The 64,638-nt window shown below is 36.5% G+C and overlaps 2 protein-coding genes and 1 long non-coding RNA gene across 14 annotated transcripts; 1 reads left to right on the top strand and 2 right to left on the bottom strand.

Annotated features, from left to right (window-relative positions):
• Positions 1–7,432: 7,432 nt before the first annotated feature.
• kif13bb (kinesin family member 13Bb) lies at positions 7,433–46,571 on the top strand. 9 transcript variants are annotated; one of them, XM_052534828.1, is made up of 44 exons: positions 7,433–7,518; positions 7,607–7,722; positions 8,137–8,250; positions 8,650–8,743; positions 11,471–11,483; positions 11,685–11,745; positions 12,848–12,940; positions 14,042–14,222; positions 21,137–21,224; positions 21,316–21,450; positions 21,626–21,738; positions 22,390–22,501; positions 22,833–23,045; positions 23,132–23,242; positions 24,269–24,403; positions 24,582–24,712; positions 25,732–25,818; positions 25,982–26,148; positions 30,149–30,353; positions 31,349–31,511; positions 32,373–32,519; positions 33,744–33,893; positions 33,972–34,091; positions 34,167–34,334; positions 34,418–34,575; positions 34,977–35,109; positions 35,187–35,333; positions 36,258–36,287; positions 36,549–36,648; positions 36,765–36,891; positions 37,036–37,091; positions 38,376–38,494; positions 38,574–38,750; positions 38,821–38,913; positions 39,464–39,613; positions 39,749–39,826; positions 39,909–39,962; positions 41,591–41,732; positions 42,222–42,355; positions 42,649–42,708; positions 43,048–43,188; positions 43,327–43,455; positions 43,531–44,770; positions 45,741–46,571. In XM_052534828.1, exons 3-44 carry the CDS (start codon positions 8,178–8,180, stop codon positions 45,971–45,973), a joined length of 6,261 nt encoding a protein of 2,086 aa, XP_052390788.1. In that variant the 5' UTR covers positions 7,433–7,518; positions 7,607–7,722; positions 8,137–8,177; the 3' UTR covers positions 45,974–46,571. The 9 variants fall into 9 exon arrangements, with proteins under 9 accessions (XP_052390788.1, XP_052390786.1, XP_052390784.1 ...); XM_052534826.1 differs by having other exon boundaries at positions 43,327–43,530; positions 43,606–44,770; XM_052534824.1 differs by having other exon boundaries at positions 8,163–8,250; positions 41,591–41,687; positions 43,327–44,770.
• Positions 14,690–20,708, bottom strand: LOC127938307 (uncharacterized). The gene is made up of 2 exons (XR_008148662.1): positions 19,990–20,708; positions 14,690–15,139 (listed from the first exon to the last, which is right to left on the bottom strand). It is a non-coding gene; the product is annotated as an uncharacterized LOC127938307 (long non-coding RNA).
• Positions 46,572–46,655: 84 nt separating the features above from the next.
• On the bottom strand, positions 46,656–62,296 carry LOC127938306 (homeobox-containing protein 1-like). Of its 4 annotated transcripts, none has more exons than XM_052534831.1 (10): positions 62,145–62,296; positions 57,991–58,503; positions 56,855–56,940; positions 53,856–53,966; positions 53,203–53,356; positions 52,950–53,032; positions 52,752–52,847; positions 50,757–50,851; positions 50,574–50,657; positions 46,656–50,236 (listed from the first exon to the last, which is right to left on the bottom strand). In XM_052534831.1, exons 2-10 carry the CDS (start codon positions 58,500–58,502, stop codon positions 50,093–50,095), a joined length of 1,365 nt encoding a protein of 454 aa, XP_052390791.1. In that variant the 5' UTR covers position 58,503; positions 62,145–62,296; the 3' UTR covers positions 46,656–50,092. The 4 variants fall into 4 exon arrangements, with proteins under 4 accessions (XP_052390791.1, XP_052390790.1, XP_052390792.1 ...); XM_052534830.1 differs by having other exon boundaries at positions 50,757–50,866; positions 62,145–62,281; XM_052534832.1 differs by having other exon boundaries at positions 50,757–50,848; positions 62,145–62,281.
• Positions 62,297–64,638: the final 2,342 nt, after the last annotated feature.

The raw sequence follows: 64,638 nt of genomic DNA, 5'->3' as shown, positions 1-64,638 counted from the left end.
TGTGTGTGTGTATATATATATATATATATATATATATATATATATATATATAAGATACAAAAAATTACATAGAAATATTAAATCTAAAACTAAAATAAAATCAAAGTGAAATAATAGCAAAAGCAAATTACAAAAAATGAACAAACTAAAATGAAAATGTAAACTTAAAATATTTGAACAAAATTCAAAATATGCATAAATAATATAGTTGTATATAAGCAATAATAAAATAGTATAATAAAAATTATATATATATATATATATATATATATATATATATATATATATATATATATATATATATATCAATGTATATTATATATAATGCATGTTTTTGCTGTTTTTAATTTACAATTAATTTCTTTTTTACACACAATATAATGAGCTCACTTAATAAAATTGGTATTTATTTTTCTGTACTAGTCTGAGTGTCCACCAAAGTGTTTTTAGCCAGCTGTGAGAGTTTGAAGTAATGAGGCAGACACATGGTGAATTCAATGTTGCAAGCTTTATTTTTCATATCAATATTCATAGTAGTCTGGGAATCCCATCTGGTACAGATAAGAATACTTAGCAGCACTGACGTCTCCTGCACTGTTGTTTATTCATAAGACGAGCAGAACGTGTGACAGAATGTGTTGGTCGGAGTGGTATTAGGCCCGCCCCTCCTCCACTGTGATTGGACGGCTGAATAAAAGTGACAGTGATGAGTGCTGCGTTTAAAGTTGAACATTCTTCAGTTTTCAGTGGAGTGGACCCACAAGAATTAGGAACTAACTTCATAACTCCACAGAATTATCACATAAATAAAGTTCAGTTTGAGGAAATTGCTCTGCAGCTGATGATGCATGGTCAATTGCAATGACATTCAAACATTTAGAAGTGTGTACCACATCATTTTTCTGTCCATCATGCTGCTACTAAGCTGGAAGTATCTTCCACACACCTGCATCATCAGCACTTCTTTGAGAAGCTCACAGAGTCACCTTCCTTTACATTCATTCGTCTTCTAATCGATGTTCGAGTCGCCTGCAGAGGTGCTGCTAGACTCTGCATTGTTAATGGTGCTGGATTTCTCTCGTTTGGTTCATGCACAGTGTGTTCTAACCACAGCTCTTTAGACGCAGATCTCTGTGTTAGTGGGTGGATGGGTTGAATTACCTCCATCAGGTGTGCGCTTCTCTTTCTGCCGCCCCGGGACGTCTCGACTGCAGACACGCTGAGAGTCATTCGTCAAACTCTTGTCCCGGCTTGACTTTAACCTCCAGCACTTTGAACTCTGTTCAACCCTCTTCACTCATGAGCTTAGAGAACGAGTTAGTGCACAGATTGAGTGTGTGTCATACCTTGTGAAGCACGGCCAGGAAAGGCTCCAGAGGAACCGTACCGATGGATCCTCCATCACCAGGGACGTGCACAGGAATTTCGAAGGGCAGTTGCTCTGACCTGAAAAAATGGGCAACCCCCCAAAAAAACTCACAGGTTATTTGAAGGACTGAGAATAACAGGGTCTTTATTAAAGAATATATATACACAAAGAAGTAAAGCACTGGACTAAGTCGCATTTATTTAGAACCAAGAACCAAGAGAAAACATTACCGTCTACAGCCGCGAGAGGGCGCTCTGTGCTGCTCAGTGTACAATCTTAGAAAAAAGGGTTCATTGGGGAACCATAATGCTGTGTCCGAAACCGCTCCCTATCCACTATATAGTGCACTATATGGGGTGTCAGCCATTTTGTAGTGCTGTCCGAATTCTGAGTGAACTACTTCATTCCCTACATTTGTCCACTACTTTTTACCCACAATTCATTCTGATTTCGAGTGTACACTCGCTGAAGCACTATTTCCCACAATCCAATGCTGAGTAGCGTCGAGCTGGAACGCGAGAGCGGGAGAGAGCGAGTTTGAATGAGAGATGAAGTTTACATCTTTATTATTTCTGTTTTAATTACGTTTTTCCTACATTATTTATATTAAAATAATATGTTATGTAGGCAATAACCCAGTTTTATATTTGACTAATTTACTGAGGTGGCATCGTTGTTAACTTACAAAAATGATGATAATTTGGTGGATCATTTACATTTTTTCGTTAATAACAGGTAGTGTATTCTGATTTAAAATTAACGGTCGCCTTTGGACGCTCTACAACCATCTTATCTGAGCTCAAAACCCTGCTTGAGCGAGTGTCAATATACTAAAAATAATAAATACATAATTATGAACGTGTTTATGTGTGTTTATTTTTGTTCTCAGTACGTTATTTTTATAGCATTTAATGATTATGTACATAAAAGCATTACAAAAAAATAAAATAAATAATTATATAACGTTACCATCGATGAAACCACAAAGCTGACGCAGAGGTATGTATAACTGCAATATAAAGTAATTTTGAGTATTATTGCTATTAGTATTATTTTCTAAAATTAGGTACATGTAATATAAAAGTACATATGGCAATGTTTTTGCAACAGCTCCAAGTCTCACGCGCAGTGTAGGCTATACGTCACTGTCCGAATCCGTTCACTTATTTTTTTGTTCACTTCTTCCTGATATAGTGAACTCAACTGCCATACACTATATAGGGATTAGTGAATGAGTGAATGAGTGAGCGATTTCAGACACAGCAATAGAGTTCTTTACTCAACTCCAAAGAACCGTTTATGCTAAAAAGGTTCTATAATGACAAGAAAGAATCCTTTTGGCACAAAGGTTCTTTAGGCTATTATTCATTCATATATTACATTATTCTGCAACATTTTGTATTTGTAATCAAATTATTGTTTGTAGTAACTTAATATCACATTTTAATCATGCTGATTTTTGGAGAAAAACTGAAATGGCACTCTTCCTGTAATATTCATTAACTACATAAAATTATATAAATATATACATTTTCTAACCCCCATATCTTAAATTTTGTTATCATTCACATGCATTCATGACTGCATTAGAATACACCGAATAATGCAGTGAAAGAATGCACTCAAAATGGACACGAGCCATTTTCCCAAACTGATTCAAATGATCCGCGAAGCCGCTCCGAACTCCCGAACTGATTCAAATGATTCGCGATCCCGCTCCGAACTCCCGAACTGACTCAAATGATTCGCGAACCCGCTTTGAACTCCCAAACTGATTCAAATGATTCGCGAACCTTCTACGAACTCCCGAACTGATTCAAATGAGTCGCGATTCCGCTCTGAACTCCCGAAATGAATCAAATGACTCGCGAGTCCGCTCCTAAATTCCAAACTGCCTCAAATGATTCGTGATCCTGTGTTGAACTCCCAAACTGACTCAAATGATTCACGATCCCCAAACTGACTCAAATGATTCGTGAACCCGCTTTGAACTCCCGAACTGACTCAAATGATTCGCGATCCCGCTCCGAACTCCCAAACTGACTCAAATGATTCGTGAACCCGCTTTGAACTCCCGAACTGACTCAAATGATTCGCGAACCAGCTCCGAACTCCCGCTATATATATTATATCATAATCATCATCATTAATTAGTTATATATATATATATATATATATATATATATATATATATATATATATATATACAGCACCGTAAATAAACAAGTAATTAAAATCAATTCAACTAATGACTAATAATTTTACAATCATTTTTATTTTGTAAGTAATTTGAAATTAGGTTTAATATTTTTATTTGTATATTAATAATTTATTCATTTATATTAGTAGTAGAATAATGCAAATAAATATTAGATAAAGATTTTAAACTAAATGAAAATTAGAAATGTTACACCGGCAACTAAATAAAATATGCATAAGTTAAGTAATAAAATTACTAACTGACCTAAACTATAACTAAATAAACTTTTGGGAAATATAATTTTTTCAACAAATATATATGTACATTACTACATTAGAACAATACTCAAAATGTAAAAAATAAAAATATACAAATAAATAGAAAACAAAAATAATACTAAATTAACACTGTTTGGAAATAAAAATATCTGTATAAAAATATAAATATTAGATAGTAAACTTTTACCTTGGCATCAAAATTAAATTTAAAAAGTTAAAATACTATCTGAAATAAAAAATAAAACTGAAATAAATAAAAAAAATCTGAAAATAAAAGCCAATTCAAAATTAATTTTTATTTTATTTCACAGTGATATAAGAAAATATACAGTATATATATGAATACTCAATATTAAAACATGGTTAAAACAACAAAAAAACCACAGTTAATCGATCAGTGTCGTATCTCAGTGAGATCTTCATCTTCTCATGTCTTAATGATCACACTGAGGACCTGGAGACACTGTGAGAGGATCACTGTGAACACACTTTATCAGCAGAGCATCCAGGAAGAGGCAGAGGTCAAAGCTTCTCAGACTGGAGATTAAACTACAACACAATTTAAATTTTCCATTTCGTTTCTCCATCCCAGTTTCCATGGCAACCGCTCTATATATCCTAGTGGATGTCCCCTGGGGATTTTGCATCATTATAAAACCATTATGGAAAAATATTAGTTTGTAGAAAAATGAAGAAACATTGTGTCAATCGATGCAAAAAATCTTAATGGCCCTAAAAATAGTTGAGTTAAAAATGTAGTTTTATTTATTTATTAGATTTTCGGGTGAAGGGCTTTTGTGAGATTTAAAAACGTCTCTAAGCTGCATTTATTTGATTAAAAATACAGTAAAAAAAACCTGAAACATTATCGCAATTTAAAACAACTGTTTTCTATTTGAATATATGTTCAAATATAATTTATTTCTGTGATGTGCAGCTCTATTTCCAGCATCATTCCTCCAGTCTTCAGTGTCACATGATCTTCAGAAATCATTCTGATATGATGATTTACTGCTCAAGAAACATTTCTGATTATTATCAGTGTTGAAATCAGTTGTGCTGCTGAATATTTCTGTGTAAACTGTGATACATTGTATGTTTCAGGATTCTTTGATGTACAGAAAGTGCAAAATAACAGCTTTTATTTGAAACATAAATGTCTGCCAGCATGTTATCGAACCAATCACCTTCCAGTTTGACTATTATGAAAAAAAAAAACAATCTTTTGAAAGAAATTTCTGGAGTGGTATATATACTTAAATTAATATTCAGTTATTAGTAATATTACAGATGCCATTAATAAGTCAAATCCCACAATATGACAACTGCAAACAAATTAAATTAATTACATATGATTTTATTAATTGTATTCTGTTAATTTAATATTTAATTATACTAAAAAGATGTATTTTTTTATAAGAAAAAAGCCACAATATATTTACGAATAACTAGAAGAAATAGTTTTATATTTTAATTTTGTTACAGATGTCTTAAAACAAAGCTCACAATATTTATCTGATGAAGATTTTTATTCATTTTATTTTAACTTATTTTTTAATTTTAATAATTAAAAAAAAGTAATTAGTTAAACATTTTTTCCTGTGCTTTCGGCGTTTTTTATTATTGGTATTTTTTTTCTAGAACGTTTCTTTAGATATTTGTATTTTTTATTTAAGTTTTCATTTTAATTTTTAGTAATTTTGTTTTGTGCTTTTGACTTTTTTATTCATTTTAACTTTTTTATAGCTTTCATTTATTTTATTTCAGTTTTATTTTCATTTTTTCCCCCAACATTTCTAAAAAGCACCCAACTGGTGTTATTATATTATGTATTATTTATATATTATCATGGTGTTTATTAATATTTTGAATTAGCATTTATTTTTATTTTTCATTAAAAGTTTTAGTAATTTTGTAATGTGCTTTTATATGTTTTATGTCTTTAATAAGACAAACCCCACAATATTGAGCCGATGAATTACAAAAATAATAATAATAAAATAGCAATCTAAAATACACAAACACCTTTATGAAATTTTCTCATTCGTGCACCTTCAAACGTCACATAAAAATAATATAGTCTAAGAATTGTGTAAGTTGGTGGTTTTTGGCACCTCTGTATTTCTCTGTTCTTCCAGCAGGTGGCAGCACGAGCTTGTGCTTCTCTCTCCATGATGCACAGACAAGACAGAAGGAGGGAGAGTTTGATTTGTGTGAAGATCAAATATTTACTTCAGGGAGACAAAACACCAACACACGTCCTGAGCAATCCTCAAACTACTGTAACACACACACGGATCCTATTTCAATCGTTCTGCTGTTCAAATGTTTGGGATCAGTAAGATTTATAATGTGTTTAAAAGAAGTATCTGCTGCTCATCAAGACTGCATTCATTTGACCAAAAATACAGAAAAAAACTGTTATATTGTGGAATAGTGATACCATTTACAATACTTTTTTTTCTGTTTAAATATACTGTGAAATGTAATTTATTCCTGTGATGCTCTGCTGTATTTTCAGCATAATTCCTCCAGTCTTCAGTGTCACATGATCTTCAGAAATCATTCTAATATGACGATTTGCTATCAATATCTGATCAATATCTAAACAGACTTTTGAATGGAAGTGTATGTTGTATTTCTAACTGATTCAGATGATCATAATAATAATAATATTGTTGATCTACTGATCTCCAGTGCTGTGTGACTGACCTGTGACCCAGAAGCAGCGACACACAGCAGACTTAATATTACTTTGTAACTGATTCAGCTCAAAACAACGGTGATCATATTTATGCGCGAACAGAACACGCTAATACAAGCAGCAGTGTCTCCAGAAACTGTACTGATTCCTAGCTTTGTTGTTTTCGTGAGTCTGATGTCTGTTCCTCTGCTGTGTGTGTCATTCTGCTCATGACAGACGCGCGCTGCTAGCGGTCGGGCGTGGCACTGCATTACAAATGTGTGGAAAAAAGTGGAGACGTGTTTCTAACATCTACAAAGATTGTTACGACAATCATAGGCCCTGGCCTACTTACAGACGAAGAAAAAAATGCCTTATTTATAGTTTTATTTGTTTGTTTGTTTATGTTTATATTTATTGTATTGTATCATATACATTAAATTATATTATGTAATTTTATATAATTATAAATGTATATGAAATTTTACATTAAGTAGTTTATGTAATGTCATTTTAATATATTGTATTTTTATCTATCTGACCTTTGTTTATACACACACACACGTATATATATATATATAGATAGATAGATAGATAGATAGATAGATAGATATTATTATTATTATTATTATTATTATTATTTTAAATAACATACAGAAAAATATACAATATTTTACTCTTGAGTAACTTAATGATACCATAAAAGTATTGATTGAAAATTGAGTTAAAAAGTAAAAATTGAATTAAAATGTCACCTATTCCCACTTGTCCTGTAACAGCGAAAATGTAATAAAACAGTGAATTATAATACAGACCCACCGGATCTGACCAATTAAAATCAGCTCCGCGCCGACAGGCCCCGCCCACTCCAGCACTCGTTTGATTGAGGAGCGGCTCCACCTGCTCGTTCTGTGCACGGTCCGTCGGTCCCGTATGTGCGTGATTCACCTGCTCAGACGCTCCTGAAGATCCGCCGAAGTTTAACACGGTAAGATGGCGAGAGATCAGGCAGTGAAACAGGTCGATTTATCGCTGATTTCCCTTTAATGAACTCTTGTTTCATGTTTGTTCGGTAGGGCCAGTCTGAAAGTGTTTTATTCCCGTCTGGATGAGTCATTGTGTCTGTTCTGGACATTTAATCTTTAGCTATTGCACATGATCACTGCTGGAATGACACACTCTCTCTGAACAGGTACAACTATGTTCTATTACATTATAGATTAAAAGTGCTCGAGTTGCGTTCATAAATCTGTCATTTGGAGCTTTAAATTGTGAAACATTGTTACAGATCAAACAGCTGAAAGAGTGATGATAACAATATTTAGTTAGGTCTTTATTGCCATTCATTGGAAATGTTGATATGTGACGAAAGAGCAAGCAGCATTAAAAGAGATGTAACAATTTAACACTTTACGTTAGAACATAAATTAAAAATAAATTAGAGAGTAATACAAACAAAAATCTTGCATGCAAGTCTATATAAGCCTATATTTAAAAGATTAATTTTAAATATTCAGGGCTTTTTATAATTAGGTTATAATTTGTAGTTTTAAATAAATAAGCTGCGTGTTTGTTTCATGGCTTTATTGCTCATACTTGGATGAAGTAGTAACTCAGGAACTGGTGAGACAGGTGCAGAAGATCTTCATGATGGATGAAAGTGCTGTGAATGTGTCGAATGTGAAAGTGGCGGTCCGGGTGCGACCCATGAACAGGAGAGGTGAGTGTGAACCGCAGCCATGTGACCGTCACATTGTGTGTTTAATGTTTAGAAACTTTGTGTTTGAGTCTGCAGCACTTATTTCTTTTATGATCCTCGTTTAGGAAAGCTAACCTTCCCCTTGTGTGGATCAGACTATTGAGAGTGTCAGGATGATGAAAATAAAAAAATCTGGGGAACAAAATCTAGATTAACTCTAGTTTAAAATGCATAAAGTTTTGCATGTGCATTATTTTTGAAAAATGTTTATACTGTGTTGAACAAACACATACTATATATATATATATATATATAATACATTTTTTATTAAAACATTTCAGAATTATTGCACATAAAATACTATTTGAGCAATGATGCAAACAACATTTTTGATCATCAATTTTTGATTGCGTTTTATAGAACGAGACTTAAAGACAAAATGTGTTGTGGACATGGAAGGAAGCCAGACCATCCTGTACCCGGCCAGTGGAAACCTGGGAAAGGGCGACAGCAGGTAAACCGGACTGTTTATGTGGGTGTGCTACTGTATTTGACTAACACTCAGTACAGACATATTTGAATATGTAGAATCATCTAATAAAATGCAAAAAATACATCTGTACAGTTGTCTTGACAAGCCTCAAACTGTTGGAGTAATAATCTGAAGAATGTTAGCGTTCCTGTGGCTCAGTGGTAGAGCATTGCATTAGCAGTGTTGTGTGTTGCAAGGTTGTGGGTTCAATTCCCAGAGAACACATGTTCGATAAAACAATGTTAGCCTGAATGCATTGGATAGAAGCGTCTGTTAAATGCATAAATGTAAATGTAGTGCCGTTTGCCTTTGCAGTACAATGCTGGGGTGTTCGGAGTAGTTTCAAGTTGATGTTCAATGCTCACTAGGTGAAATCATAATGAGTCTGATCACTTTATAAAGTAGGAAAGAAACAGATCATGCATCTGGCTGCCTGTTGTTCGACTCTCTCTCTCAAGCTGATACTTTCTTTCTTTCTCAACATTCCTCTTCTCCTTTGACCTTCAGTGTCCATAGAAACCAGTGAAGGTTCATTGAAAGGTCAAAGGTAACCCTGGATACTCCTGCTAAAAGCCCAAGAAACTAAATTACTCGTGTCTCATTGGGTCTTTTCAGGCAGCTTAGAAAAAACAAAGCTTCAGTCCTCTTGCCAAGCACCACATAACTTAACCAAAGATATCTGATTAAGTTCCCGAGAATACAACTACTGTAGGATGTTAAAAAGAGATCACTCTCAGTTTACAATAAAGACATCTTGAAGTTTGAAAGTTAGATGTGCCTTGTATATTCCATAGCAGTGGTTGCTGATATTTAGTTTTATGGTGATTGTCAGGTCGGTGTTATGTGGTTGTAAAAGTGTTTGTGGGTGCTTGCTGAGATTTTGCAAGTGTAAAGATGTTCCAGGTAGTTTCTAGGACTTTGCTATGCAGTTGACTGGTTTTTAGGGCATTGTGTGATTAAGGTGTTCTTGGCGATTGCTAAGGTGTTGCTAGTCAATTGATAATGATCTGAAGCAGTTGCTAATTTAATTATACATGTAAGATGCCATGTGACAACTTTCATATACTTCAGACTGGTCGCACATTAAAAATTGTGTCGTTTTTGATAATGCTGCATCTGCATTGGGAGTTATAACGCTTTTCCTAGTGTTTGCTTATTTCTAGCATCATAGGAAAATCATTTGAGGCATTGATTTACTGTACAATGGCCAGTGTTTTGATCCATGCGTGTGTTGCGTGCTGTAGTTCTTTACTCCTTTAACACAAAGAGGAGTTTGTTGGTTTTGCAGCAGAGCCTTCATCAGTCAGCAGTGTTTCATATCTCTGATGACTGAAATCAGCTCTCGGTTTTGCGTTGGTCGTCTGTCAGCATGCACTAAACTGCACATGCATGTTCGATATATTAAAGACCAGCCGCTTGTCAGCTTGTGCCGGAGCATTCGATTTTTTTTCTCTTTCCTTCATTCCTTCTCTTTGTCTCCTCTTCCGCTGCTTCTTCTGGTCTCTTTACAAAGGGTGTGCCTGTGCCTGTTTTCTCCACAAGCCCTTCCTGGAGATCTGGCTGTTTTCCAGGTGACCGTAAGCAGGGACCTGCTCAGTCGTATCCAGCTTTTCTCAGTTTCAGACCGCCGAGCCGTCTCTGCTGTAACTTGCAGCGGTTTGTGGTGTTGGCGTGCAAACAGGTTTTACAGGCTTATGCAAGAAAGTTTACTCAAATTCCATAATAATCCCTCGCAGCAAGTTTGTGTTTTCATTATGAAGCACAAGTAGAGACGGCACACTAATGCAGATTCTGTTTGTCATGTAAATGATATCGGGGTGGGTTTTAATGAAAGTTAAATATGAGGTTCAAAGCAGATAGTTACATTGTGCAATTCTCGCCCACGGTTATTGACTGAAATGAGGCAAACAATTCTGGAATGTTCCTGAAATGCTTCAAGACTGCGTGTCATCCTCCCATCATGCCTTGGAAAATCAGGAAGTTTGTCCTGAAAAGTTTGTCATAATAACTGTAGCTCACCTAGATTTCACCAAATGTTTCAGCTCTAGATTTCAGTTCCACACACTGATGTCATTAGATTGCTGCAGGAAATATCATTGTGTGATTTGAACAGGCCTTTAATTATTAAAACGTTGGTGCTTAAATCATGTCTTGTTGAGGAAAAGTTATCAGATGCACGGTGTTCAGATTTCATTTAGATGTTAAAATGCATGAAAATATATATAATAATTGTATAAATGTGTGTATACATGCAAAATTAAAGGGGCGTTACCATTCAGAAGTTTGGGGTCTGTAAGATTTGATGTTTTTTAAATAAGTCTCTCTCTTACTTTCAACAAAGCTGCTTTCATTTAATCAAAATTACAGTGAAATCAGTAATACTGATTTAAAAATAAAAGAACTGGTTTGACATTAATTCCTGATCGAATCTGTATTTTCAGCATCATTCCTCCAGTCTTCAGTGTCACATGATCTTCAGAAATCAGTTTAATTTGCTGATTTGCTTCTGAAGAAACATTTGTTGAATATTTTTGTGGAAACCTCGATGCAAAGAGCAGCATTTCTTTGTGAAATCATAAATGATTTTACTGTCACTTTTGATCAGTTTAATGTATCCTTGTTGAATAAAAGTATGTGTTTCATATGTATGATGTAATATTAATGTGTTTTGTTGTTGTTGTTTTTCTTTCCGTCCTTTTGTGAATGCAGGAGCAAACAAAAGGTGAGTTTTCGTATGTCATTTCTGCTTTAAATTCATGTGAACAAATGCATTGCAATCACTTTATCATGAATAACGTATGGACAGGAACGTGTTTAATTGAACTGGATTTGTATGAAGTTAAAAGTCATGTTGAATATTTAGACAAGCTTGTGGCATGCATCTGTTACACAGTCTTCAGACATTCGCGATGTCTCGTTTCAGGTTTTCGCGTATGATTATTGCTTCTGGTCTATGGATGAGGCGGAGGCGTCCAAATTTGCAGGTCTGTTGATATTCATTTTGCTATAATGACTAACCCTTTTGTTGAAACTATCACTAAGCCTCTGTAATGGGTTTATACTGCAGTGATCTGAATCATCAGGGAACATTTATGATGGCAATTGAAACTCTTTGTTCACTGCTTATTTTTCCTTGTGAACTTTTCTCAAGAAAAGACAAACCTGTTAAACTGCTTTACCAAGTCTACTGGTTGATCAGCGCTTAAGATTTGCAGAGAAGCTGAGCTCTATTAGCAGTTGCTGTCTGATGAAAATATATTCACTTTCAGGACATCTTAAGATGTAGATGAGTTGTCTTCATTCAGATTTTGAGAAAATGTAGCACTGCATCACCTGCTCATCAATGGATGCTTTGCAGTGAATGGGTGCCGTCAGAATGAGAGTCAAAACAGCGGTTAAAAACATCACAATAATCCACACGACTCCACTCCATCATCTTGTGAAGTGAAAAGTGTAAGAAACAAATCCATCATTAAGATGTTTTTAACTTTTAAACCATTCCTTCTGGCCAAAATATAAGTCAATAATCCATAATAACGCTTCCTCTAGTTAAAAGTGCATCTCCTGTTGTCCTCAAACTTCAAAATCCACCCAAGTATTTGTTTAGAGCTGTTTTGGCTTGTAAACGGTGCTTGATCTGTGCAGATTTCACTCCTGATTCAGATGAGATTACTTTCACAGGAGGAAGCGTTATTGTGGATTATTGACTTAGATGCTGGCCAGAAGGAACGGTTTAAAGTTAAAAACATCTTAATGATGGATTTGTTTCTTACAAACACGCAGCTTTTCACTTCACTGGAGTGCTGTGGATTATTGTGATGTTTTTATCAGCTGTTTGGACTCTCATTCTGACGGCACCCATTCACTGCAGAGCATCCGTTGATGAGCAGGTGATGCAATGCTACATTTCTCCAAATCTGATGAAGAAACAAAATCCTCTACATCTTGTAACACCTGATTGTGGTTTAATTTTAATTCTTGCTTGAAATTTTCCTGTTATTTTCAGTTGATTTAGTAATGCTTGCCAGTTATTCTTATTTGCAGTATATATATATATGTTTATATCGTGTGATGTCTGACTCACAGGTCAGGACGTGGTGTTTCAGTGTCTTGGAGAGAGTCTTTTGGACAGCGCTTTCCAAGGATACAATGCCTGTATATTTGCATATGGGCAAACAGGTAGAGTTAAATTTGCAGGAAAACTATCTATGCAAAAAAATCTATTTTAATCTCCATGAAAGGTTTAAGCAGAACTACTTACTGTTTCATAGTACTTAACTCACTTCTGCTACTGGATATCTGCTTTCATTATTGTAATGTAAATCACTGATGTTTTCATCAGTATATCAGACTACTTACCTGCATGAAATGTCAGTTGGCAGCTCTGTATCTCCCAATAATATGTCTTAGTAATATAAGTTTTCTGATCAAAGCTCTGTATTTTCCAAACGTATAATGCAACGCAATAGAATGATTATTGAGAGATCAACAAATGTGTTCTTTAAGTCTGATCATATTTGAACGTGATATTTTTTTATGTAAGAATAATCAAGTAAACCAAGTATTCATCTTGAAATATTACTTATTTTGTTTACTGTAAAAAAAAATCAGTAAGGATTCAGAACAAAAAGACCGGTGAAGCACGAGCTGAAGGTGGACATTTGTACAATTATTAGAAAATACATTTTACTTTCAAAAAAAGTTTTGATCATGTTGATTTTTTTTTTTTAGAGGCGTTTGCATATCAAATATGAGACAGTAGGCTTTATAGAGTTAAACAAATTATTCTTTATTTATAGCTACCAACATACCCAAAATTATTAAAGAGAACTTTTATGTTTGCATATTAATCAGACAACAATTATAAAATGTTGATGATTTTTACATGCATCTGATTGCCAAATAAACCACACGTTTTTTCTTTTCTTTGATATTTCAGCTCACAGTTTGCTTTGTAGATTCAAAGTTAAAGAGGGTAAACTTTATCATTCAGTTCAACTGTGTCTGTGTATGTTTTAAACACCTCGGCTATTTTATATCTTCTCACTCCACTCATGTATTAAATGTACGTTCTTGAAAGCGCCATTTCTAGCGTATTTCCTAAAACTTCTGCGGTTTGACTTTTTTTCAGATGTGGCCGAAATCACAACTGTGGTTACATATGCGTATATTTATTTACGTTTGTTCAAAATGATTGCTAGGGATAATTAAGTAGTCGCTGGATGTAAGTCGGGATCTGTCCCGAGCATCCCTACTAAATTCTCCACCCTTGGGCTGCAGGCTCTGGAAAGTCGTACACGATGATGGGAACGGCGGAGCAGCCGGGTCTGATCCCACGCCTGTGTAGTTCTCTGTTCCAGCGCACCGTACAGGTGCTGAGAGAGGGCGAGAGCTTCACCGTGGAGGTGTCCTACATGGAGATCTACAACGAGAAGGTGCGAGACCTTCTAGATCCCAAAGGGTGAGTCTGTAGAGAGACTAATTCCTGTTGTCCAGTGAAAGCGCGTATTCCGCTTCTTTTTCTTCTGTCAGTGTTCTACCAATCCTGAAAACCTGGAAAATACTTCGATTTAAAGGGATACTCCACCCCAGAATTAAAGTTTGGTCATTGATCACTTACCCAGATGTCCCGTAAAAGCTTTGTTCGTCTTCCGAACACAATTAAAGATATTTTGGATGAAAACCGGGAGGCTTGTGACTGTCCCATTGACTGCCAAGTAATACCAGAAAAGCATCATCAGAATACTCCATCTGTCATCAGAGGTTCAGCCGTAACGTTATCAAGCGACGACAATACTTTTATTACGCCCTGGGCCTAAGGGTAGTAGAAAACTCTAAATAGGGCGTAATAAGACTGGGTTGTGGTGATGGAATCCCAAGAACGAGTCACTCCGGTCGATAATCAAACAGGTACAAGATGTTAATCAGTATAAGTTATTAGATTTATTAAAAGTTAACAAGTGAAACAGAGCATCTCTCCAGGGTGTCCCAAAGGCCAAAATAACAAACAAAACAAATCTAGAAACGAAAAGAGTAATAACTAACCTCAAATAATAAAAGTAAAATACATCTTACTTCCCTAACTTCCTAACACAAAACAGAACCCAAACAGATAGCCAAAACAAATCGGCAGGACACCCCTTTGCTCCACGTTCTAAACACACAAGGTCGAAAAGGCAAGAACGTGATCACTAGCATTTACTTGCTACTCGAAAGTGACAAATTTGATCATCGGCCGGAGAAGGGATCCAGGAGCTCTCAACCCAACCGCGTCCGAACCAATAATGAGCTCCCCGTTGAATGCCGGCAGCGTCCTTTTTAAAGTCCCCGCCTTGTCTCCACCACCAATGGCGATCGTACATCCAATCAGTAGGCATCCTATCAGAAACCAGATAGAGTAAGAGGGAGGAAAAAGTACACACACACACAGCAGGAAAAATCAGGTCGTAACACCCCCGGACACAAAGAATCTACTTCTAGTAGATTTACTCAAAACTAAACGACCGTGAAAGGGCGTCAGCAAGTACATTATCTTTTCCTTTTTTATAACGAATTTCCAGGTTAAAATCCTGGACAAAAAGTGACCAGCGCATGATCCGTTGATTCGAGTTCTTCATACGAGACAGGAAGACTAATGGGTTGTGATCAGTAAATACGATCACCGGAAGGGAGCTAGAACCAATGTACACCTCGAAGTGTTGCAACGCCATTAATAAGGCTAATGCCTCCTTCTCAATAGTGCTATAATTTAGTTGGTGTCTCAATAATTTTTTTGAGAAGTACGCAACAGGATGCTCAACTCCATTCTCATCATCCTGCAACAGGACAGCGCCAGCACCGGTAGCACTCGCATCAACATCCATTTTGAAGGCACACTCATACCTTGGAGCAACCAAGACTGGAGCGCTACACAGAAGCGTTTTAACAGAATCAAATGCAGTTTGACACTTAGCGGTCCATTCAAAATTTTGCGAAGCACGAAGCATATTGGTCAAAGGCAACACAACATCTGAGAAGTTTTTACAAAAACCCCGATAATAACCAGTCATGCCCAAAAATCTTCTGAGGTCACGTTTCGTACGGGGCACTGCAAACTCCACAATAGCTTGCACTTTTAGGGCAACAGGTCGAACTTGACCCTGTCCCACCCGTTTCCCCAGATAGGTAACAGTCGCCTTACCAAACTCGCATTTCACTAAATTAAGTGTAAGAGATTACTTTAGCAAGCGATCAAACACAATACTCAAAGTTTTTAGGTGTTCATCCCAGGTATTCGAATAAATCACGATGTCATCCAAGTAAGCCTTACAGCTATGAACCCCCTTTAGCACTTTATTCATCAAGCGCTGAAATGTAGCTGGGGCGTTGCGCAATCCAAACGCCATCACCCTGTAATTCAGAAAATCATCCGGCGTCACAAAGGCAGATATTTCGGCCGCACGCTCCGTCAAGGGAACTTGCCAGTATCCCTTAAGCAGATCTAATTTAGTGACGAAGCGCGCAGAGCCTACCTTATCAATGCAATCCTCCATAAGCGGGAGGGGGAATGAATCTGGTTTTGTCACGGCATTTACTTTCCGGTAATCCGTACAAAATCGTTGTGTGCCGTCAGATTTAGGAACCAATAAGAACGGTGAACTCCAGGCGCTAGAACTCTGTACTGCGAGACCATTCTCAACAAGATACTTTACCTCAGCTTCCATGATTTTACGTTTAACGGGGTTCACTCTGTAAGCACTTTGCTTTATGGGTGAATGGTCACCTACATCAATATCGTGTTCCAAAACTTGAGTACGAGTAGGGATATCTGAAAACAGTCCCAAAGAAGAATTAATTATCCTAATAATATCATTTCGCTGAGATTCAGATAAATGTACCAGATGAGAATTTAAACTCTCCAGGACCATAGAATTATTCAGTTTATCACCCGAGACTAGGGTATTATGCAAGCTCAACCCATCTTCGTCAACATCGCGGTCAGAAACGGATGTAGCCGAAGCTACAGGAACGATAACGGAGCTTTTTGACTCCACATCTTCCCCACGACCAACATACAACTTCAGCATATTTACGTGACACACACGGGTTTTTCTCCGTCGCTCGGGAGTTCGAATAACATAATTCGTGTCACTTAGCTTCTGATCAACGACGTACGGACCAGAGAATTTAGCTTGTAGTGCAGCACCCTGAACTGGCAGTAAAACTAATACTTTATCCCCCTCAGAGAATGAACGAACCACAGCAGTCTTATCAAAACGTCTTTTCATTTTTGTCTGCGTACTCTCCAAAGCAGACTGAGCCAGTTTACAAGCATCATGCAGTCGCTCCCGAAAGCAACCGACATAATTAAGCAGATTACACTCAGATGGCTGTTCAGAGAGCCAGTTCTCTTTCAGCATCTTCAGTGGGCCCCTCACAGTGTGCCCAAAAACCAATTCCGCCGGGCTAAACCCCAGCGACTCCTGAACGGTCTCACGGACAGCAAACATAAGTAAAGGCAGCCCTTCATCCCAATCCTTTCCTGATTGGACACAGTATTTACTCAACATGGACTTTAAGGTTTGATGAAACCTTTCGAGCGCTCCCTGCGTCTCAGGTCGGTACGGGCTAGACGTAACATGCGCAATCTTCAGCTGAGACAATACCTGTTTGAACAGTCGAGACATAAAATTAGTTCCCTGGTCCGTTTGGATCACTTTAGGAAAACCAAAAGTAGAAAAAAACGTAACCAGAGCTTTCACAACAGCTTTCGCTTTTAAAGAGCGTAACGGTACCGCCTCTGGATAGCGAGTAGTCGTGCACATGAGCGTAAGCAGATAGACATGCCCCGATTTAGTTCGCGGTAACGGCCCAACACAATCCAAGATTATCCGAGCAAAAGGCTCTCCCAAAACAGGAATAGGTTGAAGAGGTGCAGGACGGATGATTTGATTAGGCTTTCCTACAACCTGGCACACGTGACACGAACGACAATACTGAACCACATCAGATTTAATACCAGGCCAGAAAAAATAACGTAATATTCGATAATAGGTTTTATTAATTCCCAAATGGCCAGCAACATTATCATGAGCTATGCTCAAAACCTGGTTGCGTAAACATTTCGGTACTACGAGCTGGTAAACCGTATCCCAACTTAAACCATCCGACCTTGCTGGACTCCACTTTCTCTTCAACACATCACTGTCCCAAAAATATCCCACTGATTTACCTTCAATGTCTGTAAGAGTAAGCGCCCTTTTCCTGCAGCACAATAAAGAAGGGTCTTTCTGCTGTTCAGCAGAGATCAGAACCTTGTCAGCGGACAGCGACAACTCAGCCGACTCCATTTCAGCACCATTGCTCCTAGACAGCGCCTCAAAGTTGGGCAGCTCAGCGGTTACCACAGAACACTCAGTTTTCGCTCTACCCTCTGCGGCCATGAAGGTATCCGAAAGACAAATCGAATCATCAAACTTACGCGCTTGAGCGCGTGTAACTACACACGCCGTAAAAACCGAAGGAAATTCTGATGCTAACTCACCGGAAATAACAGGATCCAACACAGGATTTTCAATAACTTCGGGGATTGGGAGTACCTTTTCCCCGGCTAAATCGTTACCTACAATTAATGCAACACCACTTACAGGTAACTCATGACGTACTGCCAACTTTACAAAGCCTGTTACTAACCCGGATCGAATGTACACGTTATGCAACGGTACCTTCAACACACCCAATTCAATTCCTTGAATAAGAACATCAGAACCACAGTAACTTTTCTCAGAAAATGGCAGCGCCCTAGCTAACACGAACGATTGATTAGACCCAGTATCACGCAACATGGTTGCAGGAACCAAATCTTCTTCAGATCCACTAAGAGAAATCATTCCCTCACACACAAAAGGATCAAACGCTGCATCAATATACGAATTAAGTTGGCCACCGATCTTATGGACAAAACCGACACTTTTAGTTGACTTCCCCTTGTTTTTCTTTTTCAATGATGGACACGTCGCAATCAAGTGGTTAGGCTCATGGCAGTAAAAGCATTCACGAGTTTCGACAGGTAAAACTGGCTTAGGGAATTTCGAAACTTTAACGCTCTTCTCCAAAGGCATAGCAGAATATGTCTCACGACGTGCAGCAAACAGATTTTTGTGAGTCAACGAAAATTCGTCTGCACAAACGGCAGCTTCAGCAAGGGTACAAACTTTCTTTTCGTTCAAATAAACAACAATTTTGTCCGGCAAAGAGGTTTTAAAATCCTCAATCAACATCAACTCACGAAGTTGTTCTAAGTTAGCGACTCTGCTAGAACTACACCATCTATCAAAAAGCACGCTCTTCTCCCGAGCGTACTCCACGTATGTTTGACTGGCAATTTTAACATGTGAGCGAAACTTTTGCCTATAGGCTTCTGGCACTAGTTCATAAGCCTTTAACACAGCATCCTTCAACTTATCATAATCCAAGCTGTCACTAACAGACAGAGTGGAGCAAATCTCCTGGGCTTTTCCGCTTAATTTGCACTGTATCATGAGAGGCCAAGCCTCTCTCGGCCAGCGCAACGCAGCAGCTATACGCTCAAATGCGCCAAAGTACGAGTCCACCTCATTATCCCGAAATGCGGGCACCAAAGTGAGATGACGACTAACATCAAAATCATCTAAGTTAGAAGCCCCAAACAAAGGCGCCGAAGGTGGAGAATTCCCAACATTGGGAGGAGTAGAAAGTGGCATCGGAGTTTTCACTAGCCCCAACGAACGGCTGCCAGCCTGCGTCTCTAATTCGCATTGCCTGAAACGTAGAAGCTGAGTAGTATGTTCCTGACGTTTAATCTCTAGATCTAATTGCTTTAACTGAATAGCCAGCCTCAAATCCTCCGAGTTTACGCCGCTAAGTGAACGCAGCATTGGATCGGACTCTGGAGCTTCAGTATTAACTGCATCCCCTGTCGCTGCATTCATTCCCACCTCAACGTTCGGTCTAGGCTGTAAAATACCCTGCTGTATTAACGCCGCCTCAATTACGTCTCGTACAACTTTCTTCCTAGCAGTTTTTATAACCGGAACACTATAAAAGTCAGCGACCAAATACAAATCAGTCTTTCGACAGGACTCCAAGAGCTCACGCGAAGGATCCTGCTTAAATGCTTCTATACTAAACTCCATATAAACCAGCCTTACACTTCCCCACCACCCACGAAAAAACTGCCAGTCAAAATATAGAATATAGATTGTACTTACCAGCAGAGCCGCAAACCCCTTAATTCGCATCGAACGAATAACAAACAAAAACAAGTCAATAGAATTGGACGAGCCCCCAATTATTACGCCCTGGGCCTAAGGGTAGTAGAAAACTCTAAATAGGGCGTAATAAGACTGGGTTGTGGTGATGGAATCCCAAGAACGAGTCACTCCGGTCGATAATCAAACAGGTACAAGATGTTAATCAGTATAAGTTATTAGATTTATTAAAAGTTAACAAGTGAAACAGAGCATCTCTCCAGGGTGTCCCAAAGGCCAAAATAACAAACAAAACAAATCTAGAAACGAAAAGAGTAATAACTAACCTCAAATAATAAAAGTAAAATACATCTTACTTCCCTAACTTCCTAACACAAAACAGAACCCAAACAGATAGCCAAAACAAATCGGCAGGACACCCCTTTGCTCCACGTTCTAAACACACAAGGTCGAAAAGGCAAGAACGTGATCACTAGCATTTACTTGCTACTCGAAAGTGACAAATTTGATCATCGGCCGGAGAAGGGATCCAGGAGCTCTCAACCCAACCGCGTCCGAACCAATAATGAGCTCCCCGTTGAATGCCGGCAGCGTCCTTTTTAAAGTCCCCGCCTTGTCTCCACCACCAATGGCGATCGTACATCCAATCAGTAGGCATCCTATCAGAAACCAGATAGAGTAAGAGGGAGGAAAAAGTACACACACACACAGCAGGAAAAATCAGGTCGTAACAACTTTTTATAAATGAATAAAACAAAAATAATGACTTTATTCGATACATTTTCTCCCGTCGCTCCAGAAAATCTAAGCAGAGGAGAGTTATTGTTGAATAAAGTCATCATTTTTGTTTTATTCGCGTACAGAAAGTAATGTTGTCATTTCATAACATTACGCTTGAAACACTGATGGCAGATGGAGTGTTCTGACGATGCTTTTCATACTTTTCTTGACTGTGTAAGTTACTTGGCAGTCAATGGGAGTCACAAGCCTCCCGGTTTTCATCCAAAATATCTTAAATTGTGTTCTGAAGACGAACAAAGCTTTTACGGATTTTGAACGACATGGGGGTATTTTCATTTTGGGGTGGAGTAACCCTTTAACTTAACTTTAACTTGTGCACTGCAAACATGGTTGATGTTCCTCTCAGGAGCCGGCAGGCGTTGAGGGTCCGGGAGCATAAGGTGTTGGGGCCGTATGTAGACGGTCTGTCCCGCCTCGCTGTGACCAGCTACAAGGTTCTTCCATCACCTTCATGAAGCTCTTTGTGTCACATGCTCGCAGTGCTGAAGCCGGATGATTGGGAATATCTTTGGTTTGGTTTTTCAGGACATCGAGTCTCTGATGTCGGAGGGGAATAAATCCCGCACTGTGGCGGCGACGAACATGAACGAGGAGAGCAGCCGCTCGCACGCCGTCTTCAACATCATTCTGACGCACACGCTCCGAGACCTGAAGACTGGGGTGAGATGCAGACTGACCTCTTAGAGTCTGAATAAACACTTTTAATCAAAGTGTGTCATTTTTACACTAAATGGAATCGAACATAGAGCTAGATATTTATGTTTTCTAAAGACAGGGTAAATGTTTGCACCACTCACACTTTCTTCAGAAAATGTAATTGTTTGTGTGGTTTCAGACGAGTGGAGAGAAGGTGAGTAAGCTCAGTCTGGTGGATCTGGCCGGAAGTGAGAGAGCTGATAAAACTGGAGCTGGAGGAGAACGTCTCAAAGAAGGAAGCAACATTAACAGGTCACACACACACACACACACACACACACACATGCCTATGTTGGGGATTTTTGAATCTGCTGTTCCTAAATTACTTAATTTGATTAATCGGCTGATATTTGGTCACTTTGGCACTGTCCTAGGCAGATAGTGTCAGGATTATTTTGTATTTTATTTTTTTTATGTAAAGTAAGCATTTATTTTAATTATTATTATTATTATTTTTTTTTTTTTACTATTTAATTACGTGGCTTGCTCTTTATTTATTTAAAATGTAAAAAAAAAAAAATAGTATCTCAGTTAATAACATTAAGCTGCTTTAAAGTTGACATGAAATGTAAATGCATGTCACTAGTCTTATTGTAAACAAGTCATCCATGCATTTTTGTTTTGTAAAAATTGTAATAAAAATACACTTTTTTTTTTTTTTTACAAATAATTGTAAATATACTTATTTTTGAATAAACTTAATTTAATTTTTTAATTATTGAAATAATAAATTGCTTTCTCAATAATTGTTAGTTTTGTTCTTATCCGTTTCTTTCTAATAAATGTATTTTTTATCAGTCATTTAATCATTTAATTGAATCGATGTTCTTATGTTATTGATTTCTGTCTATGGTTTCACACAGACATGTTCAGGTGTAGTGTTGTGGGTGTTTTTGTGCTCAGGTCCCTCACCACTCTTGGACTGGTGATCTCGGCTTTGGCGGAGCAGGGTGCAGGAAAAAACAAGAGTAAATTTGTTCCTTACAGAGACTCAGTGCTCACATGGTTACTGAAGGTGAAGATCAACTTCATTTGACTACTGCAGACCTTTAAGAATTTTATAATTCGTTTTCAAGACCCAAAATATTAATTTCTCACTCTAAGGTTATTCAGTGCCTGAGTACTGTTACTTTATCTGCATTAATGTTTTTTTTTTTTTTTTTTAAATGCATGAAAACCTTCCATATTGTCAGTGTTGCTGTCAGGATTCCAAAAACACCATAAAAGTCTTCTAAAATATTTTCATATAAAATTCCCAAAATCTGTGGAAATGATGCCATTTCCTCAAAACTGATGTGATTTCCTCTCTTTTTTTTTTTTTTTTTTTTTTTTTTTTGTCACATCAGGACAGTTTAGGAGGAAACAGCCGCACAGCTATGGTTGCAGCGGTGAGTCCAGCGGCCGACAACTACGACGAGACTCTGTCCACGCTTCGGTACGCAGACCGGGCCAAGAGCATCGTTAATCACGCCGTGGTTAATGAAGATCCTAACGCCAGAATCATCAGAGAGCTGAGAGAGGAGGTGGAGAAACTCCGCAGCCAGCTGACCGAGGCTGAGGTACTGCACAAGAACACTTGACCGCTGTGTGTGTGTGAGTGACCTCCAGCTACTGTGTTCATCAGTGTGTGTGTGTGTGTGTGAAGTCAATGAAAGCTCCGGAGCTCAAAGAGAGACTGGAGGAGTCTGAGAAGCTGATCCAGGAGATGACCGTGAGCTGGGAGGAGAAACTCAGGAAGACTGAGGAGATCGCGCAGGTATTAAATACACACACACACATGCTTTTATATGTGTGTGCCAGAAAAAAAAAAAAGAAAAAAAAATTGTTGCCTTTATTTTTCTTTTTTTTGTGAATTGAGTAAATATGTAAGAATTTAAATCTTGAATTAATTTTAATTCAAATTAAGTTAAAAATTAATTAATTTGCCCCATTCTCATTTATTTATTTATATATTTTTATTTAATACTTTTTTAAATTACTTTTTAATCCCTTCATATTTACATTTTCATATAAGAATAATTAATTTGATTAATTGCCTGATATTTGGCCATTTTTACACTGATTGTGTTTTAGGTAGATTATGAAAAAATATATATTTTAAATTAAGTATTAATTTATTTTAAATATTTATTTAAATGATTTAATGGCTTTTTGACCATTTTTATTAACCTTTAATAGATTTTTTCTCATTTTTGTCTTTTGTCTCAACATTTTATGAGTATATACTGTATGAGTACAACAAGGTAGATCCACAAAGGTGTGTGTGTGTGTATATATATATATATATATATATATATATATATATATATATATATATATATATATATATATATATATATAGTAGCATTTATATATAAATAGTTGCTAACTATTTCTCTTACATTTTGTACCCTAAAAATACATGTTTTCCATCAATAAATATTTTTACATTTTCAGGCCCATTTTGTACTTTTTTTTTTTTGTATAGTTGTTTAATTGTACAAGAAAAAAAATGTTGCAGGATTTACTTTTTCCTCAGAAATTGCTTGTAAATTTCACAAAAAATTACTAAGTAACTAATGAAAATAAATATGAAAATTTTAAGAAAGACTAAATAATTTTTTTAAACTGTAAATGAAACAAAAAAATTGTGGAGAGTGTTTTACAAGAAAATACTATTTCAGTGTGTAGTTGTTGATCGGTTATTTGTATTTGTCAGCATATCACCACATGCAGGTTTTGTCAGGATCTTGTGCATATTAAGAGATTTTAAAGCCCTCAGGAAGTGTGTTTGGCTCTTCAGGAGCGACAGAAGCAGCTGGAGAGTTTGGGAATTTCTCTGCAGTCGTCTGGGATCAGAGTCATTGATGATAAATGCTTCCTGGTCAACCTGAACGCTGACCCCGCCCTCAACGAGCTGCTCCTCTATTACTTAAAGGTACAGACACACATTAATGAAGATCAGCGTCACGGTCTCCGCTGGAATATGTTTTCTGAAACTATTCATCTGCTTGCATGTAGAAACGGTTGATTGACTGTCAGCTGTAATATTTGTTTGGTGAAGTTTGGTGTGGACGAGGTGTTGTATTTTGATTGACGTGTGTGTGTTTGTGCAGGAACACACTCGTGTGGGTTCTGCAGACTCTCAGGACATTCAGTTGTGTGGTCTGGCAATTCAACCGGAGCATTGTGTTATAGACATCAACCTAGAGACGGGAGTCACGCTCACCCCGAAGAGAAACGCTCGGTAATCTCTCTCTCACACGCACAAACACACACACACACACACACACAGAGAGAGAGAGAGAGAGAGAGAGACTGAGGCAAGTGGAGTATTACACGCAAAACTGTGAAATCTACACAAAACAATCTAAAATGATTTCTAAGAGTATTACTAAAACATTATTTATTTAGTTGATTTCTGAAATTATTTAATTAAGCTGAACTTTAAATAACTATTAAAATATCTAAAACTGACATAAACATTTCTAAAAACTGATATTGAAATTTAAAAAATATATAAACATTTTTAATGTTCTTAAATTATATCTGTGATTTATTTATAAACTAATAAAAATGACAAAAGCGCACAACAAAATTACACAAATTAGATTCACTAAATGAAATGATAAAAATAAAAACTAAATGTTAAATTCGAAACAATTCTAAATATTAATAAAAACTATAATAGTGTCTCAATTATACTGAAGTAACACTGAATGTAAATTATGCTGAAATCAGAAGATTTATTTATTTGCACTATTTACTCAATATATATTTGCACTGACAGTGCATTATGTATTTTGCACTAGTAAAAAAAGTTATTTGCACTGTGTTGCACTAATAATGCACCATTTGCATTATATACTCCATTTATATAATCAAATAATGCACTACGTACTGAATTTGTTTGCACAACAATGCATTATTTATGTGCACTAATTAATGTTATCTGCGCTAATAGTGCACTTTTTATGCAAAATCATTAGTGCACATTAATTATCAGTATATAACAATCGAAAAAAATGTTATTTAATTGTATTTATTCATCCATATTTTTGTTTATATATTCATTATAAATCAAATTAATATCAAATGTGTGTGTGTGTGTGTATATATATATATATATATATATAGATAATAAAAAACAATTGTATAAATAATTGTAAATAAATTGTAATCATAACTATGCATTAGTCTGTCTCTGCTCTGTAGCTAGTGATAGTATGTAAGGATATGTGTGTATGTGTCGGTCTCTGTGTGCAGCACATTTGTGAACGGCACTGTGGTCTCGTCCCCCGTCCAGTTGCATCATGGGGATCGAATCCTCTGGGGAAACAACCACTTCTTCAGGTCAGTGCTGAGTTTAGATGTTTCTCATTGGTTCGATGATTGATCACTGTGCTTGATTAAAATCTTAATGATATCATCTAGTATGTGCTCTCCTCTAACGACCCCTGAAAAGTGTGTGTGTGTGAGTGTGTAGTGACTGTAGGGTTCCCTCTGTGTTTCTCAGGCTCAGCGTGTCGAATGTGTATCGTGTTGGTGTTGAGGATGAGGAGGGGTGTACGACAAAGGCTCTGGATGTGGATGTAGACCGTCTCAGTCACGCCTCCAGTGACAACAGCTTCAGTTTTGAGTCGGCACAGACAGAAGTCATGATGAAAGCGCTGGGAAACGACGGTAAGAGACACAACAGACAGCCTGTTACTATCTGAACCTGTTTTAAAGCTGATTCTGGGCTGCTTTACGTATTACAAATGACTTAAAAACACTTTGAGATCCAAGAGAAGGTGAACAGTGCTACGTTTTTAATTCGGTGGCAGTTGTACCAGTGTATTCTTCTGTAATGTTATAGTTGCATTACATTTTTAATCACCATGCCTATTTTTGAGAGCATGTCTAAACAAAAATAACTATTAATATTTGTCATATAGAATGAAAAATGGATACAACAAAATGAGAATCATTTCTTTTATTATAGATTTTTTTTTTTTTTTTATCTAGAAAGACTTTTTAGAGAACATGTGTAAACAATAATATCCGTCAATATATATTTTTGTTATTGAATTACATCAAATGAACCTTAAAATGTGTGTCAAAGAGTTTTTGGCTTTCTTTTTTTTTTTTTTTTTACAATTTTATAAAAAAGAATTGTAAGCAAAAAATCTGCTAGCATTTCTCATGTATCATGATTTTTATTTTTTTAGTAATTTTTTTTATTAAAATGAACAACATCACACAAAATGTGTATTCAGGCTTTTGAACAGATTTAGAATTAACAGATTTGAGAAATTCTTTATTGCATTTTTTTTTCTTCTTTATTCTATTTTTTTTTTCTTTTTCTTTTTTAGAAATACTTTTTAGAGTCCATGTAAACAAAAATATCCACTAATATTTCTCATGTCTCATGGACATTTTTTTTTTCCTCTTCCAGCATTTAAACATATTTAACACTCAACACTTCCATCTTTATAGATGCATGTATTGTGTGTGTTGTGTAATTTGTATTCATTTCTAAAATAAAAGTATGCAAATTATATTTAAAATAATATCTTCCATCTTTTCATATGGACAGTTTTTCCATGATACAGTATGTTGACACTAAAACCTTTATTATTAAATAAATAAAACATATTAAAGTATTTGGTTTGTTAGGAGGACAATATTAGTCTGAGATACAACTATTTGAAAATCAGGAATCTGAGGGTGCAAAAAAAAGAAAAAGTAGTTTTTTTTTAAGTTTCTTTAAAGTTGTTCAAATTAATTCTTAGCAATGCATATTGCTATTAAAATTAGGTTTTGATATATTTACAGTAGGACATTTACAAAATATTTTCATGGAACATGATCTTTACTTAATATCCTAATGAATTTTGCCATAAAATAAAAATCTATAATTTTGACCCATGCAATTTGTTTTTTGTTTTTTGGCTATTGCTAAAAATATAGCAATTCTCTTTCTCTGCATTTTGACCAGAGGGGTTACCAGGATGTCATGTTTGGGGGGGCATTTGGCTTGTTTGGGGGGGCAACATAGACAACTGAAAATATCGGCACAAAATTAAGCTATATTACACACAATCTTTTTTAATGCATATCTTTTTCTAAGCCAGGAACCCAGAGATAGGCACAGGGCCCCTATTAGACTATAGGGCTATCACATAAAAACCAGGTCAACAGATATAACAGATTCATATATATAACAGATCACGGTGTTTGCCTGATAATGAGTGACAGGTGTTTGCTTGTGAGAAGACGTGTTACACAAGTAGGTTACCGAGAAGGACAAGAGAGTTCTTTAAATGAATCTTCACATTTGTATAGACAGGAGGTTAATTAATTTGTTTCTTCTTTTAAGCTGGTCCAGAAGTAGATGCTACTTTTAGGGCTGAAATGCTTCGTGAATTACTCCTAGTAAAACACATTAGCAGTCATTATTTGTAAGAGTTTCTCTTAAATTCACCAGTTAGGAGCTACTTGTAGCCTCTTATAAGTTTCTTTGTGAATGCAGCCCCAGGTAAAAAAATTTTTTGTGATATTCTCATTTGAACAGTATGAGAACAGTATTTGAATGTTATTCTGTGGTTGTAAGTGGCTTTGGATAAAAGTGTCTGCTAAATGAATGAATATAAATGTAAACATGTAGGCCTAGAAATATATTAGGCTACAGGGTGTCAGGAGATTTAGAGAGTTGAAATAAAAGCTATTTTTGTAAAACTATAAGAATTTCAATTATGATATTATTAGCAGAGGCAACATAACTTTTTTTAAATATAGTTTTTTTTAATTTTTATTAGTGGTGCTTGCCATAGGCAAATATTATTATTATTTTATGGGGGGTTGGAGTCTGTATGGGTTTGGTCTCCCTCAGGGGTGGGTGATATAATAAAAATCGAACAATATGGATAAGATTTTATCATATTTGTCATGTTGGTTTTTCTATTTTGCTAGCTGTTTGAGCATCACAGCCAAACTAATTTCCCTATTATAAAGCCTTTTAAGGTAACAAAATATGAAAGAGTGTGGCAGATATTTAGGCCAAAGAGTATGGATTAAAATCTTTGTCATTATTTTATCTTTGTTATTAAAAAATGAGAACAAAGATAAACATTACAAATACAGATTATATACAAATAAAGTGCTTCATTTTCAGGTACAAGGGGTGTATTTAGCAGGAGCATTAAAAAAAAATTAATGAACAAACATAAAAATAAAAACTATATACACTGAATCCTATTAAAGCAACTGAATTAAAGTTTTTCAGTCACGAGTATAGAGTATTGATTTTTCTCTGTGTGTTTGTTGTTTCATTAACATATAATTCACCCAAAAATTTAAATAGTGAAGAAAAAAATTCTGAATGAGACTTCCACAGTAATTTCCCCCCTACTATAAAAGTCAATGTGGACCAGCAACTGTTTGGTTATCCTAATTTTTCAAAATATCTTATTTTGCTTTCAGCACAAGAAAGAAGTTAATATAGGTTTTGGACAACATGTGAGTGTATAAACAATGACAGAAATAAAATTTTAGGGTGATCTATCCCTTTAATTCACACGGCAGCATGTAGCCTACTGTCCCTTTAAGACCTGAGCGCCTCTAATATTCATATATGCATCTGTTTATTTCAGTTGTTTACTTTCATTTTAAACATAGTCTATACATAAACCTTGTGTGTTTTGAAAGTATTAGCACAAAACATAACTTAGCAATTACATCAGGCTCAGTTCGAAGGTCTTTTTCGTTTTCGGGCCGCACTTTGTGCTCAGAAAAACCGCACGTCAGAAAAGGACACGAACGAATTAAACGTTTAAATAACCAGTAAGGATTTAGACATATGCAAAAAAATGTGAATGAGTTAACTGTGATGTTAATGTATGTCGCAGTATATTAATCCCGCTGGGCCAGAACTGCAGCTGATAGAATGTGCGCAGCACACAATGCAATGATATTTCTTCGAAAGCAGATTGTAGAGACATTTTTATCGCCCACAACCAAAACTATTAACATCCTACCCTCGGCAGAAATCGAGGACAAAATCAAGCTGTTCAGCTGTCAATGCACTTCGATCCAATACGCTGTTTTGTGGTGGCAAATCTCATTTTTTTGCCACCATTCTGGACACGCCACTGCTTTAAAGTTCTGCCAGGTAAACATTTCAATTAGCGTTCTGTTCTCACATGATGCACTTTTTCTGAGCGCCTACCCCCGAAGCGCGCACTGTCAAACAGCGCCAAACTGGATTTTGTTGGATCAGACCCATCTGCAAGCTATGGAAAAATATGCACAAAACAATCCACTTTTAAGTTTTAATTTATCATCAGAGGGACAGATAATTTCTCAGGGGAGGCAAGGCTTATCCTAGGGGAGGCATTGCCTCCCCCTAGACACGCCCCTGATTTTGACCAACTTATCTTTTTAGTATCCAACTCTTTCATGCAAACCATGTACATCTCAAAAGATATTATGTTACTGCACAAGAAGAGAAAAAAAAAAAAAAAAAAAAAAAAAGATAAATTCATAAATATAAAAACCAAAACAACAAAAGCAATGTATAAAGAACAACAGCACTGGATGGGATCTTAATTTACAAAGGAAGACTAAGATGTATCCTAAGCTTAAAGCATAGTTTAGTTTTGAATAAGTGAGATGCGTGTGTGTGTGTGTGTGTGTGTCTCAGAGCCGCTGCAGTCGATGCTTTACTCTCTGGAGCGCAGGCATGAGGAGGAGAAGCGCTCGGCTCTGGAGCGACAGCGGCTGATGTACGAGCAGGAGCTGCAGCAGCTGCGCAGACGTCTGTCCACAGAGCTGCAGACGCAGCAACAGCAGCTCAACACCAGCCTGGGGTCGTCTCAGAGCCCACTGCGCCAGTCCACTGACGAGAGGTGAGAGCCGGCCGCACACACTCTCTAACTGTATTAGTCTGTATTAGTGTGATGTGGGATGTGTTTCCCATACATTTAATTATTTTTGGAGACTCGCCACGATTTTAAAACTAAAAGATTTTCCAAAAAGCTTTGTTGAATAAACATGAGCACACACTGCACGTTTAAAAATAATAATAATTCCTTACATTTATATGTTTAAATATCGAAACGAGACACAGGTGTTTTTATATCACTGTATTTCTGAAGGAAGACTTGATGAAGCAGCGTTTGTGAGCTCAGTGCTGCTTTGTTTACAGCTGTTACCGGGGAAACCTCTATTTCTCACACTTTAAAGCATCTCCTGCTTAACATTTCTTCAATGTTTTATTTTTAACAGTAAATCCCCTTTGTTTAACAAAAAATTTAGTTTGCTTAATATTCAATATTTTAAAGAAAATCTAAATGAATGTTTTATGCCTTCATTTGATAAACAGAAAAATGTAAATACACAACAGGATTTCTGAAGGGAAAAAGGCTATTTTAAGAAAAATGTAATAATTGAAGTTGTTTTTATGTATTTAAATAATTACACATGCTAAAAAAAAATCAAACATATGGTGAAGAAAAAATGTAAAATTTCATAGGGCCCTAAACATGTATTATTATTTTTTTTCACTTGTAATAAATTGCTGTGAAAATGTATAAGTATTATGATTGAAATTAATTAGACATGCTTTTTGATAAATACAATTAAATTTAACCATTAAAAAGGAGTTGAGAAAAAAGTAAAACAGAAAAAAAAAATGGAATTCAGAAAAATTCAAATGGAATTTTGAAAAAATTCCCTAAAAAATGTAAAAAAGTAAAGTATTGTATTGAAGTTACTTTTCAAATTCAGTAACTAGTAAAGTAATCTCACTACAATTTACAGAAGTAACTAGTAACTAACTCAATTTTTTGAGTAACTACCCCAACACTGGTACTCCATATCATGTCTCTGTGTCTCTGTTCAGGGAAGCTTTGATGAATCAAAGCCTGCGCAAGCTGAAAGAGCAGATCGTGAAGGCCAATCTGCTGGTTCAGGAGGCTGGATTCATCGCTGAAGAGCTCAACAAGAAAACCGAATATAAAGTCACACTCCAGATCCCGGCTGCAAACCTCAACGCCAACCGCAAGGTCAGGAAAGATTGATTCATTTACGTGATTCAGTCAACAAGCAAGGCTTCGTAAATCATTCTCAGGAAACTGTGAACTAGATCACATATTTATCACCGTCTGTAGAACAACAAAAAAGAAATTATATATAAGTGCTTTAACAAGTCTCAGTTAGCTTAACACAGAAGACAAAGAAAGGGCTTTTAAATATAATAATAAAAAGAAAACTGATAGAATAGTGTTAGAGGTCTGTTTATATATAAATAATTGTATAATAAAGAAAATAGATAGAAAATAGAAAGTTAATCATATTTTTTTCAGCATGGTTGCATTAAAGTGAAATTAAAGACATTTATAATGTAACAAAAATGTGTGTAAAATAAATGCTGTTCATCTGAATTTTAGATTGTTTCTAAATCTCACGGTTTCCACAAAAATATGAAGCAGCACAACTAATAATCAGAAATGTTTCTTGAGCAGTAAATCAGAATATAAGTATGATTTCTGAAGATCATGTGACACTGAAGACTGGAGGAATGATGCTGAAAATACAGCGGTGCATCACAGAAATAAATTACATTTGAACATATATTCAAATAGAAAACATTTATTTTAAATTGTTATAATATTTCACAATATTACAGTTTTTACTGTATTTTTTTATTAAATGAATGCAGCCTTGTTGAGCAGAAGAAAACAACTTAAAAAAATTAACAAATCGTACCAACCCCAAACATTAAACGATACAAATTTTTTTTAATTATCATTAATTCTAAAATGTATTTCATCAGCCAGAAATAGTTCTTTGTGAGTTTAGGTTTAGTCTGTAAAGGTGAGCAGTCAGAGGAGGTGATTTAAACATTAAACATTTCTGGAGCGCAGCGGGACACGGTTCTGAGCGAGCCCGCCGTGGAGGTCCGGAGGAAGGGCAAAGGGAAGCAGATCTGGTCCATGGAGAAGATGGAGAACCGGCTGGTGGACATGAGAGAGCTCTACCAGGAGTGGAAAGACTACGACGAGGACGATCCTGTATGTCCAATCACATTCATCACAATTACCATACTGTGTTTTTACACCAGCAGCAATTATTGGAGCTATTAATGTAGCATTTATTATTGTTGTTGTTGTTATTATGTAATTAAAATTGCATTTGTTTTTATATTTGAATAATGTAATTTATTTTTAACATTAGATTATTCAATACGTTTTTTTTTTACCTTCGTTATTTTATTTGAAATTTTAAGTTTTAATTTTAATTAGAAATGTATCTCAAAAGTAATTTGAGGCTACACAAACTGAAAGTCTAAATTATATAATAAAATAATTATATTTAGGAAAAAATATAGAAGTCTCTTAATTAATATTAGGCTTTAAGTATACATTTTCTTATAAAACAAATTAAATTTAAATACAAATATATAAGTTTCTCAGTTTATATGAGGTTGTAAGTGTACATTTTATTATGTAAAAATTATATTTAAAAACAAATATTTAAGTCTCTCAATTAATATGAGCCTAAGTATACTTTGCGTGATAAAAGAATTAGTAAAATCAACCATCCAGTGTAATTCATAACAGTTACATATATAATTTTTTTCTATACATTTTGCTTAATATTATGTTATGTTTTAATGGAGGTAACAATCTAAGCATTAAATATCTAAATAATAGTTTTAATTTTAAAACAATCAAAATAATACAGTAAAATGGGTATGGTGGTTAAATAAATATATAATATATATATATATATATATATATGTGTATATATATGTATATATGTATGTGTGTGTGTGTGTATATATATATGTATGTATTTATTTATATATATTCGTATATATATATATATTCTGGCTTGAGACTAGTGTTTTGTCTGAAAAGCTAGAGATAAATAAAGAAAATATTTTAGAAAATAAGCATTTAAATATGGATTATAAAGTAATTTTAGTTTGAAAACAAATATTTTTTTCATATCCAAACATAAATATACATATATAAAATATTGTTTTTTACCTGCATGTCATGTGACATCAGTGAACTGTAAAAAAAAAAAAAAAAAATTGTTAAATTATTAAAATATTAGCTTAAATTCTCAGGGGGTTCACTTCGAGTAAATATTTTAGGCCAAAGATTTGGCTGACAAAAAAAGTTTGGGAATCCCTTAAAGGAAACATAATGTACAATTAGTTTTTCCATGACTTTCATACATGAAGTATGTGTAAAGGTGTTCACCTCATCCTCGTTGTCTGTTCTCAGGCCATGCGTTCGTACTTCAAGCGTGCCGATCCGTTCTTCGACGAGCAGGAGAACCACAGTCTGATCGGTGTGGCAAACGTCTTCCTGTCCTGTCTGCTGTATGACGTCAAGCTGCAGTACACGGTGCCCATCATCAACCAGAAGGGAGAGGTGTGCACACACAGATTGATTAGAATAGAAGAGATTATTAAAGAGTGACTGATTGCCATTGGTTCTGTGTGTCTTCAGGTGGCGGGTCGTCTTCACGTAGAAGTGGAGCGTCTGAGTGGAGACCTGGAAGAGCGTGAGACGGGGGGCTCTGAGAGCAGTCCAGACGGAGAGATGCAAGATCGCAAACTCACCTGCATGGTCAGATAAAACAGCACGTCTCCGAACAAACATGCAATAATTATGAACCGTAGTTGAGTGTGTTTTTATTTCCAGATCAAGGTGTTGCAGGCGACTGGATTGCCTCAGCACCTCTCAAACTTCGTTTTCTGTCAGTATCATTTCTGGGAGCAGCAGGAGCCGGTGTTTATCGCTCCAGAAGTGGGTCTGACGGCCCCCAGCAGCAGACAGCCGCAGACTCTGGTGCTGTTTGACAAATGCAAGGTGAAAGCATTGCATTGGCACTATCTCTCCGTGTTTTTACAGACACTGTCTGTCATCACACGTCTCTTTTTTTACATCTGTAGACTCTAGAAGTGACCGTGACTGAAGACTTTCTGGAGTTTCTGATGGACGGTGCATTGGCTGTTGAGGTTTATGGTCACAAACAGGCAAATCCACGCAGGAATCTGGCTCTCTGGGACCTGGGGGTGATTCAGGCAAAGACTCGCTCTCTCAGAGAGAGGTACACATGCATAGTTAATAGTTATACTTGTATATAATATAATAAAGGAAGGTTTGCGACTCCTTGTCTTCGGACATGGTGTTTTGCATATGTAACTTGATTGGCTGTTGATGCAAAACTATTAAAGATTCTTACAGCACTGATCTATTGCATAGGTATCAGCATATGACATTTATACAATAGAAATATGAATTCATAGATCCCAAACATGTTATAGGTGAGGCTACATTAACTCATGGTTCTATAACGAAAGCGTATACAATGCATGCATGTTCTTTCATAGAAAGTTTTGGCTATGTATTAATGAAAGAAGGTGGAAAGGAAAGTGTTTGGCTGACGTTTGGGTGTAGTAATGCTCAAACTAGGGTGTTATTGGGGTTTAACTGGAGCTTTTATCTGAGGTGGAGTGAAGTGACGCGCAGGCTGGAGCTCTGGGTTCAGATCCTGGAGCTGAATGATGCTGGAGAGTTCGTGCCGGTGGAGGTTCAGCCAGCTAAAGACGTCAGCACAGGAGGAATCTTTCAGCTCAGACAGGTCTGTGTGGGCATTAGAGGTGGAAAACACACTGTAGAAGATCTGATTTGTGTTTGACGTGTGTGTGTGTGTGACAGGGACAGTCCAGGCGTGTTCAGGTGGAGGTTCGTTCGGTCCAGGACTCCGGCACCATGCCTCTGATAACGGAGTCTGTGCTCAACGTCTCCATCGGAAATGTGGAGGTCCATCAGACTCGATCTGGCAAAAGCACAGAGACCCAGAGGGTGAATAACCCATCTTAAACTAGTAACCGTTTGAATGTTTGCACATTTTAAGAGCATTTAGAACCAACTCAAACACTAAAATCACAGGTGACCCTAAAAAAAAACATTGTATGCATTAAACTAAAATATATATTTTTTTATTTAAAATTGAATGACACTAAGTGACCCTATGATTAATCAGATTTTATGATTTAATAGTTAATATGATAATGAAAATTATCTGTTATGTACAACCAGATGTGCATTTATGCATTTATCTGACGCTTTTATCCAAAGCGACTTACATTGCATTCAAACTAACAATTTTCTCCTAACATGTGTTCCCTGGGATGTACACTAAAAACACAGTTAAGACAGTGATATACCAGTAGACATTATGAATAATAGTCTCTGTTACATGCTCACATGACGTTGCTGTGCTAAACATCATTTGCATGTGTTTTTAAGATGGTATTTTGCTGCTTTATAAGCCTTGAACGGTTAAATACACACGTGTAAGTGTCAGAATGCCTTTGACACACAGAAAGTCTTTGCAATTATCCTCATAAACAGTCATTTAGGTCCTAAGTGAAAGCTAACAGCTGAGAAAGAAAACACATGTGTGCACAACAAAAAAAAACAACAAAAGAGAGAAAATCTCTCCCTGCCTGATTAAATCACTATTGTATCTTAAAAAGAAAATGTAAACAGTATATGCAGTGTTTTTATACATTTGATTACTTAAAACAATGCATGTCGCATTTCTTTTTTTATTTATCGTTTCATCGTCTTATTGCTTGTGATTATTATTCTTTTTTTTTTTTTTTAAACGCTGACTGTCTACATGTCTTCAGTGAGCTTGAGTTTATAATTATTTTTCATTTAGGCTCGTGTTTAGTTTTCAGACGTACAGGTCTTAACTCCGTTTTCCTGTTATTTCTGAAGGTGGGAGATAAAGATGTGGACAGTTATCAGGTAATGACTTTTCAGCCATTGGAAATATGTAAACCATGTTTATGATATGTCTGTAGTTGTCACAGTCATTCATCAGGATGAGACGAAGTTGCTGAATATTGAGTAGACACGGAGATATAAAAATGGAAATGTGGATGAACCTGATTTGTAAACACTATTATTCAATTTTGTTGTTGTTGTTTAGAAAGAATGCATTAATGTCATCAAAAGTGACATTTATAATGTAACTTATGAAATATTTCTGCATGTTTGTGTCTGTAGGAGGTTGATCTGGAAAGACTGAGGGTCCGGTGGCTCACGGCTCTAACTGGACGACAGGAATATCTGGACCAACGTCTCCAGAAACTTGTCGGCAAGCAAGGCAAGATGAGATTTAGATGAACTGCATTATAAATCATATGTGTTTTATCAGTGGAATATAGATTGACCTCTTTGGGGAAAGTGAGAGACGTGTTTGACCTCTGTTTGACCTTACAGATAAGTCCGAAGAGGATGTGGAGAGCGAGTCGCAGCTGCTGGAGTGTCGTCTGACGCTGACGGAGGAGAGAAACGCTGTGCTGGTGCCCTCTGCTGGCAGCGCTATCCCAGGAGCCCCAGCGGAGTGGTGTGACACCATATACATCACTCCTATCAAACAATCATAGAACTAGCCTTATCTAACCATAACCAACTCCTGAAATCTCACAGTCTGCTTGTTGTAATCCTCTTTGGGTCATTCAGTTTCACTGTCTCCCTCCTGTTTCTGCAGGGCTCCTGTTCCAGGAATGGAGACCCACATCCCGGTCATCTTCCTGGACCTCAGCGGTAAATATTTACTGTATTTACTGCCTGGATGTTTACTTCCTACATAGGCAGCTGCCTATTAAGGGAGCATCATACCTGAAATAGACCGCATGTGTGAATGATTTGGAACATGAACAGAAATATCACTTACGATTGTCTTTATTGCCAATTGAAATGCTAATAATAAATGTAAAGTTAAAATAAAAACAATCAAAATAAAATATGTAATTAGTTTAAATGCGTGTTATATTTTATTATTATATACCATTTTATTTTGTATTAATATTTAAATTGACTAATTTTTTTATTTTTAATATTTAATATTACTTTTTTGGTAATGTTACGTGCTTTTGGCATTTTTATATATATATTTTTTTAATTTATATTATTATTATTTTTTTTAGTTTTAGATTTTCAGTTAGTTGCCAAGGAAATATTACCCTTTATATTTTTGATGTTTTTTTTTTTTTTTTAAATGTTAAGTTTTGAAATTTTAATTGTATGCATTTGTCATTTCTTTCTAATTATTTTATTTTTAAAATGTGTATAGGTAGTATTTATAAAGTTTTAGCTTTTAGTTTGGGATCTGTTTTTAGTTATTTTAATACTACAATTGATTGCTTCTGTTGGCCTATTTTGTAAGTCGCTTTTGATAAAAGCGTCTGATAATAACAGTTTTATTTTATTTCAGCTTTATAAAGATATATCTGATTTATTTATACCACCGTCTAATATACAGTTTATAAAAATATAAAATGCATACCGTATTTTTCAGACTATAAGTCGCACATAAGTATAAGTCGCATCAGTCCAGAAATACGTCATGATGAGGAAAAAAACATATAAGTCGCACTGGACTATAAGTCGCATTTATTTAGAACCAACAACCAAGAGAAAACATTACCGTCTCCAGCCGCCAGAGGGCGCTCTATGTCTTCAGTGTAGACTACAGGAGAACTGAGCAGCATAGAGCGCCCTCTGGCGGCTGGAGACAGTAATGTTTTCTCTTGGTTCATGTCAAATTAATTTTGATAAATAAGTCACACCTGACTATAAGGGGACCAGCCAAACTATGAAAAAAAGTGCGACTTATAGTCCGGAAAATACGGTACTTAAAATAAAACCAATCCAAAAAAAAATTTAAGCTGAAATATTTGTGTTGCTAAATTATTGAAATATTAACTTTAAAATCTTAGTGGGACTTTGAATAAATATCTTACATTGGGTTCAGCTGACAAAATGGTTAGGAATCCCTGTCGTATGCATAATTTCTGCTCAACATTTCTCTGTTCTGTCTGTCTGCAGCTGATGATTTCTATGATCATCTGTCCGCTCCTCTCGCTGGAGGTCTGGATGCTGCGCTCGACAGAGAAGATAAAGATGATTTCATGGACTTACAGATCGTCAAACACTATGAGAATCAGGTGAGGAGACTATCGGTAAAAAAACCAAACAAAGAACCAGGATATTCCATGTCACATGAAGTTGTCTCTCTTCCCACAGGTGAAGGCAGAGGCATCATGGGACTGCACCGTTCACGACAGCCCTGAGCTGAATCGAGCGACGGGGCCGGATCACAGGATTTACCTCACCGTCCGTGCCATCGTTCAGCTCAGTCATCCCGCGCACATGCAGCTGGTGCTACGCAAGCGCATCTGTGTGAACCTCACCGGACGACAGGTGTGACTGATGAAGATACCTCTGTGTTTCTTATCGACTGCTCTTTTAGTGATCGGATCTCTTCCTGCAGGGTTTTGCTCAAAGTCTGCTGAGGAGAATGTCTCACCGCAGCTCTGTTCACAGCTGTGGAGTCACGTTTGAGATCGTCTCGAATATCCCAGGGGTACGTGAAAGAGCAATCTATTCTTGTTTAGGCATGCGGTTCTTGTGTCGCAATGTGAGTTAGATAATAAACACACTAGTGTTCAGAAGTTGCAAGGTGTTTTGAAAAAAGTCTCTAATGCACACCAGGACTGCATTTATTTGATTAAAAATTAGATAAAAAAACGGTAAAATTGTGAAATATTATTACAATTTAAAATATTTGTTTTCATTTAAATATATCTTAAAATGTATTTTATTCCTGTGATGCAAAGCTGAATTTTCAGCATCATTTCTCCAGTCGTCAGTGTCACATGATCTTCAGAAATCGTTCTGATATGATGATTTTCTGCACGAGAAATGAGTACAAAGTTCAAAAGATCAGCATTTGTTTGAAATGGAAATGCATTATAAAATATAATAGCAAATATCTTTAACTTTTGATAAATTGAATGCATCCTTGCTGAATAAAAGTACTAACTTCTTCTGAAAAGACCCTTGATTTTGTATGTCACTGTACATGAGTCTATGAGAAGCAGGTACCAGAAACAGGTTTGTGCATTTGTTGACAGGACATTCAGAGCTCTGAGGACCGAGAGATGCTCGCTCGACTGGCTGCCAGCACCGAAAACCCAGGAGCCGAGAGTGAAGCCGCCATCGAGAAATACCTGCGGAGTGTGTTAGCGGTGGACAACATCCTCACGCTGGACCGTCTCAGACAGGTCTGACATACCTCATGAGCTCCTGTACATATGCAGTGTTGCATCTACTTTACATGTGCCAAATAAGAATATAAACGCTTGTTTTTTTTGCTATATACACTAACATGTCATCTTTGTATTCTTTTGTGAATTCAGGAGGTTTCGGTGAGGGAGCATTTGAAAGATAAAGGAAAGCTTCCCAAACGCTGCCTCAGTTCATCCAGTGTCCACCGGGTAAGACCCGAACAACATCTCTAAGCATCTAAATCAGCTTAAACTTAAACTAGAAATGAAATATAAGCTGTTTATTTTTCAGCTCTCTGGCAGTAGGAAAGATCTGTCCAGCAGCCAAGACTCAGAAGACAATAAAGTGAGAGAAAAACACCTTAATTAGTGGCATAACAGTTCAGATTTCCAATAGTTTGGTTTGTGTTACAGTTCAGTACATACTTAGTGTATGTCACTGTCAGTGTTGGGGTAGTTACTCAAAAGATTTAATTAGTTACTAGTTACTTCTGTAAATTGTAATGAGATTCCTTTACTACTTACTGCATTTGAAAAGTAACTTCAATACTTATTACTTTACTTTTTAAAAATCTTTTTGTTGAATTTTTTCCAAATTCCGTTTTCCGTTTAAATTTTCTGGATTCCATTTTTTTGTTTTATTTTTTTCTCAACTCCTTTACGTTAAATTTAATTGTATTTATTAAAAAGCATGTCTAATTAATTTAAATCATAACACTTATACATTTTCACAGCAATTTATTAAAAGTTTTTTTTTTTAATTATGTTTAGGGCCCTATTAAATTTTTTTTTTTTCTTCACCATATGTTAGATTTTTTAGCATGTGTAATTATTTCAATGCATAAAAACAACTTCATTTATTACATATTTCTTAAAATAGCCTTATGAAATGTTTTTTTTTTCCCCTTCAGAAATTCTGTGTATTTACATTTTTCTGTTTATCAAATGAAGGCATAAAACATTCATTTAGATTTTCTTTAAAATATTGAAAATTAAGCAAACTTTATTTTTTGTTAAAGGGGTTTTTACTGTTAAAAATAAAACATTGAAGAAATGTTAAGCAGGAGATGCTTTAAAGTGTGAGAAATAGAGGTTTCCCCGGTAACAGCTGTAAACAAAGCAGCACTGAGCTCACAAACGCTGCTTCATCAAGTCTTCCTTCAGAAATACAGTGATATAAAAACACCTGTGTCTCGTTTCGATATTTAAACATATAAATGTAAGGAATTATTATATTATATTTTTAAATGTGCAGTGTGTGCTCATGTTTATTCAACAAAGCTTTTTGGAAAATTGTTTGGATTTAAAATCGTGGCGAGTCTCCAAAAATAATTAAATGTATGGGAAACACATCCCACATCACAACCACCTGAGCCCAACTTCAGTCTACTCATTACCGTGACTTTAACTGCGTTTTGTTAACTTAGGGCCAGGCGCGTGCGCCCGATGAAACTGTCTATAAGATGACATTTCAGCACTTGACAAACGTACATAGCACTTGAAGCACAGCTGTGCAATTGCTTTACGTGCAATGTTGGGAAACGCACATCAAACAATAACGAACGATCGTAAAATTACTCGAAGAAATCACTCTTAAGCGCTAAGATCAATCGTTATCGGGAAACCCGGCCCAGAACTTTACACACAGGCAAACACGGCATGTGTACCGCAGGAAAGCGCGTTCCTATAGTCTAGTAAAGTAGTGTAGTAACCAATATTATTAGTGTAATGCGGTACATTACTTAGTTACCCAAAAAAGTTATATAGTTACTGTAATCCGTTACTACCCCAACACTGGTCACTGTTTTGGGAAACTACGAACAGCAAGCAGTGACTTATTACTGTGATACTCTGATTTGTATAGTATTTGTGTCTTTGTTTCATTTTCAGGTTCATTTTATTAGTTATTTGCTGTCCATCCAGAAGTTGAGCTTGTTTACTGATGGTTTGTATCCGTGCTTTGACTTTCTGTAGAGTGGCTGGGACGGTCGGCAGGAGATTTCTACACCAAAATCAGCCACAAAGAGTGCATCTCACTCAGCGTCAGTAGAAAATCAAAAATCAGAGCCAGGTAACTGTCCTCATCCTCTTCTGCTGTCCACGTTTCACTTCACAGGTGAGACGGAGCTTGCATTACCTGTTTGACTTTACTCCAGAGTTTTACACGCCAACAGCAACAAACCAGAAAAAACAACAGAACACCTTAGCAAACATACAAAACACAATAGCAACTTGTTAAAAGCACTGAGAACAACTTAGCAACACCTTAGCAAGCAAGTGGCACTTCAGATAAGAAGTTGAAAGTTGTTACTGTATTTGACCCACTGGCCTATGCATTAACCAGCACTGCATGGCGCTTATTAAAGGTTTGTGTTTGCAGCAGTTGTTTGGTGCATGTCATCAAAATGCTATTGAGTAAAACGGGTTGGTAAAAAGTGTTTGCGCTTCATTTGGCCACTGTGCTTTCATTGAAGGTGCTGATCTGTTTTTCATGCTTTGCACTATTTTTTTACTCTCATGGGTTCCCTGCTCATTTCTCCTCTGCTTTTCTTCTGTCTTTCCATCTTTCTCTCTTCTGCTGCTCCTCAAACCCATGTTCCTGCAGGTCTCTCAGGATTTGCTGCATCTTATTTCTCCCCAGTGAAAGCTATAGTATCTCCAGTACCCAAGATGTTCAAGACTCTGTTGTCCAAAAAAGAGGAGAAGAAAGAGACGGCGCCTCCTGGTGTCTGTGAGCAGGTAGCAACACCTTCTGAGGCTCGTACTTCAGGAAACATTTCTAGATTTAGAAGCAGTGATTACCACACAATGTCCTGAATTATGTTAATTTTTACATTTTGAGTTCAGGGTTATGTTTCATGTGTATTTAAATTATTTAGCTTTTTATAGGCAATAATAAAAATAATATATAAAACCATTAAACCAGTAAAATAATATTCATCAAGTTGTATTGCAAAATGCGTTATTTTTGGTTTTACCAGATATTCCTGGTGAAACACTTGATAATATTTTCACCCTTTAATTTCACCTAGAACCTGCCCCGTATAATTGTGCAATCTGCCAGTCTTGAAGACATCAACAGCTATGAACTGGTAAGTCTGTTCAGTTAGAACCTGAAAAATAAAATGTATATTTGTTTGGTATGATATGTTTTTTTTAAATAGTAATAATATTTTTATATTTATATAAAACAATTTTTGTCTGAACTTGTGTAGTTGAAAACATTTGGATGCATTTTATGGTAGCACTTTATTTTACAGTCCTGTTTCATGTGTACGTACTATCTACTTACTAAAGCAATTACAATAACTGAGTAATAACTAACCATTAATCTCCCCCTAACCTTTCTTTAACCCATGTGGTTATTTTATACTGCCCAGAATGGTACTGTAAAAAACACGTATAGTAAAATAAAGGTTTTTTTTTTGAAGGCTCCACAGGGTCCATCAAAAGAAACCACTCAAGAATCAGAATCTACTTCCTTTGTGCCCATTTTTCCGGTTATTCCTGATAAAGTAAAGATCACTAAAGCATCCACCATATCCTCAGAAACCATGTCTGACATCCAGATAGTAAGTCTACATGTATTCCATGCAGCTGCTTATTAGTATGGTGAACAGTATCTGGTGATGTGGTATTGTGGGAAACCTAAAAGTTGCTTTTATTACTGTGTATATTATTAATTAGCTTGATCTGTATGATCTCCTCAGAGCCATGCAATGGAAACTCCAAATTCAGAAAATGAGGAGGAGATTCTACTTCCTAAAGAAGTTACACCTCTTTCTGTTCCTCCAGTGGTTGAGGAAGTTCTACCTTCTAATCTTTCTCCAGAGGTTGAGGTTCCTCCTCTTAATTCTCCTTCAGATGCTGAGGAGGTTCTACCTCGATCTGTTCCTCCAGTAGATGAGGTTGAGGTTCCACCTCCTAATTCTACCTCGGATGCTGAGGAGGTTCTACCTCAATCTGTTCCTCCAGGAGGTGAGGTTGAGTTTCTACTTTCATCTGTTCCTCCAGAGGTTGAGGTTCCCCCTCCTAATTCTACCTTGGATGCTGAGGAGGTTCTACCTGCATTTGTTCCTCCAGTAGATGAGGAAGTTCCAGCTCCTAATCCTCCTTTAGAGGCTGAGGAGGTTCTACCGTTATCTGTTTGTCCAGATGATGAGGAAGTTCTATCTCCACCTGTTTCTACAGAGGTCAGAGAGGCTCCACCTCTTTCTGTTTCTCCAGGGCTCAAAGAGTCTCTATCTCCTATTCCTCCATTGGAGATTGAGGAGATTTCACCTCCTGCTCCTGTAGAGGTTGAAGACCCCAAGCAAAGTCCAGTTGGTGATTCATCAAACAGCTCCCTCAGCGATGTCTCAAGTGGATACATCTCCACAAGTCTCTCCATAGTGACTCTCTCAGAGGCCTTGAATGTTGATCCTCCTCTCATCGACAGCACAGAGGCCAAAATAGACTCTTCTTCCAAAAAGAGTGAACCAAAAACAGAGTTTGTGCCAACAAGCAGCACATCCCCGGAGCATCAGTCAAAACGTGAACCAGCCGACCTAGAACTTGGAGAACAGCCACCTACTGAATCCCAGACATCAGAAGAACATGGTCAAGTGTCTCTTCTAGATACATCTCCTGGAAAACTCCTCAGTGTTTCTGATTCCTTACCTCAAGAAGCCTCTGGAGCCAACGTCTCTTCATCTGGCCAATCATCTTGTTCAGCCCCATTATCTACACCATTAGCACCACCAGTTGCCTCAAAAACAGCTGATCCATCAGTACCAGTAAAGCAAGCTAAGCCATTAGTGCCTACCAAACAATCAAGACCTGAACAAAACGTCAAACTCACTCCTGCTCCCACCTCCAACCCTTTCCAAATCCACAGAGTCAAGACCTCTGGCCTAAAGTCTTTCAAAGGGATCCTGAATGAAGAAGAGGAAGAGGGTAAAACTAAACAAATTAACGTTTCATCTGCACTGAGCGAGTCTCAAGAAAGACTGGAGATCATTTCTGATTCAGAGGAAAGTCTTGAGACTCCCGACTGGCTGAAGGAGGGGGAATACGTCACTGTGGGCACCAATAAAACTGGAACCGTTCGTTACGTAGGACCAACTGACTTTGCAAAGGGTGTTTGGGTTGGAGTGGAACTTGATGTTCCAGCAGGTTGGTAATGCTCTTTCACTTCAGTAGATCAATACATCAGTAGTCTACAATAATACTGACATGCATATCAGATTCCAGTCATTGGAAAGAACTTGTAACCTCTTGACCAGTGTTTCTTGGACAATGGATTTGCAAATATTGTTTTTAAGGAGCATTTGCATGCATAACTATAGTACATCTTGCAGTACTTGCCAGGGCTACGTATCCCAAAAGCATCATTGGTGCCAATAGCTGCGTTTTCATTACAGATGTGCGATATTTTATTAATATTATCCAAGAATGAATGGCAAGGAAAGCCCCTTATATCTGGGAGTGGCCTCATATGAAGTGTTTCTTGGAGGTTATATTACATTAAAGAATGATCATGTGTTTTAACATACGCTGGGTGACCTGTAAATTGAAAAAATGGTTTCCATTGCAGTTTTGTGAAATATTCCTTTTTCAAAGTGCCTAAAAAATATGAGCGTGAATGTGAGCGTGAAAACTTTTTTGCGATTTATATGAAAGTTTTTGCAAAATTGACATGTTCCATTGCAGCCAATGGCTTCTACGATCTGCTTAAGCTTATGATGGTTTTGGGAAATGCAGCTCTGGTGCAAGGTATTACATGTTGTGGACTAGTTTACACTTGCATAGACAGCGGTGCACTAACCAACTATTCCAGTTATTAGAAATGACTTCTAATTGTATGATCAAAGGACCAGTGATTCGCATGGTTATCTTCTCGTATCCACCACAAAACATTTCTAGATGAAAATGATGCTTTTGACTCGTAGTTGTGTATGATTGAAAATGTTGCTCACTATGTGCCTTTTTACGAAATGTACACTTGCATAAACTACACAGTGGTCCACTTACCAACTTTTCCAATTATTAGAAATGATGTCTAATCGCAAGATCATTGGACTGTTAATTTTCAGATGTTCTTCTCTTGTATGCACCAAATAATTATGCTTTTCTTCATTTCCAGGTAAAAACGATGGTTCGGTTGGCGGTCGCCATTACTTCCACTGCAACCCTGGTTACGGGGTTCTTGTGAGAGCAAATCGGGTCGTGAAAGCGTCGGGTACCGCTAAACGGTTGAGGCAGAAACACAAGCAGAACCTCTCGGGATCTAGTCCCAACCTGGCAGCCCTTACAGCGATGGCCAAAGGAGAAGCTGGAGCACGCAAGGGTGAAAACAGGAAGTCTTGGGTTAGCTGAGGGAAATGCATCATTGTTGATGGACGTGTACGGAGGACAGTATTGGTATGGCACTGAAACACTACACTAATACTTGCAGGGATGTAACTGCCACCTGATTTACTCAAATCTACACTACATAGTGCCTTCCTAGTGTTCGAAAAGCCCATTTTAGAAATGTATTTTCAGCCTCGGTAAGCAGTATTTTTGGTATTATTCGTTTTTTTAATGGTTTTAATATCACAAAGTGCCCTGTTTATCTGAACCCAATGTCAGGGAGTATGTGCATGTGGTTGTTCCTTAGAAAAATCAGGACACTGATGGATTCATTTCATGATTTTATATACAGTAGGAAGGCGAGATGGGTTTTACCTATGGAGATTAAAAGCTCCAGACTGTTTTATTCATTAAGGATTGTTTTAACTGTTATTATGGTGAGATAATTCTGCATTTTCTCTTGGTTTGGTACCTTTGTATTATTATTAACTTTCTTCTTGGAACGAGTAATTTATGATCAAATTGTTATTTGTTTATTTATTTTGCAGATCAAAGTAATGACAAAAATGAATTATGAAGATTTTATATCGCAATGGTGAGAGTAATAAACTTTATTATTTTATTATCTTGCCTTTTAAATGTCTGCATGAAATCGTAGAAGATCTTGTATACAATCTTCAAACTCTTTGAAGAATAAAATCACATGGCTGGTCATCAATATACCTTTATTTTCCAGAAGATAAAATACTAAAATAAAACACAAGTTTTAAAAAAAGTCATTTTAAACAAAGAAACTGTACAAAAAGTTATATATACTATAATATACTTACTTATAGAACAGTCTACAGTCCAAAAAAGGCACTAAATTCTTAAATGGGAGATACAGATGATTCACAACAGAATGATTTGAAATTATGGAATTATTTGATTCAAACAATCTTTAAATTCATAGTTACTCTCTTCTGTTTATTTATACAGTTGCTTTTAAAGGCCTATAGATTTTTTTGTGTATAGACATATGAAAATGCAAATGAAAAACACCCCCTTTAAACCAGCAGTGTTACCGTTCGTTGCTCTGGAATAAAATACTTGAGGCAACAGAACGAGTCATTGGTATTATTGTATCTGTCACTGTGATATCATGTAAATGTAAATACTTGACATCATACTGCAGTTTGGCACATTCTGTCATGTTTACAAAGAGGCTCTAATGACACACGGACGAGGACAAGTCGTTTCCTTAGTTTGAAATACAACTGTAAAAGCACATTTGAACATTATAGCATTAGAAAATGACCTGCAACAAACTTAAAAAACAAGTAGTGTTTCTTGAGAGAAGGGGGTGCTTGATCTAGATCAGACACGCTTCAGGAGACTGCTCTGAACTTAACAAAAAAAACAGTGTAAAACAATCAAATAAACAAAGAATCTTGAATTATTATTAAGCAAAATGTCATTTTATAAATATCAATTGTACACAATAGAGGAAGGATACATAAAAAAACTGGGCTTCATTATTCATGCACGAACAGAACTCATTTCTGTTAGCTGTTTGTAAAAGCATTGTCCTGTAGCTTGTTGCGTTATGCAAGTGATGCTTTGAGTTTGTGATCGTTTATTTAAGAACGGCTCTACGAATGAGTCATTCTGCTCGTTTCAATGAATGAATCCCAGCGAGTGAATTGTTATTCTAAAACAATTTTGAATAAAAAAAATAAGCTACATTTTGGAACCAAGCTTATGTTAGATGAGTTAGACTCTGTGTGGCAGCAGAACAAACATTTGTCATTCAGTCTCTCGTGAACGATTAACACAGTGAAATTCTGATATCATTTCATAATAATAATAATAATAAAGCTTCGTGGGAGTTTGCACGTTATAATTCTGACTGCTGTCGGCTTGAGCCAATATTTCACATTGACGTATTTAGTTTTAAACATCATACGAGCAGATGCTTCGGTCTTGACTCTTTGTGTGAAATCTTTGCACGCGAGTAAAAATGTAAAAGCTAAATAAATACAAACATAAGAATAGCACTTTAATGCATATTTACTTTGGGTGATGCTGGACACTTAAAGGTGGGGTAAGCGATTTTTCAAAAATGCTTTAGAAAACTGATCCAGGCCAAGTAGCAAAACAAACTTGTAGCCAATCAGCATTAAGGGGCGTGTCTACTCATGATGTGGAGGAGAGAGCGCTTTCCATTACAGCTGTTGTCAGGCTTCTTTGGTGATTTCAAATATGACATCGTCCCCTTAGAATTAGGTTCTATCTGCGTTCTGAGTAGTTTTGAGATATTGAGCTTCAAAGTTTTTGTGTTCCATAGACTTCTGTAGATAGAACCTTTTTGTTTTTTCAATAAAAAAATCCCAAAATGTACACAACTTAAAATAAAAAAAGACAATGTAAATAAATTGTCACAGATTAAGAATATGTGAATAACTCAATTTTGACAAATGTCAGATAGAACCTTATAATTCCAAGGGGACGACATGTAATAGGAAGTTTAGTGAACATTTTTGGAGAATTTGATGTTGACCCATTCAAAGAGATAGGAGTTGCACTTGCACCCCCGAGAGGGGCTTTAAAGATGGCCGCCGAGTGACATGACTCATCTTAAAAGGACTTTGAATGGACACGACAAAGCGACCATTGAAAACCATTTGAAATTTGTGTCAGTACATCATAAATAGAACGCAGCAGCAGTTTTCTGTCTGGGATTTGTCGTGTCATGTCACATCCAGTGTATACCATAGATATGTAGGCTATATACATCTATAGTGTAGACAGCATCACTTATTATGATGAGTTCGCTAAAAATCTGGTGTACACAAGGTGTAATATTGGTTTTGCTTTGTTTCACAGAAGTAATCGTTGCATGGGGTGTGCACGTATGTGAGGGGCGGAGCTATCAAAATAGTGGCAAGACCCTTTCGGGGGAGGGGTGTGTTTGTTTTGGTGATTTTTAAATGTCAACATTGGCTACCAGAAATCACTTACCCCACCTTTAATGGTTTAAAATAAAGAAAGCTAGCTGTCTGCCCACTGAAGCCTCACTTTGCAGGTTAATTTAGAGTCCAGGAGACTTGAGCTTTAACGCTGATTAACTTTGAAAAACGCTTTGGCGGTTATGTACTCACATCTTTCAAGTTTCACTACAGTTATATTTCACCCTCCCCCGCCCCATTTGAACATAATTCAAATTAAAGTACAGTGTAATGCAATTGAATGAATCTCTACAAAAAAAAAAAATATATATAAATATCCTGGTTTAATGTCTCCCGCAAACCAAACGCAAAGTAAGAAATTATATTTTGCATCATGGCAATAATGCACATTTTCCGTAAAAAAAAAAAAAAAAGGTTTAATATTTTTTAATGATTCTTTTTCTAGTCAGCATAGGGTATGTCAAATGCTTTACAATTTAAATAAAAAATTTAAATTTATGCATTTAGCAGACGCTTTTATCCAAAGCGACTTACAGTGCATTCAGGCTATCAATTTTTACCTATCATGTGTTCCCGGGGAATCGAACCCCCAACCTTGCACTTCATAACGCAATGCTCTACCGATTTAAAATTGTTTTTCTATTTAATTTATGCAAAATATACTTATCTCTCTTTCATTTTGTGTTGAGACAGATTTTTGACAGTTTTCATGAGATTCACGCAATTGCAGTTTAAAGAAATAAGGAACAAAAAAGTAAAGTAGAGGCATTAAACCTGTTAACTGAGAACGTCTGTCGTGGGAATGGAGGAAATCATGGATTCAAAGCAGAAATTTGCTATCAGACTCTCCTCTCTCTTAAAATCTCTGCCTTTAGCTTATCTGTGAGAATGAGGGTCACTGGAGCGCACAGACAGGAAGCACACCAAGCATTATACAAGTTACTGGAATGAGGTACGAGGTTTGGGTCAGCCAGGGTTCAGGAGGCTTAAATAAGATCTGTTGGCCGAACATAGTCACACTTCCTGTCAGCTCGTGTCGAGAGAGTGTGTCGTTGACTCTGGGCTTGTTTAGTAGTGTTGATAGCAGGTGATATTCAATTCTAAAAGCTTGAGACAAAGCGTTGATTTGGTCATTGAATACGTCTGGAGACATCCACACACAAACTCATTGATCCTCTTCGTCCCGTGGTCTTCTTCAGTCGTCATCCAGTGACTCTGTTTTGATTTCACTGGCCACGCCTCCCGGGCGGGACAGGGCGAGGATGCTGTGATTGACAGCTGCCATCTCCACAGCGAGAGAGATGGGGTCCTGGTGGTCTGCGTGATTACTGGTGTCATCCTTAAAGAGACTGTTCAAGTCAGTGAAACATTTAATATCAAGTCACAAAAAAGGGATTGTGAACTGCCTTTTTTATTATTTTGTACTGTTCGCTGAAGGCCACTTACATGAATTATGTCATAAAGTGGCTCATTCCACATTTGGCTTCAATATAAGCTTGTTTTAGAAAGTTTTGAGTTCTGAAACTTATGTTTTTATAGTACAATTACCGGTTTAAAAAAGATCAAGAGAATAGTTTTCTCAGTTTATAACCCCTTTCACATAACTTCAGCTTGAGCTTGGATTATCTGCGTGTATAAAGTGTGTGTACTTTTTATTTTTGTTTTCCATGTGATACCTGTGTTGGTGAGGTGGGCTCCAGACGGTAGTAACCGAAATGTCTGTTCATGCCTCTCTTTTCAAAATAGGAAACATCACAACCCTGTAATGAAATCACTGAGATCAGCTCTAGCAGCGGTGTTAAACGTCCCATGTTCAACAGATCTGAAAAATAAGACTAGGGATCGTTTGATTCTCTCACCTGCTCGTTGTAGTCGTTGGTGTCGACGTCGTCACTGTTGGAGTGTCCTCCGGGACTCTGCACCTCGATCCCGTGACTCTCCAAGATTGTGGCTTCTTGGAAAAAAGACCCTGTCATGAAACATCTGAAACTCTTTAAAAACCCACTACCACAACAAATGAAAAATAGCAAATGATTTACTACTAGAAACCAAACAAGTAAAATCCTGACTGATTTTGAAAATGTTTCCTCATCAAGATAAAGTCATTGACTATATATGTTAATAGCAAAATGGCTATTAACAATAGCTTGTACCTGTCTTTGATCAAATGGGTGCCCTAGCAGGATTGTATTGTTGTGCCCCCTTCCTCAAATATTATGATGAAAAAAAAAAAAACTATTATATGGGTAAAAACAGAACTTTAAAGTACATAAAAAATATATATATATTGTTTACAAATTACAATTGTAGCTCTTGAGAGCTACTTATGGATATAACTTTATTAATCCAGTTGTCGAATTGATTTTATAGTCTCAAGCATTCAGAAATCATGCAAAAGAGAATTAAGGAGTTGGCTCCCTTTGCAGGCATTTGTAATAACATGTAATATACATAAATTGTTTATTTTGTATTTGCCTACATTATCTATTTTAACAGCGTTATTATTAACCAATCATTATTGCCTCATTGTTTTTTCTATAATGCATTTTAAGTCATTTTAAAGGCTATTGATGGCTTAGGTCTGTCTTTATAACCAAAAAAAAAAAAAAAAGATCTTTATACTTTTTTTGTAAATTATTAATTGAAGAAACAAGACCATGGTTAATTTGTGGTCACCATGGCTACAAGAAACCCGATTTTTGGTGTTATTAGTGTTAAAGCATGTCTAATTTTTGTAAGGGAACATGGTGGTGGTGAAATTATTTCTGACATTTAAAACATATTAACGTCAACAGCCAAAAACATTTCAAAGGATTATGAATGTGCCTGAAGTGATGCATGGTCTTCGTTTATAACTTTAACAAATGATTTACAATTTATTTTAATATGAACAGTTTACCGTTGTTTTTATGACTGTAAAGTCATTCTCAAATGCTACTGATGTTAGAAAAGTGTATACCAATATTTCATTCAACTTTAGAGACGGTCCCTAAATTTGCAAATATTGTACACCCAACGTCAACCCAACTTTATGCCTTTTTTTTTTTTAACCGTCTTTTGTTTTCTTTTCTCTGCGCTGGATTGCTGATGTCTTTTCATGGTCATTGATGTCCATCCATCAATTATGATAAGTGCATTCAGCCGCAAACATGAGGTGCTAGCGGGCGCAAGCACAGACGCAGGAATGGTGCATCGTTTTTCTATTCACAATCGATAAGCACGTTATTCGAAATGCTTAATCCACTCATTATTCCAGCTTCAATAATCAACTTGCTGTCACTGTGACCAATGACAAATGTGACTTTGCTGGTTAGCATTTTTTGTATCTGGAGTCGACTTGCATAATAATTTAGACTGTTTGCACATTTGGATTATAATAACGACTGCTCGTCTAGTGCTGACGTTAGCTTTACTTATTTGCCATCATCTCTGTGCTCTCTGAACAGAGTCTGGGCAAAAATGTTAGATATAACAACCAGACGGTTCATTCATAATATTATTATAAAAACTGCAAAGTGCGTTATGGTGGAATAAGTCCCGCCTTGCAGAAGCTCTAGTAGCCATAGAAACATGCGTGTTCGCTACCTGGAGCAACTAAATATAAACTTTTTAACGCAATTTTTTGAGCATCATGGAAAACATTTATGCAACAGTTCATCTAAGATTTTGCTGCTGTTTTGAAACATTTAATATAAATGTTAGTGCAAGTCTGCAAGCAGTTTTTGAAATTGCAAGTTTGTTTGCATTTATTGTTACATACCCGCCCTGCTTCTTATGATATCGCTCCTGTTTTTTTTCTGTTTTTTTCTTTTACAAAAAAATAACAGTGGTATAAATCAACTAAAATATAGTACCAATATTGGCCCTCCTCTTGATCTCTTTGCGTCGGTTGGCAAACCAATTGTAGACTTTCAAGGATGTGACTCTTTCCAAGTCAGACAACTTCTTTCCTAGGCAGAAAAAACAAGATTTAAAGGTCAAAGGCGTTTGTAAAAATGCAATATGTTATTTGTAGTTCAATAGTGCAGATTCAGACACACCAGCATTTCTACCTGGTTTCTGAATAACAGCGTTGCAGGCGTTTGCGATCTCCTCTCGTCTGGCTTCATCTGGATATTGATTATCACTGAAATAGCTGAAGAGTGAACAAAGAATAAACACTGCACAATTAGCAGGACTAGTGTGCTTCTTGTATGATTTGAACTAAAAAAAGTACATTTTATGACAACTTTTTATTCCTGATTTGAAATGAGATGAGTTTCAGACATTTAAGTTTTTTCAGAAGGGGTGTAATCTCCGTCTCACCTCTCCATCACAGCGAGACATTCCTTCCTCCAGGTGAATCGACTGCCTCTGCGCAAACGGAAGCTTCCAGGGGCGGAGCTTATGGGGGGCGGAGTCTGACGCCACTCCATCTCATCCAGAGATACAGGGGTGGGACGCATATTTAATGTGGCACCTGAAAATATATATGAAAAATATACACACTACTGTTCAAAAGTTTACTTTCTTTCTTTCATGTTTTTAGCCTCTTATGCTCACTGAGGCTACATTTATTTAATTAAAAATGCAATAAAACTACGGTAATATTGTGAAATATTACTGCAATTTAAAATAGCTGTTTTCAATGGGAATATATAGTAAAATGTAATTTATTGCTGTGATACGCAGCTGAATTTCCAGCATCATTCCTCCAGTCTTCAGTGTCACATGATCCTTCAGAAATCATTCTAATATGTTGATTTGCTGCTCAAGAAACATTTCTGATTTCTTATTACAGTTGTGCTGCATCATATTTTGTGTAGAAATGATGCATTGTTTTTCAGGATGAATAGAAAGTTCAAAAGAACTAGAAATGTGAGATTATAAAACGTTTGATTGGCAGTGATCTGCAACTGGTTTCAACCTCATCTTTGGACATTTATCAACCTAGAGTAAAACAAGCAAAGTTGGTTAACCTGGCGTTGTCTTCTCCAGCTGGTACCAGCGATAGAAAGCTCGTTTCTTCTGTTCGCTGAGATCTGAGCCCTGCTGGAGAAGCCAGTGAGAGATTCTGCTCTGACTGATGCCTGACGCACACAAACACAAAACAAATCAACAACAAACGCATGCACTGGTCCGAGTCAAATTGACATTCCAGTTTCAAAACCGCATCTGTGACATGCTCTCGAGACATTTTGACTCTTGTGTAAATGCAAAAGTTTATTCTTGACATGAACTACCTGTGGTGCAGTAAATGATTCTATCACACTGCAGGACATTATTAAAGACAGGACATGTAACACTGCAGTCTTCACTTTAGATTAATACTGAAGCTATAAAAGTCATTCGGTCGAGCAGTTTTCTCTGTCTGTTGTTGTTTGATTTGACATTTACAACACAGATCGCAGCAGGTATATTAGGCTGCTGTCACTTTAAGACCTAACACACAGATCCAACATATTTGACATGCATCTAATGTTTAGTTTATGTTCACTTACTATATGCAATATTTTATATTTTTTGAGAGACTGGTCAATTTGTGAGATTTTGATTTGTTTTGCTTACATGTCTTCTTTCAGACTAGAGGAAAGAAGACAAAGACATGTATTTTATTACACATTATGTATTTGAGTCTGTAATTTTCAATTACAATACATTTTCTCAACACGCATACATTACAATACGATCTCAACAATATGTTTTCTCTAAATCATTTTTTCCCCTGCTCAGTATCACTTTCACCAGATTTTTCCATTTTGTTCATAATTATATTCTGAGGGGTTTGTTAATATATCATTTGATTGATATATATATATATATATATATGTGTGTGTGTGTGTTTGTGTGTGTGTGTGACATTTTATTTAAAAAACATGGTGATGTTTTTTGTCGTTGTTGTTTTTTATGGCTGTTGTATTATCCGATTTATGTTGTGATAAAAACATTCCCTATGTAATAACCTTTCACTATAATATATCCGAAAAAGAACCTGGCTTTATCTAATGTTAAAATTTCTGTTTTGGAAATGTATGCAAATTAATGGATTCAGTACTTAGCCATGAAAATTTACCATATTTTTTAAAATTAAATAAATATCTAAATATGATTACATTATTTACAACTTGATCATTCATGTTAGTTCATTAACTCATGTTAACAGATAAAACTTTAAAATGTAAAAATGTATTAGTAAATATTGAAATTAACCTTCACTGCCGCTCTAGTAACCGACGCAACCCTGAAAAACTAAGTATGTATTTTTGCATCATGTATCATTTACTCAGCCGTTAATTGGCAAGACTTAAAAACACGTGCCAATATGAAACGCAGTAATTGCCCCACATCTGCACTAAGCATCTTTCATGCACTGTGTATTTTATTAAAGTACAATGTCTTGCCTCATAGACTTCTATTGTAAGTACTTTTCTGATTGCGGATGATTGATTGATTGATGTTTTACGGATTGGGGTAATGACCAGAGATGTATAGTAACGAAGTAGAACTACTTCACTACTGTACTTAAGTACTAAAAGGTGGTATCTGTACTTTACTCTAGAGTATTATTTTTTTCTCCTACTTCCACTTTTACTTCGGTACATATTTTCGCTGAGTTTAATACTTTTACTCCGATATTTTTTTATGTGCTGCATCGTTACTCGTTACAATTATAATAATGTTACGAATCATTCCATTACAAACCACTGCCAGAACTGTAAATGGCAGGTTTGATGAAGCTGGCACATCATTGAGCGAATCAAGCGATTAAGAAGACTGCGCGTGCTGACTGAACTGCTGTGAAGAGAGAGATGAACACAGAGCCGAGCCAGATAATGACTCGTTCACGAGTCAAGAACCGGTTGCATCGGTTTTCGGATGACCAGTAACGTTAGTTCTTTCTGACAGTTCGATTCAATAAACCAGTTGAAGAAAACAGTTCACCGATTCTTTTGCGCTCGATGCAATGGCGTCATTGGCGTTGACTGCACCTGGGCTCATAACATTAACACAGAATCAGTTCAGAATCAATCACCAGAAGAATCAGTTCGGTTCCAGACGCTCTGTGTGTCGGTTTGCTTCACGCTAAATCACACATGCGCAGTATCATCAGCTCCTCGGTTCACGAATCGGACGCGTCTGACAGAAACGGTTCTTGACTCGTGAACGAGTCATTATCTGGCTCGGCTCGGTGTTCATCTTCAGTTCTCTCTTCACAGCAGTTCAGTCAGTGTACTGTTTGAGTCAATGAATTACTCTGGGATATTGGTTTGTTTTAACTCCGAGGGAGTGTCAGACACATTAAACAAGTTAACATCTTAATTCATCTGTGGATTAATGCGTATTGGAGACGCGAACTGTTTAAAACGATTCAGTTCGATTTGGTGGACTGTTTCAAAAAGATCTGGTTACATCGAATGATTCGTTCGCGAACCAGATATCTCAAACTGCTTTGTTTTTAACTGTCTTACAACAGACACGGAAGAGAAGACAATGCTGAATAAAGTCGTAGTTTTTGCTATTTTTGGACCAAAATGTATTGTCGATGCTTCAAAAAATTCTAAATGACCCTCTGTTGTCTTACAACATGAGGGTAAGTTATTAATGACATAATTTTGCAAATTGGGCTAACTAACCCTAGTAACTGTTTTTTGTTTACAAGAAGTTACAGTCAAAGGAATTGTGATTGTCCTTTAGGTTAATTATTTGAAATAGTAAAAACAATATGTTCAAACTTTTGACTACTTTCTTTAATAGCTACATAACACAATACTTCTACTTTTACTTTCAGTACTTGAGTAGTAAATTTTAAAATAGACTACTTGCAAAAAATGTTGAATACTTTAGTACTTCTACTTAAGTGTGGTGCTTAAAGAGCACTTCTACTTCTACTCAAGTCACTTTTTTGATAGAGCACTTGTACTTTTACTCAAGTATGGTTCTCTAGTACTTTATACATCTCTGGTAATGACGGACTGACCTGTGACCTGAGCCACCACGGCCTGTGAGATGCGTCTGTTGCCCAAAAAGGCTTTGATTTCCTCCTTCACCAGGGTGCTGTCTCTCCTGCACACATCACAGGATGCAAACATGACCGCTGCAATTCAACAGCACAACAACATGACGTCTGTGAAGATTCAGTTATCAATCTCCTCGCAGAATGTCTCAGAGCAGAAAGACCCTGCTTACACCTGGTAAACACACTCACACATCAACAGTGCTAAATTCAGGAGTGAGTTTGAATCTGCTTTGATTTTCCGTTTTCATTTCATCCTAGTTTTTTTTCGTTTGTATAGTTGTTTATAAATTTTTGTCTTTGGTTGCAGTTTTAGTTATTACATTAAGTTAAAATACAGGAAAATGAGAAATGTTTTGAGACTTTTCTTTTTCTTTATATCCATAAAGTTTTTTTTTCATTTTTATTTTCAGTTGTAGTTTTAGTTACATCAAGTTAATGATATGGGAATATGGGAAAATTTGAAATGTTTTGACAATATTATTATTTTTTTGGTCCGTTAATTCATCTCAAGGCTCCACAATGCTAAACTGAACAGATTGCAAATATAATTCGAAAAATAGAAAGAATAAATACATACAAAAATATTATTATTATAAAAATACAAATAAGAAATCTAAAAATATGCATGCATTATTTTTAAATAAATACTGGTCAACCAATAGTAAAACAAAACAAACCTGCAATTATTACAAAGAAAGTACAACAGTGTTCAACTTTTTATTTATTTATGTTAATATACTACATTACTACATTTTTGCAAGACTGCGTGGCATCCAATTATTATCTTAGTTATTGTTTTCTTTTAATCTTTATATAGGTTTAAATTTTTTTTTTTTTCTTGTAAATAAAGTAACAAGTTATCAAGTTATACTAAATGAAAAAGATAAATGTTGCTTTGACAACTAGCTGAAATTTTGTAATATATTTTTTATTTTATAATTTTTTTCTATACTTTAATTTATTTTAGATTATACACTTTGTTTATATTTTTCATTATATATTTTTTATGTCAGTATTTATATTTCAAGTAATGCAGATTTTCTAAAGGTGTTTATTATATTAGTTGTAGTAAACTATAAGAACCCTGAGAGACTGACCTCATGAGCTCCTCCACCTTGTCATCTATATCCAGGTCCTCCTCTGACCCATCCAGCCCGTACGACCTCACCGCTGCCGCACTGTTCACTGGGTAATGGCTGGGCGACAATCTCCCATTGGGTGTCATCGCCAAAGCGTCCCGCCCGTTCTGTGCCGTGGCGACCAGAGAGACGGGCGAGGGTAAGACTGCGGGTGGAGACGTGGCGTAGCTGTTGTTGTGCGACGGCGATAAATTACCGTGGAACTGTGTTTGCGTTGCTGTGGAAGTGGTGGAGGAGGTCAACGTGGCGGAGTTGCTAGTGCTATTTGAGGTGGGTGTAGTGCTTGAGGTGGTGGCGTTGGAGTCCGACGGGCCGCGCCGGCTGTATTTGTCCCCGTGCTCGCGGTCGAGTCGCTCCAGGGTGTCCAGCGCGTGCACGATCTCAGGTTTGGTCATACCTGTACGCCGCAGTCTCTGGAGCAGGTCGATCTGTTCGATGGTGAAGCGTGGCTCATCTGTGAAGTGAGACATTCTGACAGCACACACACACACATGTGCATCAACGGCTGTTACGAGGAGAGCGTTCACGATGCTGACAGAAGAAATAAACAGATGCTTCATCAAGAACTGAAGGTTTTCATACCGTGCAGAAGGGCTACATACTGAATACTGTCTAATAACAAGAAATGATGCAACAGATATTTTGAACATTAACATGCAACATTTTTGACACGTTACCTCAAAATGCTGAATGACTAGGTGAATGGTATCCAGTTAAAAAAAATTAAAAAATACACAAAAATGTGTCATCCAGTAGTTAAATAAATCCTTAAAACTTCAAGCATTCTGAACAAACAGTTAATCAAAAAGTTGAATTGAATTTAGGCTCAAGAATGTAACTAAACGGTCCACAAACTTATTTAAAAAATACATCTATAAAATAATAATTACTATTAAATGATTTTTAATTTTTCAAAAAAAAATACATGTAAAAACATCTGTCATATTGGTCAGTCACTAGTAAAAGAAAGAAAGAAACAGAAAGTTAGCGTGCAGTACTGTGTACTCCCTACAATTTAAAAAAGAAAGTAGAACAACAATATGCACCGATACATATTTCAAACATTATGCAACATTTCAACTCAGGTTTACACTTGATATTAAATTGCAATGAAATAACTCATGCCTCGTATTGTGCAACAAGCAGTAAATAACAAAAGTTTTAAGCATAGTCAAGAAAGTATGAATAATAGACGTCGTTTAAAGTTTGTTCATAAAATAAAATTAAAAAAGGAAAAATGTTGTTATAAATTTTTTTTTATTTTATAATAATTTTATATGAATTAATATATTTTTTTCAATTAATAAAGTTTATAATAAGTGCAAAAAAAACAAACAAACAAAGCTTTTGATTTATTAATCCCAGGGTTTGTTGTTGATATTATTATATAAAATGTGTAACTTTATGGTAAATTTAAGCATATTTAAGTATAAATAATCTTTAACATCTAATAGCCACGAGTCATTCTTCAATTAAATCTTTAGAGTTTAAGTCAGTGCAATGCAACAACAAACACTTCCATTTTTTTAAGACTGGTTCTCCTCAATAAGAAGCGACTCTGGGATGCATTAGTTAATGTTTCTACGGTTTGAATCAATCCAATGACTCGCTCACTGAACTCTTCAGAGCTTCCACTAAGTTAACAGCTCAGTTTAACAGTCGTTTGTTTTTAGTCTGGAACTGTGTGTCAGATTGTAAACAGAAGGTTGAGCGCATTGCATTGTGGGATACAGGTTGTACATTTCCTTACTGTGCACAGCTTTCGAACACATTCTATAAGAATAGAAGGAAAGAAATACTCCCAGAATTCACTCCAACATGTCAAGACTCAAGACAAACGAATGAATTATCATAATTTCAAGTGCGCCGCCATCTCATGGCAGTCGAGTTATGATGATAAAAGCAGGATTCATCTGACCTACTTAAAATTCTGTTTATCCAAGACGCCTTTCATTAAAAACCATGAGCAATTACTGTCGTTGTTGTCAAGGAAACCATACCACCCAATGACTGATGGGAGTTTATGTAACTCCAGATTAAAGCGCAAAATGCAAATACAGAGCATGCTTTGTTTAACCTTCGAATCTAGAGCACATGAGTTTGATATTAAGCTAATGGTTAGTCATATTAATACCAGGCAGTAATAGATGACTAGCCTACCAGGTTACATTTTAACCATGTTAACTCACTTGAACTGCAGCTTGGGAATATGAGCAATAATATTACTAGTGATGCTTGAATACTAAGAATCGTTGGTTTTGATCTTTGTGTTGCAGCAAATGAGTGATGAATGAGAAAGACTGGCAACCCAGAGACCTTCTGGCAATCAATCTTCTAACTCAACCATCCCAGTAACACAACTGGTTTGCTGTGAAATCCCTCACTGGTTTGGAGTTTTCTAGTAAACCAGAGCTTATACAAGTTAACCGCTAACCTTACACCGCTGGAGCCAAAGCACTCGCCGCTAAAAAAGGGCTCAGTGGGCTCTTGTACAGCTAAATAGCTTCCACTTAAATCTCAGATGATCCTTATAAAAGTCTGTGATAGGAGCGCTGTGGGTTTCTAAAAATATATCACTGTGAGGCTTTGACTGAAGCAGAAATTGTGTGTGCGATGAAAGATACAAAACGCTGTCGTCGTCATGAAGAAGCTCTTTTGTCATGCATGCGATCCTTCTCTGACATCATGCACAGAGGATCTCGCCCATAAACCCTGCTGCATTAGTGATCATGTGGCATTAAATACTGCAGGCGTACACTGCAGGGCTCTTTATGAGGGCACAGCTGCAGAGACTGCATGCACACGTGCATCAGCTCATCTGACTGCATCCAGACACATCAGACGAGTTCACTGAAAGCTTTAAATAATAATAATCCACACGAGAATCCATGCACCTTCTTCTTTTCATTTAATAAGCACTGGTTATGTAGACGTGGGCATTTTGGAAAACAAAATTAGACTGAATTAGGCAGGATGGAAAATATGTCTGGGTTTTTTTTTTCATTATTTGGTCATTTTTACAATGTTATCCATGTTTCTAAGATTTACAACGAATATTAGTACATGCTATAGCAAACTTTGTGTAAATAATGATTAGAGTTGTGGTCTGGCACAGGTTTTATGACATGAATGTGTACATTAAACCTTTAAACCCTGCAACATGTAAAAGACCACAAGTTAATATACACTGAAGAACAAGATGCATTTTAACAGCTTACATGCTTAGGTGCTGCAACAAGCTTTTATAAATAGGAGCGTGCATAAAAAAAAAAGATGTATCCCAAGAGGAAATAAATCTTTTTTTTCTTTTTTCTATGCATTTAAACGCTCCTCACATCCTCAGACAGATACTGGAATCTCAAGTTATGAAAGCAAAATTCAAGCATGCAAACTCGTGATCAATGAGGATCATTAGCAAAGCACTTTCATTTAACTTCATCTGTGCATTGCATCTGAAGGTCTTCAGTCGACCGGTCAAAGCCCAGACTGGAATTAAAATCTGAATATTTTCTAAATGCATGTCATATGATAACGATAAAAAACACAGATATACGCCCATCATCTTTGTGCATATAAAAACTAACAGCATCCAGCGTTAGAAAAAGACCGCCTGCGTGCATACGAAACATAAACATACATATAATACACTTATAAAACACTTATTAAATAACAATTCCAATGAGATACATTGGGGTTTTCAACCTATATAAACAAAAATAAGTTAATCTGTGTCCTGACCTTTGCAAAAAAAAAAAAAAAAACACCAAAAGGGCTTAAAATTAACAGCACATATGCAAAAATAAATATCAACAAGTTATTCACATGACTGTTTATTAGTAAATATGAATAATATGCACAAATAAATACATGGGTTCAGCAGTTTCAAACTAGAAAAACTGTCTACATAACTCATTAACTGGCAATTTTATTACTGTATAAACTATCTAGACGTGTATAGATTTAAACTAGATGCATATGTCGATTAAAAGTTCAATCACGAAGCGAGTTTTACAAAGATAAACAAAACGAGCTGAATTATCCAGGCGGCTAGTTAGCTTAGCACGAACCAGCACAAAACTGACTTTCCTCAGGGCCAAAATCACGTTTCTTACCTGGAATCGGGAAAATACACAAAATCTCAGTGCAGCAGATCATTTAATGCGCTCTGTCAGACGACGAAGATGATATTTTATGTGATGTTGTGAAGAAGACTCGCCCTGATTGACTGACTGACCGTCTTTGTCTGACTGACAGCAGACGCGTTGACGTCATGACGCACGCTTTCCATGACTCGGGAAATGTAGTTCCAACGCGTCTAGATAGCGATTGTGAGACGGGTTTGAAAATTTGTAAGATCACGAATCATTATTCAGACATCTGAATCTGAGCGCGAATCCTATGATCTATTTACAGTACAGACCAAAAGTTTGGACACACCTTCTCATTCAAAGAGTTTTCTTTATTTTCATGACTATGAAAATTGTAGTCACACTGAAGGCATCAACACTATGAATTAACACATATGGAATTATATAGTATATAGTGTGACTCTACAATTTTCATAGGCATGAAAATAAAGAAAACTCTTTGAATGAGAAGGTGTGTCCAAACTTTTGGTCTGTACTGTATTTAATAACCCCAAAATACCAATCATGACCTTTTTGTGTGTCATTTGTTAAAGCAGCAGGTAGAGTGCGCTGTTTTACACTGTTAACTATAAATGGATGGTCAAACAAATGACAATGAATCTCTGTCCAGATGAGCTCTGTATCTGATGAAGGAGTCTTCTGTGTCCTTGCCACACATTTAATCTACATATTATATTTCTGTAAAATGAAATAATATGCAGGAATGTTTCAATGCCACGCATGTGTTGTGTTTTATGAATTGTGGATGGATTAATCAACTGAGAAATAAAGTTGAACATTAATTATCATGAACTCTTAAATATGATGATGAAAAGAAAAGGTAATATTGCATATAAAATTATATCTAAGTATGAACTAACTTGCGCAATACAGTAAATATTCTTACTGTACCCTAAATCAGTGAAAATATTTTTGTGTACGTCACACATCCTTTCATTATGATGCAACATAGTTTTCTCCTCAGATGAGTATTTAACAGACATGGGGACTTGTGACTTGGTGACTTGGACTCGAGTCGACTCGAGTCGCTATTTTTAGGACTTGAGACTCGACTCGGACTTGGAAGTTAAAGACTCGGGACTTGACTTGACTTGAGACACGATGACTTGAATGACTTGAGTGTTAATCACATCATGTTTTCAGTTTGAATATAAAATATATAAATTATTTTTTTAAATAAAGTTGATTACTCAGCTGGAGCGCAGGCTGAGAATAGCGTCGTTACTGGATCAGGACACTATCATCAGTCATGCCCTCTCTACCTTACACACACCACGCCCACTTAAATCAGATATCACATCACATCAACATGTCAGCCTGAGAGGTACCGAGGGTCCTCGCTTTTGTCTTCAATAGTTCGCGCCTAAAAACGCGTGGAAAACGCTAGTCGCGCCGCTTTCTCCTTGTTTCCAAAGCGCTCGGACAGAAGTGCTCCTGGGGCGTCTGTCGTTGCTAAGCATCCATGACACGCTCTCTCTCAATGAAGACGTAGAAATTTCAGCAAAGGATAAATGGATTTGCAGCACTAAAAATCGCTCGCAGTAGCTCTGCTACTAAATTCGTTTCAAAATGGCAATCCATATACAGCTATGAACAGCTGTTCCTTCATCTTAGCTGAGCTTTCAACGTTGATACGGGAAAGGATGAAGCTGATTGGTTAGTTATTGTCACATGACCTGCGGTGCGCTTGCGGCATTCTGAAAAGTTTAGATGTTTTTAATTCGATGCGGTGCGACGCGCGCGCGTTGCTTCCATTATGAGCGCGCATACCGCGCGCCTACATTAGAAATAACGAACTTGCGCGCACAAAAGACGTGATGTGTACGGCCCCCATTGATCCGCTAGCAGGCCGTCAAAAAAACGCATTCCAGGGGCGGCGCTAGGGCTGGGCTAAGGGGGCATAAGCCCCGAATATTTTGTTACCTTGTCTTTCTCATAGAGCAAAACAATTAATCAGAAAAACTAATGTAGCTGCCGCGATTACCCAATCATGAGAAGTGCATATATATATATATATATATATATATATATATATATATATATATATATATATATATATATATATATATATATATATATATATATATATACAGTACAGAATATAAATATGACATATTTTAAGTTGTTTCATACTTTTTTGTTATGTACAGTTACAGACCAAAAGTTTGGACACACCTTCTCATTCAAAGAGTTTTCTTTATTTTCATGAATATGAAAATTGTAGAGTCACACTGAAGGCATCAAGGGCTATTTGAGCAAGAAGGAGAGTGATGGGGTGCTGCGCCAGATGACCTGGCCTCCACAGTCACCGGACCTGAACCCATTTGAGATGGTTTAGGGGTGAGCTGGACCGCAGACAGAAGGCAAAGGGGCCAACAAGTGCTAAGCATCTCTCGGAGAACTCCTTCAAGACTGTTGAAGACCATTTCAGGTGACTACCTCTTGAAGCTCATCAAGA

This window comes from Carassius gibelio, chromosome A20, assembly GCF_023724105.1.
Source record: "Carassius gibelio isolate Cgi1373 ecotype wild population from Czech Republic chromosome A20, carGib1.2-hapl.c, whole genome shotgun sequence".
Lineage (NCBI taxonomy): Eukaryota > Metazoa > Chordata > Actinopteri > Cypriniformes > Cyprinidae > Carassius > Carassius gibelio.
The sequence above is the reverse complement of the archived record's forward strand: the minus strand, read 5'-3'. Positions and strand labels throughout refer to the sequence as shown.

Coding starts and splice junctions, on each gene's coding strand:
- kif13bb (XM_052534822.1), top strand. CDS start 8,178: ATGATGGATGAAAGTGCTGTGAATGTGTCGAATGTGAAAGTGGCGGTC. Junction 23,046..23,131: donor GCCAGCTGACCGAGGCTGAG/GTACTGCACAAG, acceptor GTGTGTGTGAAG/TCAATGAAAGCTCCGGAGCT. Junction 44,771..45,740: donor GGAACTTGATGTTCCAGCAG/GTTGGTAATGCT, acceptor CTTCATTTCCAG/GTAAAAACGATGGTTCGGTT.
- LOC127938306 (XM_052534830.1), bottom strand. CDS start 58,502: ATGTCTCACTTCACAGATGAGCCACGCTTCACCATCGAACAGATCGAC. Junction 53,033..53,202: donor TGTCTCGCTGTGATGGAGAG/GTGAGACGGAGA, acceptor TTCACTCTTCAG/CTATTTCAGTGATAATCAAT. Junction 50,237..50,573: donor AGCCCACCTCACCAACACAG/GTATCACATGGA, acceptor AGTCTCTTTAAG/GATGACACCAGTAATCACGC.